General features: G+C 32.1%; 9 protein-coding genes and 1 long non-coding RNA gene across 14 annotated transcripts; 8 read left to right on the top strand and 2 right to left on the bottom strand.

Annotated features, from left to right (window-relative positions):
- Positions 1-3,444: 3,444 nt before the first annotated feature.
- On the top strand, positions 3,445-3,783 carry LOC106439837 (GATA transcription factor 25-like). Its single transcript, XM_022717342.1, has one exon. It carries the CDS (start codon positions 3,445-3,447, stop codon positions 3,781-3,783), a length of 339 nt encoding a protein of 112 aa, XP_022573063.1.
- A 153-nt stretch (positions 3,784-3,936) lies between these two features.
- On the bottom strand, positions 3,937-5,495 carry LOC106439836 (actin-depolymerizing factor 5). Its single transcript, XM_013881369.3, has 3 exons — positions 5,293-5,495; positions 4,948-5,207; positions 3,937-4,362 (listed from the first exon to the last, which is right to left on the bottom strand). Exons 1-3 carry the CDS (start codon positions 5,311-5,313, stop codon positions 4,212-4,214), a joined length of 432 nt encoding a protein of 143 aa, XP_013736823.1. The 5' UTR covers positions 5,314-5,495; the 3' UTR covers positions 3,937-4,211.
- A 14,848-nt stretch (positions 5,496-20,343) lies between these two features.
- Positions 20,344-23,373, top strand: LOC106439838 (protein NUCLEAR FUSION DEFECTIVE 4). Its single transcript, XM_048776665.1, has 3 exons — positions 20,344-20,863; positions 21,012-21,856; positions 22,836-23,373. The coding sequence occupies exons 1-3, from the start codon at positions 20,528-20,530 to the stop codon at positions 23,305-23,307; spliced, it is 1,653 nt and encodes a 550-aa protein (XP_048632622.1). The 5' UTR covers positions 20,344-20,527; the 3' UTR covers positions 23,308-23,373.
- An 8,517-nt stretch (positions 23,374-31,890) lies between these two features.
- LOC106444249 (auxin-responsive protein SAUR50-like) lies at positions 31,891-32,732 on the top strand. The gene has a single exon (XM_013885746.3). It carries the CDS (start codon positions 32,047-32,049, stop codon positions 32,371-32,373), a length of 327 nt encoding a protein of 108 aa, XP_013741200.2. The 5' UTR covers positions 31,891-32,046; the 3' UTR covers positions 32,374-32,732.
- Positions 32,733-35,695: 2,963 nt separating this feature from the next.
- LOC106439839 (polyprenol reductase 2) lies at positions 35,696-44,435 on the top strand. The gene is made up of 10 exons (XM_048776664.1): positions 35,696-36,000; positions 36,163-36,726; positions 36,825-36,923; positions 37,002-37,073; positions 37,161-38,441; positions 38,537-38,844; positions 43,713-43,914; positions 43,992-44,090; positions 44,174-44,245; positions 44,331-44,435. The coding sequence occupies exons 5-10, from the start codon at positions 38,199-38,201 to the stop codon at positions 44,433-44,435; spliced, it is 1,029 nt and encodes a 342-aa protein (XP_048632621.1). The 5' UTR covers positions 35,696-36,000; positions 36,163-36,726; positions 36,825-36,923; positions 37,002-37,073; positions 37,161-38,198.
- Positions 35,836-37,265, top strand: LOC106439840 (polyprenol reductase 2-like). The gene is made up of 6 exons (XM_048777028.1): positions 35,836-36,000; positions 36,124-36,437; positions 36,510-36,564; positions 36,795-36,893; positions 37,002-37,073; positions 37,161-37,265. Exons 1-6 carry the CDS (start codon positions 35,836-35,838, stop codon positions 37,263-37,265), a joined length of 810 nt encoding a protein of 269 aa, XP_048632985.1.
- A 452-nt stretch (positions 44,436-44,887) lies between the features above and the next one.
- Positions 44,888-46,719, bottom strand: LOC106439841 (V-type proton ATPase subunit c1). The gene is made up of 3 exons (XM_013881373.3): positions 46,536-46,719; positions 45,352-45,637; positions 44,888-45,262 (listed from the first exon to the last, which is right to left on the bottom strand). The coding sequence occupies exons 1-3, from the start codon at positions 46,609-46,611 to the stop codon at positions 45,130-45,132; spliced, it is 495 nt and encodes a 164-aa protein (XP_013736827.1). The 5' UTR covers positions 46,612-46,719; the 3' UTR covers positions 44,888-45,129.
- A 1,692-nt stretch (positions 46,720-48,411) lies between these two features.
- Positions 48,412-52,689, top strand: LOC106439842 (DNA replication licensing factor MCM4-like). The gene is made up of 18 exons (XM_013881374.3): positions 48,412-48,534; positions 48,617-49,258; positions 49,348-49,476; positions 49,543-49,624; positions 49,697-49,829; positions 49,908-49,979; positions 50,070-50,192; positions 50,281-50,394; positions 50,480-50,692; positions 50,787-50,885; positions 50,967-51,127; positions 51,225-51,321; positions 51,414-51,575; positions 51,658-51,738; positions 51,829-51,907; positions 52,001-52,137; positions 52,248-52,307; positions 52,413-52,689. Exons 1-18 carry the CDS (start codon positions 48,498-48,500, stop codon positions 52,485-52,487), a joined length of 2,496 nt encoding a protein of 831 aa, XP_013736828.2. The 5' UTR covers positions 48,412-48,497; the 3' UTR covers positions 52,488-52,689.
- A 2,755-nt stretch (positions 52,690-55,444) lies between these two features.
- LOC106439844 (purple acid phosphatase 10) lies at positions 55,445-57,908 on the top strand. Its single transcript, XM_013881375.3, has 7 exons — positions 55,445-55,800; positions 56,036-56,236; positions 56,314-56,425; positions 56,512-56,741; positions 56,860-57,219; positions 57,306-57,427; positions 57,509-57,908. Exons 1-7 carry the CDS (start codon positions 55,624-55,626, stop codon positions 57,705-57,707), a joined length of 1,401 nt encoding a protein of 466 aa, XP_013736829.2. The 5' UTR covers positions 55,445-55,623; the 3' UTR covers positions 57,708-57,908.
- Positions 57,909-64,540: 6,632 nt separating this feature from the next.
- On the top strand, positions 64,541-66,860 carry LOC106412439. Of its 5 annotated transcripts, none has more exons than XR_007338362.1 (7): positions 64,541-65,039; positions 65,239-65,271; positions 65,364-65,750; positions 65,863-65,911; positions 66,221-66,268; positions 66,359-66,488; positions 66,577-66,860. It is a non-coding gene; the product is annotated as an uncharacterized LOC106412439 (long non-coding RNA). The 5 variants fall into 5 exon arrangements; XR_001282598.3 differs by having other exon boundaries at positions 64,542-65,039; positions 65,239-65,435; positions 65,526-65,750; XR_001282600.3 differs by having other exon boundaries at positions 64,542-65,039; positions 65,239-65,435; positions 65,512-65,750.
- Positions 66,861-70,359: the final 3,499 nt, after the last annotated feature.

Here is a 70,359-nt window from a genome sequence, read left to right as displayed (position 1 = left end):
GAAGTTACAAATATGAAAAAGCATAGATTTTTGTACAATTTGACAAAACAACTCAAAACATATTTTTCTAATGTCTTAATAAAATATTATTTAAGGATGCAATAATTAAATATATTAATTTAATAAATTTTATAATTTATAGACAAAACATTACCACAACAAATTTTCAAACATTTGTTTAACCAATCGATTTTTTTTTCATGAGAATCCAACTAAACAATTAGATTTACAAATATTTAATTACCATTTTATTCAATTTTGATTCATTTTAAATTGTAATAATGTATCTTTTTGAAGTTACAAAAAAATAATGTTCTTTCTTTATTACACTAGCATTATATATAGATTCTATATACACAAAATAAATATAATATAACAACATAAGCTTGCTTTCCCCGATTCATATGAAAACTTTTTAAGTTATCCACCAAAGCAAATTAATTAAATCAATAAAATTGTTAAAATACAGCAAATTAATATATAATTTTATTTTAAATTAAATTATTTAAAAAATGTATTTTCGTTAAAACAAAAAAATAAATAAGTAAAACTGATTTGATGGTAATTTTTATGATATATATATATATATATATATATATATATATCAATTCTGTGAAAGAAATAGAAGCTTAATATGAAAAAAAATATTAAATACAAAAACCTCTAAAATTTAACAAAAAAACTAATAAATTAAACTATGATATCACTTAAAAGCTTCTTAGACCATATTAATAAAATATTTAAGCGATAATTAGACAAATTTGATTTTTTTTCCAGCAAAAAGTTTATTATTAATTAGCATCAGTTATTTCAAGATGTTTAAGAAATGGTGGACAAAAAAATAGTATAGACATTAATGCTAACTATGAATAGTACTTTGTGATGCAGACTTAGATAACATATCTGCACATCCATTTTCAGTCATTTTTGATGCCTAAATTCAATTTCTTCAGAGTAGTTATTCCACAAGTAGATCGTATGAGATATTGTTTTGATATGTAGATTTGTTTTTTCAATGTTAAGAAGATTGATAACTGTAAAAATGTCTCCTTCGTTTATGATATGTCTATAACCGAGTCTCCAATATGAGACAAGTTTGTTTAAAAAGTAAATAATTTTATTTTTCTTATTTTATATAATCAATATATATTATTTACTGATAATAAAAATATAGTTATTCATCTATCACAAATATCTATGCAAATATGTGAACCAAGTACAACAATCAAACAACATAATGATTTTCACAAAGAAAATTTAAAAAATATATTTATGTTATGTAGTCATATTTTATATTTTTTAAATAATGTAATACAATATTATACATTATTTTTTTAGAATTGAGAAATACATATATCAGTTAGACAAATTAAGCGATAATTAGACAAATTTGATTTTTATTTTGTGAGCAAAAAGTTTATTATTAATTAGCATTACTTATTTCAAGATATTTAAGAAATGATGGACAAAAAAATAGGATGGACATAAATGATATATGAACTATAAATAGTTTTTTGTAAAGCTGACTTAGATAACACATATGCACATCCATTTCCAGTCTTTTTTGATACATAAATTCAATTTCTTCAGAGCAGTTATTCCACAAAGAGATCGTATGAATTTTGATATTCAGATTTGTTTCTTGATTGTTAAGAAGATTGATAAGTGTAAAAATGTTTCATTCGAATATGATATGTCTATAACCGAGTCCCCAACATGAGACAAGTTTGTTAAAAAGTAAATAATTCTATTTTTCTTATATTATATAATAAATATATATTATTTACTGATAATAAAAATATAGTTATTCATCTATCACAAATATCTATGCAAATATGTGAATTAAGTACAACAATCAAACAACATAATGATTTCCACAAAGAAAATATAAAAAATATATTTATGTTATGTAGTCTTATTTTTTATTCTTTAAATAATATAATACAATATTATACATTATTTTTTAGAATTAAGAAATACATATAATATCTTATCCGCGCGTAGCGCGGTTAAAAAATCTAGTTTGCATAATTCTCAATAAGAAATTGTCAGCTTTGATGAGAGATTGACAGTTCAAACATCAGACATCCAGTTCTTGGTGCTCAACGCTTCCATTTCTTAAGTTTATAGTCGGGTGATACTATGTTTTGGTAGAGTAAACTCTATTATTTGTCACGGACAAATATGATGATATCTAAACTATTTTCTGCTTGGCCTTAACTTTTAAACATGGAATTTCAGATTTCGGAATAAGTGATTCGTAATGGTATTTCTTTTTTATTCACCTATTTGGTTGCAGAAAAGATCAGTTACCAAGATATTTTTGTTGTCAAGATTTGGAAGACCCATTATCATAAAATTGATTTTTTTAAAGAGACATGAAATTTCATTTGAACTAAGATACACTATTCGGATTTTCATTACTTAAAACTTTTACATTGTTTACAGGACTTTTAATCCTAATTTATAGCGTAAACTATATATTTAATATGCACATTTATGTATATTTTTTATTAGTCAAAGGCTACTGTAAAGAATTTTTCATTTTTAATCATTTGAGTTTTTAAAAAAAAATTATTTATATGGGTTAGAAAAATATTTACGACCAAATAAATGAGAATATAATCTCTCCAAAGATTCATTTTATGACAAAAAACTTACAAAAGTTTTGAACGGTTCTGCATTTTTTAATCGCAAGATTTGGGAAAAGATCAATGTTTCTTTTTAATGCAAGAGACTTTTAAATTTCTTATACAACACCATAAGAAGTTGATTATCACATACAATTTTTTCTTCAAACGTGATGATTATTAGTAGGGCAAATGTACTTTAGTTCCATACTATAAGAGTATTTTAATTGTTTAATAAACATAATTGAAAAAAGTAATGCAAAAAACAATCCAGCAAGTTGCCACATTTTGAGTTTTTTTTTCACACAAACCATAAATATTTTTGCTTTGTTTTTGTTTTTCAAATAAATGTTTAACCATTCATATTTCTAAATCTTGAGTTATATCTTTATTTTAAAATAAATAACATTATCTTATCTATTAAAACAATAATCTGTTAAAATATTTAAAACTTAATAATGCAAATATAAATGTAAAACATATTAAAACTATAACAAAAAAAAAAGTGAACTTTGATGGGGGCTTTGGAAACATAATTGAACGGCCCAATAGCCAACATGTGAAAAGTCCAGTGGAGTGAAGTCGTAGGGTGATCTCAGAAGTTGCTGCGATTTATTTACCTCTAAAGTCACCGATCCACGACGGCCAATCCCTCTCCTCCACACGCGCCGATCACCATCTCTCTTTGTACTACTCTTTTCTCCAATTTTCTCTCTCTCTCTCTCTTTTGCAATTAGGGTTATGGTTTTATTCTCCACTTTCATCTCTCGCTTCCAATCAATGTGAAAAGCTCTTCTCTTTTAGGCAGCTCGCGATGTTTGGTCACCATACCCAACCCGAGATTAACCCTAATCAGATCGGTAGCAGCTCCGCCACCGTTGGCGAAGACCATGTCTCTACCTCCGCAACCTCCGCCGGTCACATTCCTTACGACGATATGGACGATATCCCTCATCCCGATTCCATCTATGCCGCCTCCGATTTGATCCCCGATGGCTCTCACTTGGTTCCTCACCGATTCGAGGGCTCTGAATTGCTAGGTTCCCGGCCGATGGAAGGAGCTAATGAGCTAACGATCTCGTTCTGTGGTCAGGTTTACGTTTTCGATGCTGTTGGTCCTGAAAAGATTAATACTTTGCGTATTGGTAGTTGAAAGTTTTGTCCTTTGTGCTAGAAACGACGAATGGGCTTTATAAAACAAAAAGTCCGAACAGATTATAAAGCTAAATAAATGAAATGGTGAGTTTTGTTAAAGTGGACAGGTGTCGCTCCCAGAATGCACGACTTAGTGACGTGGCAGCACAAGAGAGAAGCAAACATTTTTATATATATATAGATATCGTTTCTATTAAGATTTGGGAGAGATTCACTCCTTTTCATGTGTGCTTAACCGACAAAAGGAGATAACAATGAAACATAAAAAAAAGCAACATCAGTACATACATAATTAAAGGGTGCTGTTGGTGAGACTGAAAGTAAGCACTAACCACCAATAATTAACATTAATTGATACCTGATCAATGATAATTATCGACAAAGTGGGTCAGTCAGATCATATTATATTATACTCTTTTGATTAACTTATTTGGCACGGTCTTGGATAATATCGAATCCCATCTCAGTTGGATCGGTAGCTTGAAGCTCATAGTGAATCCCTTCCAAAACCCTCCTCAGCCCAGCCTTCGACGTTGCGTATAAGATCTTTGCCCTTATTCTTGATGCCTCCGGCGACCTAATACAGTTAACAAATGTAATTACAATTTCACCTTTGCAGCACATATGAATGTTTTTTGCCGGTGCATGTTAATATATATTACGAAATATCTATTTTACCTTTACCAGTGACTTCGCCTAACCAAATCCTGCCGAACTCAATCAGCCGATTCTTAAGGGTTAGTGTTAGAGTTTGGTTACCAGTTCAGCTCCATTCGATAGATTTTTATAAGTTCTGATTAGGTTTTGTAGTAAAAAACATCAATTTAAAAAAATAATAATAATGAAATTATACCGGTTTATACTAAACCTAACTACAATCATACTGTATTAAAATTTTGAATCGAACTAGCGGAAATAACAAAATATAACCAAAATAATCTGAAATTTTTTAACCAAATTAAAGCAAAACCTAATTAAAAATTCGAACTGACCAACTAGCCTACCAAACTAACGTTTTGGTTCAGTTGAGCAAAACTTTGTGCAAACCGTATTTACCCGAACTGAACCGTTCAAACAGACCGTAGGACTACTAATAGTGATAATAACTGGAAGGGTATAAAGGTAAATATTGTAGTTCTGGGAGTTAATTAAGACGACTAACCAGTAGATAAAGAAGATCTTGCTCTTGCGGCAGTTATCGACCGTGACAAAGTCGAAATCAAATACGGCATAGCGACAGTCGTCCACGGGTAAGGAAGCAGCGAGATCTTGATAGTTTTCTCCGGCGCCGCCGACTTTGTCAACGGTGACTTTACGGGAATTCTCGTCGATCTTGAACACGATGTATCTGTGCACTTTCTTCCATTTCATCTCCAAGAATGAGCTCGTGCACTCTTCCGTCACTCGCATCCCCGTCGTCGCCTGCAAAATCAGATGATATTTAGTTTCAAATTCAGATGAAAAATCTTACGAGGAGATGCAAGAAAAAACAATAATATTCTTCTACCATCTTGAAAGCCATCGCCATTGTTGCTAATATTCTGGGGTCTCTTTTTTTTTGGCGTGGAGAGCTTTTCCGTTAAAATGGAATGACTTTGAGGTCTCTTTATATAATAAAGTTACCTCTATGCAGATGCGATCATTAGTTTTCTAGTATTACAAAATTACCCTTCAACTTTTTAGTTAGAAGGAATAATTTTACCCGTGGGCATAAACTAAACTACTCAGTGCAAATATATATGAAAAAAAAATTGATGTACAAATTCATTATTCAATCTATATTGGTAATTTTAAACAACTTATTCTTTAAAAAACAACTTGAACACATAAAAAAAATCAAACAAAGAAAAATGCGTCTTAGTTTCACCATCTAGATGATAAGTAATGGGTTGACCCAAACACAAAAGGTGGCAAGTATAAGAACTTAGAAAAATTTATTTTTAAACGTGGTATTTCAAATGGCTGGTTCGGATATATACCAAAAGAAAATTATGGAAAACGAATCAGAAATAGTCAAAATTTTCATTTTTGTTATGCATGTGAAACAATATATCTTATATTATTCATTCCTTTTTTATTTGTCTTAGATAAAGAGCTATATTATACATTTATGATCGGTGTAAAACATTCTTTCTTTAAAGCAATTCTTTAGAAAACATTCTCGTCGGTAGTGTCTTCACCTCTATGATTACAGGGTTGAGCAACGACGAAACGCATCATGTTAATAGAAAGAAACAAAAAGTATAGGGATCAGGGAAATGGGTCAATGCCTATATGCAATTAATATACACAAAAATAGTTGTGACGCTAGGAATGGAGAGGGTGGTCCCAAAGAATAGTAGTAGTGGATCTCAAAGTAACCCAACACCCACAATTTCATCGATCTCTGCAGTTTCGTGTTACTCAAAACTCAAGTGACCCTTTACGTGTAAGCTAAGGATTGAGACTACCATATTATTCCTCTTTTTGTTTTCATTATTTTTCAACTTCTTTAATAATTATCTAAGTTGACAATTTAAAAGTTTTCTAAAGATCGATTCAAAAGTAAATATGTTGTTATTTACATATTATCAGTCTTATTATATTTTTGGATCACAGTATCGAAAGTTTATTTTAAATCAATCTTTTTATTGTTGTACAATTCCATCCCTTGAATGCTATGTTAATCAAAATTATTATGTTATAAATTTTGTAGATACTATCTCAAGATCTATTGGTATGTATGCATGTGTGTCGCCCAGGGCATAAAGAGTTCAATATTTGATATTAATACATCCCAAGGATACGTTGAAGGCCACTATATATAAACACAATTCCAGTATATCTTTTTTTCCTGAAAATGTTCGAGTCTTCCCATGGAATTGTCCAGTGCATGTATGGTACAACGTGTGGAAAACTTCACAACATTCGTATTTCTTCATGTGTGTGTGTGTGTTAATTTCATACATAAATATATAATTCTGTGTATATTGGTTGCCAGTGGGCATATACTCTGAACTAATGTTCGGCTGTGTGTGTGGGTTCAATCAAACGTACTATATGTGGGGGACGTAACAGATCATTCCAAAATACCAAACACTAAATTCCAACATTAGGTGAGAAGGAAATATATGGCCACGTGAGGTCGGCTAGCATTTGCCTCTCCAGTGTTTAGACTTTGTTGGTTTCAGAAAGTTCTAATCAAATTGATAAGAAAGTCTAATACGATTTCGGTTGAAAATGGTATTTAATTTCGTTTTCTGTTAAGTGTGATTTGGGGTAGAACAACTTTATAATATGTATATATATAGTTGTTTTCTGTATATAAAAAGATAGGCAGTTAGTATAATCAGAAATTATTTCAAATATCCTCCAAACATATTTTTATTCTCAAACTAATGGGCAAGAACCTTTTCAAAAAAAAAAACTAGTGGACAAGAACTTTTTTGTCATCAAAATACAAACTCAATTAAGACTCTGAAAACCATGTTAGTAATTATGTGTCTATAGAAATCGGCAAAAGTTAAAATGACCATTTTAGCTATCATTTAAAAGAATGCTAGTTATATCACTTTCTTACATATATAAACATAAATAAATGTTTAGATGAAAAATTATGAAATATTTTTTCCAAATAGTTTTTCTGGGAAACGATTTTTTTTAAGAAGACGTTTTAGGAAGACGTTCTTGAATATGGATGGTATATTTATGTATTTGTGTTATATGCATAATTAAGAAAATATCACGGAATGTGTATAATATCTTCCTACAATTTAGGAAGATATTATATATGTATAATAACATTTAGCGAAACCTCATGATGGTTATTTAAAAATATTTTTTTTGAATGTGTACTTAGGAAGACCTTCTTGAATATATATTTATGAATACCTTAGTGAATTTTAATTATATGTATATTTAGTAAATCAAATTTGAATATGTATAACATCTTTCAAAAGTTCAAGAAGACTTTCGTGAATGTATATGATATTTAAAAAAATTTTGATTTATATGCATATATAAGAAAATTTTATTAAATACATAAAATATTTCTTAAATTTACAAAGATATTTTTAAATATGTATAATATCTTTATAAAATTTAGGAAAACATTCATAAATGTTGTATAAATGAATATTAAGTATTGTAAATATATACTTTAGAAAGGATTTTCTAACATTTCTAAATATGTCATACACATCTAAGAAGAACTTCCTAAATATAAATATAAGTTACATTCATAAAGTCCAATTTAACGTTTATGAAGGCATCTTCAAATTCACACGAAAAAATTGCAAGAAAGTTTAAATTATTTCTGATCTTAGTATTTTTTGAATTTTAATATTTATTTATATATTTAATAAATAATTAAGTAAAATTATACATAAAGATAGAATTTTCTTTTTACCCATTAATGAATGATAATTTGGGGACTTTTATCCTTGGGAGTTATTTGGTAAACAAAAATTAAAAAGGACTAATATGAAGGATTGCTCAAATATAATAGATTTACTCTCTTTTTCTGTAGAAATAAAAAATCCCATATAAAAATATTTTGTTCAGCAAAAAAATATCTGAAGTCTATGATATTTGTATCTTTTTCCTTTTCAAACTCTTTATATTGTTTATGTAATCGATATATTTCATTCATCGTTATATTTCATTCACACTAGGATTCTACATGGTAAACGGAAAATATAATTTACATAGTAAATAAAATTCTCTATATCTTACCTAACATAACGAAACCAAAAATCATGAATACGTTCATTATGAATCTCACACACACTGACACACATCACATATATCATTCACAATTACCAAAGACGACTTAGACCAGGGTCGGGCATAAGACCCAAAACCGAACCGAAGTGGGTTGTATAGCTTGGTTTTGGATCCCTTAATTAAAATACCAGAACTGGGCTAGTGTCAAATACATTGGACTTTGGATTCGGCCTCAGATAAATCTGAAAACCGAAGATAGATCCGAACTTAACTGAAGTATTATGTCATTTTCTGTTCAAAAATATATAATTATTATTTTATGCTACTTAACAATCGTTTTTATATTCTTTTCTTGTAGACTTTGAAGCAAAAGATTAAAAGCCACAAAAAGTCTAAGTTTGTTGCTCGTCTGAGACTCGGCTACGATGTATTTTTAATGCTTTAACAGTATATGATTGCCTTTGGTACTTAACAATCCCTTTTTGTTTCTTTTGTTGTAGATTTTGGGGGTCCAAATCAAATGATAAAAAATATCAAGCTTGTTGATAGTCTCAGCCATGATTGTTTTCAATTTCAAATTGTGGATGTTGTTCGTTCTCTTTTTTAGTAGTTTCAAAACTTCTTTTAAATTCCACATTGTTGGTTTGTCACATTGAAACCAAGTTTAATTACTATGCTTTAAGATTCGATAATCGATATGCAACATTGTTTCATTATTTGGTTTTGGATTGTTACGGTTACTCTGTAAAAATGTGGATTAAAATTTGTTAGAAAAAATGAAAGTATCAATTATATTTAAATATTTTTTAATTAGATATGGGCTTAATTTTAAGCAAAAAAATAATCAGTATAAATAATCAATATTTAAATTAGTTATTTCAATAATATATAAAAATTGGTTGGCATAATTATTTTTTCGGAACCTATGAGTCAAATATGGTTAGATTTGGATATATTAAATAAACAATATAAATGATGACTGACCCGCAAGTTAAGGGACCAAAAATACTATGCGAACCAATTTTTATATATTGTTGAAATAACTAATATAAATATTGTTACCAAATATAATAAGTAATATAAATATGCTGGATTTAAAGGATTTGGTTTACGTATATTTTGGTTGACAAAAAAAAAAAAATTTTGGTTTCCAAATCTGTTGGTTACATGCTATGTATCGATGTGGAAAAAGATGAGGATTTAAAACATCCTTTTAAATAGTAGTTGTTTATTTTGTAAGATATTTTTTTATTATATTTGGAAATCTATATTATTAAAAGATCAAGATCTAAAAAAGCTGTATATTGATAATCATTAAATCATACTAATATTGATTGCCAGTAGCTATTGTGTTAAACTTTTGTTTGTACTAAATGTGAGGATGAGGGTCTAAAAAAGATGTATATTTTTAAGGATTGTATAAATTATAATTTCAAATATTTCGTTGATTGACCTGCAAGGTATGACATTGAGTGATTAGTGAAAATCGTTGTTTATCATGATAATTAAGGTGTATACTGATATTCAAAGTATGAAGGAATTATTTTATATAGCAATTGTTAAGTTGTTTATCCTTAAATTTGAAACATGGATATGTCTGGTTTATATGAAGTTAAAGAAAACCTAATATATAAGTATGAAGATTGACCTTTTGAGTTTTGATGTATACCGTGAATTTTTTTGTATGGAAATGACAGAGATAATCGATTGTTAAGCAATGGAATAACTATAAAAGAGAAAGTATATATAAGGGTGATGTCGATTGTTTTTGTTAGGGTGATATCGATTTTTTTTGTTTGGCAGTATCAATTTAATTTCAGATAAACCAATTTATAATCCTTTAAAGACAAAGAATCCATAAATATAGCTCCGGTTAATACATCAGTGGTATGAAAGTGTAAATATATTAAAAACTAAGGGGTAATCTAATTTTGTACTTCTCTTTTAATAGATTAGATATCTCATATTAATTCACATATTGATGATTTATTAAAAAAAAACAATTTTTGTTTTCATTTTCATTTTCAAAAATAATATTATTAGATCAATTACTAAATAGATTTTTTGGGAAGTCTGCACCTACTAGAGTTCTTTGTTAAGTATATACTTCAGAATGATAGAATCGTAAAATGATTTTTTTTAGTCATAAAAGATAAATGATAATTTTACTAACCATTTATGTTACTTTTGCATTTGATTGAATATGAGATTTACTTTTGGATTTCTATTGAAAATTTAGGTTATTTTTGGTGAATCCCCCGCAAATTTATACACATATATCCATAATGAACACATGAAGAATTATGTGCAAAGGTTCAAATATTGATTAGTATTTAACTAAATAAATAATACACACATTATTTCGACTTGGATTGAGAGTGTGGTTCTTCATGTACTGGAACACTCAACTTTTAAGACCTATGTGTAACCAAAATCATAATTAAATGATTAATTAGTACTGTTGTCTTGTTTTTCTGTAATTGTAATCCAATATGTTTTTCTATTTTCCTCTAAAATAGGAAACAATTATAATAGCGATGAGATGTACTTTAATGTATTTCTTAAAATAGTAATCTTTAAACATAGAGTAAAAACAGAAAATGTGATTTCTTATGCAGAGTAAAATACTCATTTCCATTTTATAAGAAAAATAGAGGTGAATTGAAATAGTTTGACCTCTAAATGTTATTATAAAAACAAATATTGAAACATATTGAGTAAATGATTATTTGTAATTTGTAAATGATCAATATGTTTACTCAATGAATATTGAATATTTAAGATTTTTGTGCTAACTCATGTATATTTTTTCAATATTAGAGCTCATGAATGAAATTTATAACTTAATGGTTAATATGATTTATTAATATTCATGTTTATTTATGTTTCTAACTAATAAGAACGGATTTGTCGAGAAGTATGTTGTTATAAATTTCTTGAACATGGCATGTTCACGTTTTCTAATATATTTTAATGTATTTTAACATAAATTTGTGATGTTAGATGTTTGAACTTATGTATTATTTATTTGTTGTGTTTTGAGCTTATGTGATATTAAAAAGTGTGATATGTTTGAACGTTATTCTGTTTAACTTGTAAAAATTTAATTTTATTATATTTTTTGTGTAATAACTATAACTTGTTATCATCATTATCGTCCAAATTAAATTAAATTAAATTAAATTAAATTGATAGGGAGACAACACATGAGCAACCCTTTATGTTGCATAACCAGATTCTTAATCACTTATTTCCAATGAAGACAATAGTTTATGGTTACATCAACTTGAAAGTAAAAACAAAAAATTAGAGAAAGAGTTCTTTTATTTATTTATTGGATTGGAGACAAAGTTGATGTATAGTTTACAACATTATATAAGCGGTCAAACGAAGAGCATGTTTCTACATGTTTCATCACTGTACATCCAGGAGCTGAAAGTGAAGAATGATTGGGAAGGCCCCTATACATCATATATAAGACTTTTTCGAGAAATTTGTAAGTGCAGTATAGTTTAGCAGAATTCTTCGAGAAATCTTCTTACCCAAAATTAGAAAACTTCATGATGAAGTCAGCTAGTGCAAAATCTGTATCAGGTTTCATTATGAAGTCTTCTAATTTTGGTAAAATTTCTTTAAAATGTTTAGTTTTCCTTTTAATTTAGTAGATTTCTTATTGAATCCTCCTCAAGAATTCTGCTAATGAAGTCTAATATCATCCTCATATCTGAAAAATTTGCATATCCAAAAATAATAATAAATGGTTTCAAAACAGAGAAACTTCAAAATAAATTATTTTAATTTAAATATGAAGTAAACAAACACAATTAGTTGAATATATAGTTTTATTTGAATCTAACACACAAAAGCACAAATATGCTTTATAATGTTTGGAATTAGAACTTTTACAACTAAAATTGTTACAAAAACATATATAATCATAATGAGTTTGAATATATAGTTTTATTTGGATTAACACACAAACAAATAAAAACTTCAGAATTTAAAGATCTATATCTTGCCCTTTTAGAGAGTAATTACAAGTACATTAAGTTGAACTATAACTTTGTTTGAATTTAAGACACCAATAATTGAAAAATAAAATATTACCAATTCTGGTAGTTTGTATGACAGACTTTTAGAGAAGTATCCTAGTGCATTACCGTTTAGCAGACTTTTCCAAAAGTCTGCTAATGAAATCTTCTAGTAAAATCTGAAGTTCTATATATTGTCCTCACTATTTTATTAAATATACCGTTAATATATATATATATTTTTTTTTTTTGAACATGATCTAGAAATAATTTGAGATGGCAATGCTTGGAGGTATCGAATAAGGCTGCAGTGTGATTGAATACTTTGGTAGTTTACTTTATTTTTAGCATATCATTTGTTTATTTTTTCCCCAAATATTATCTTGATTCTTCATCAATTGGGATAAGTAGAGATTAAAGGACCGAACCTTAATTTTTAATGAGTGTAAAAATATTAATTCTTACACCGTAAATTGGATGAGTCATGAGTAAACTAAAATATAAGGAAATTTGATAAATCTACTCATTTTCAATTGATTTAAGTTCTAAGTCTATAAAACCTAACATTGTATAAGAGCCTCTCAGCTAGTTACAAAAATGTTTTGTTAATCGATCCATATGTAATCATGGACTGATTTATGCTTCCGTATATGAATGATTGTCGATAATGCCTAGAAAATCCATTATCTCCAGTGGGAATAATGAGATTAGTTGAGATTAATGGGTTATGGGTTTTTATTTTTAAAAGTGTGCAAAAGTATAAACTTTAACCTCGGAAATTTAGATATTGACACAAGTAATTTATCAATAATATGGATCAGGCACTAATTATCAATTAATTTTAAGTTTGAAACTTATAAAACTCAGTTTAGCAAAAAAAAAAAAAACTTATAAAACTTAGCATCTTGGTCGTATTTTAAGAGTTTTGTAGTTGGTTATGTTACTCACACAGATATATTATTAATATTTTCTAGATTTAAGTTTTTGAATTTCAAATTTACAGATATCTAGAGTACAAAACAGTTAGGTGGGTTTGTCTTCTTGGTTCATAAAGTATAGTGATCTTGAAAGAAACCTATCACGATATAATATTCGTGGCAAACTTGGGAACGCCATTATTAGAAGGTTTTATTAGAACTAGGTCCTTGTCCGCACTACGCGCAGATAGTATTTTGATTTTTTTCATATTTTTGTACTATTATGTCAATTGTTTAGTTTTATAAAATGTTATGTTTTTACTTTAAATTTAGAATTAAAAATCTAATTTTTTTCTTACTGTAAAGTAAGTTAATTTTTTTGAATCTTACCACAACACATTATACACGAAGAGAATATAGTTGGTCTTTATATTCTTATTTGGTGTAATATTGAAAATTTTGATGGTTTGTTTAAATGGTTTTTTTAAATTATATATTTTAGGATTGATTTTTGTGACTATATTCTATAATTGTCTTACAAAATTCTTTGTCCCATATAGACATCCACATAAATGTAGACTTCTCATAAATTTGTTCATTAGGATATTTAGTTTCACTTTCACTTTTGTTCTCTTTTTTGGCACCCTCATGCTAGCTTGTGGAATTAGCCAACTTTGTGCAAAAGGATTTACAAAAGCCGATCGAGATGCGTGTGATCGGACACCTTTTGCTAGGCTATTCGTACGGAATTTTAAAAATCTAGGAATATAAGCAATAGAAAGTTCAGAAAATTCTTTGCATACAGCTTGTATTTCGTCGAGCTCCGAGTACAACACAGGCTAACCTTCCTCCTTTTGAATGAGTATAACCAGTTGTTCACAGTCGATTGAAAGACCATCTCTCTTTGTCCAAACTTCAGTATCACTTGCATTGTCCATAGCAAACCTTCAGCTTCCGCTTGCAGTGGTGATTTGGTGCGTGTATATCGACTCTTGCTCCAAACAGCATTGGAAAGTCACCATCCATTAACACAAAACCAAGTCCAGATATGTCTCTTTCATTTATCCAGGATGTCTAACAGGAGCGTTTCTTTACGGAGGAACAATTGTGTCCGTTACCTCAACTCCCATATCAATCTCCATAATCTCGTCTATACGTTGAGCTATCCTCCAACATTCTGCTTCAATTTTATTCACTAATGGGAAAGACATAATTCCTACGACACTATTAATGATTGTTTTTTTGTAACACCGATACAACAAACTTATGTTTTATTTAACAAAACTCTTATATGATTGTGGGAGTTTGTCATGTTTTTATTAGGTTTTAGTTAAATAATTGATTTATTATTTATTTTTAGCTAAGTCACTAATTTATTAATTTAAAAAATACCCTTAATTAATATTATAGATATATATTAAAAATGAATATTATTTTAGTAATATTAAATTTCTATGTTAGATTAAAATTTAGTTAGTTTTTCTTATTTGTCATATTTTATTAGATTTTAGACTTTTAGATAGGTTATTGATTTATTATTAATTTTTAACGGATACGCTAATGTGTTAATTAAAATTATACCCTTAATGAATTTTATATATAATTAAAAACGAATTTTATTTTAATCATATAAAATTTATATATTATATTAATATTAAATATTTGATTCTAAAATAATATAAAAAAATTATAAAAAAATTTAAAAATCAGATAATTCTTATATATATTTTGTTGCTATTTGAAAATAATATTTTTATTATAAAAGTTAAAAAGATACAAAAAATTATAGTTAAATATTTTCAAGAAAAAAACATTTATATAAATATATTTTCTAAACTATTTTTAAGATATGAGCATTTAAAAAAATTTAACACGGGATGTTTAGAACACGGAATTATGCTTATGAGAGAGTGGCTCGAGAATGTGCTTCGAGATGGGTCGAATGGGCTCCGAAAATAGCTTTTTTTTTAACTCAAGTCCAATCCGGATGACATGGCATCTTGGTTGGTTCACAATATTTTGCCCATGTGGCATGGCTTAGAAAGGAGGGATTTAGTCCCTTTTATATAGTAGGATTTTTTAGTAAATAATAAAATAAAAATGATATTTAAATATTGTTGAGTATTTTACAAAATTAAAAAAAAAAGCTTAAATCCAATTGTTTCTCAAGAAGATGGTCTTATGAGATTGTGTTTCAGATACGGTGATGTTACACAAGATCTTCTAAAAGCAGGTAATTAGATCACATTTTTAATTTGTCACGTTTCATTCGGTCAAGCACGAGGTGCGATACTTTTTTTCTTTGTTAGTGAAACATTTTTAGTGAAACATAAAAGTTGGACGACACAAGTTGCTTACTTTTAAAATAGACAAACATATCGCTGTGTCTTTCTTTTTTTGAACTGAGACAAACATATCGCTGTTCCAACAATGGCTGTTGAAGACAAACAATCTAAGGCCACTTGTAGTATGCCTTCAATTCAAATCAAAAGGATAGCAGCAATGGTTCTGCAGTGGCGGAGCCACATTGTGTGAGAGGGGGGCATTTGCCCCCAACAACTTTTTAAAATTCCATGTAAATCTCTCAATAAATTCAATATGCCCCCATTGTTTTGATCAAATATACTTCTAATCCATCAACTAACTTTACTCATGCCCCCAACAAAAAAAATATCTGCCTCCGCCCCTGTGGTTCTGTTTTTAACTTTTTATTCACATAAGTAAGAAAGTTAGATCATCGACATCGTCATGGGAAGTTTCTTTGAAGTTTCTATTAACCAATCACATTCATCTATTACGTCTATTCATTTACTTTTTTTTTTGATAAAGTCTATTCATTTACTTTAGGGTCATTAGATAAAATAATTATCAAAAGAAATAAAATCACACAACAATGCATGCACCTCTATCTCAGCCGTTGGATCCATTCCAAGAAAAAATACGATCGAATCATTTGAGTAACAGCCTGTATAATGGCCGTACGAAAGAGATAGAAGTTTCAAAATTCAGTGGTTTCTGTCTTTTTCGAATATGATAAGCAAATTGTGATAACCTATCCCGCAAATCAGATTAATGACTCACAAGTCACAACATCTCTATATGAATTATGTAGATAGAGAGACGTCTTTATCAATCTTATCTCTCTTGTCCCCACTACTTTATTTTTAATCCCTTATTAATGGATTATATAATTCGGTTACCATTTTTTTTATTAATAGATAATGTTATTAGTTTAAAGAGAAGCATCTTTTTATTTATATTATTAAAATATTTTTAGTTTAGAAAAATGAAAAGAATATTTCATTCACAATTAATATTATATAAGGGTTAAATTTTATAGATTAAAATTTTAACAATTTTATTAGACTATTTGATATACTTTATGTATGATAAATGCATATCACAAAATACAAATTCAATTTCATATTAAGTTCGATATAATACAAAAAAAAAATTAGACATGAAATTTATTTTTAAGAGAAAATAACATAATGCTTTGTCTATGTTTATATAAAATTGATATATATATATGGTAATTATTATTTTCTTTTGGTTTCTATGTTCTACAAAAGTCCATACTGAGCTCAGAATTGGGTTCGGTTAAAGATAGGATTAACACTAATATATACAGAATAATTTTTGAAAATTTAAAATTTGAATATTATAATTGTATAAATAAAATTAATACTTTTTATTTTAAGAGATTTGAAACAATCCAAAATAAATGGAAGAACTTTTAGTGATGATCGTCAAAAACCAAAAACCATTATCACAATTCACACACAACCTATTGGAAGAACCAATCAGCCTCTAAATTTATTAATGCGACTAACTAGCAATTTGCTTCGCAAGCGACAACGTGGTCATGTGAAATTTAATATTTTCTGTAGGTCTCCCATAGTTTAGTTTATACATTGACAAAACAAGGTCTTTGAAATTTAGATAAAAAGAATCGAAGACTTTCAAAATTATAGTGTTTATATAATGTATATAAAAATGTTATTTGACAAGTTCTGATTTAACATGGACCGGGGACACTGTTAGACCACTTATCACAGTGTTAATTATTTTACTTATTTGGGAAATATGCCAATTTGGTTCTGACAAATTAAAAATTAATAAGTTATTTGACAAGTTCTAATTAAACATTTGTACCAATACTAATACAAATCTCTACATATAACGTAATGATATTCTTTATACAATTTGGTTTCATATATTTACCGTTGTTTGGTAAATGGTTTGTGCTTAACTTGGATTTTACCTATTTCACAAATAGTCGAACTAAGATTGGGTTTAAGAGAATCTCATATTATTGAAACTGGAGTTAACGATTACAAGAAAACCAAATCGTTTGAAAGACGAAGCAAACAAATTTTTATATTTATAGCTGCCGTAAGTTATACTAAGATATTGACCTGCGTTAAAACACGGTTTAAATTTCTTATTTTTGTTTCATTTGCCAAATTAACTAAATAAATTTTTGTGTTATATTAATTTTTTGAATAAAATTAATTAGCTGGAGTTATTTTTTCTTTTAAATTTTGTTTAGTCATTTTTATCGGTGACAACAACTTTAGATATTTGTAAATGTGTCATATTGTTAATTTATATTGTTCAGCATTATTACATAACTGTTTAATTTTATACAAATGATTTTATTGTAACAATTTAGTAATAAATCGAAAATATTAAAGTTTGCATTTAGATTATTTATAGTGCCTATACATTAAAACTGTTAAAAGTTTTATTAAGGTATATTAAAATATGTTGATGCTAAAAAAGTATATTAAACCAATGAAAAATGATTTTAAACTATAGAGTTTATTTTAAAAACTAAACAAAAACTAAATTTTTAATTATTTACTCGATAATATAAATCTATGAAGCGAAAAGTTTAATTTTTGAAAAAAATTCTAAATTTGTGAAATGTTACAATATCTTTGAATATGACGATAAAACAATATTTTACTAATCTTTATATATATAGTTATGATTTTAATAATAAAATAATAATCCAAAAATATATATAGAAGAAGATACAAATACATGTGAAAGTTTGAAACAGTCTATTCAATGAAAAAAATATACAGTAAACTTATTATATTTTAAAAATTGATAGATACATATATATTATAATATATACCAATTTTGAATTGAAAAAAAATTTATATAAAAATAAATAAAAATAAAAACCCGCGCGGTTGCGCGAATCGAGATCTAGTTTTAAAGTTAAATTACAAAACATTAAATGCTCAATTCAAATGTATGTCAAAGGAGTATAATTAAATTCAAACGTAAAGATTTTGTAATCTTTGATTACTGTTACATGTTGTTTTTCTATGAACAATAATATTGTTATAAAATGCTTTAAATACTATTAGATGTTTATAGGAATTCAAATATTGTTATATGTTTTGTTGGACTATTTAAAATTTTAGTGATAATCTTTTATCAATAGATAAAAATATGACTCTGAATTAATAGAATAGATGATGATAATATACAATTGAAAGAGAGATTTAAGTCATTCATATTTCATTTATAAGAGAATTAAATTGTGCGAAATAATAAGTTTTTATATTAATAAAGTAGAAGAAAAGAACATCTAATTATTTTTTAAGATTTAAAATTTGATATATTTGATCTTTTTATTATTCGAACCAAATTTATTAAAATAATATTTAATAGTCTATAGACCCAAACAGATTTACCAAATCAAGTTCATGTCTTGACGAGAAAGTAATGGATGATTTTTTCGTCGGCATGTAATGGATGCTTTCATTCCTTGATATACATTTTTATTTTTTTTAACGCTAATTTATTATGATTTTACAATTATGATATATATTTTTATGTGTACATTTTTTCGTTAGTTTTTTTCTCTTTTTTTTTCTAGGTCCTCTCTTTTTGAAGTATTTATTCTTAACATTGATTTTTTTGGATAAACTGACATCTTATAACAAAATTCAAAACTGTTTAATCTTAATTAAGAAAAATCTTTTTTATCAGGATGCACAAACACATCTCCCACAATTTGTGCATATTTCATACAACAAACAAAATAAAAGACAAGAGGGGTGATTGGTTGAGTTGTAACTGTAGAAAATTTACTTTAACATTTTGTTTGTAGGATTTTTGATTTAGCTTTAAGTGATGTTGATTTAAAATTTTCTACAGCTAAAAAAATGAAGCTTTAGAAAATAAGGTTTTTACAACCATTTTTTGTGTGTTTTTGCTGTAGCTTTATTTTTTTGGTTGTAGCTTTAAAAAACAAGATAAAGCATGATTGATAATATTTAAGGTTGTAGATGAAAATTAAAGCTAAAGTCACTTCCTACAACCCAACCAATCACCCCCAAACACGAAACTTAACCAAACCAAAATGCGTTTTACACTACTAGAATTAGAGGTGTGAATAATAGATTTATCAAAGAACCAGATGCAGTAGTGAAATGTATTGAATCTGCAAATCAATTGAAAATGCTTTTAGTAATATAGAAGTTCAAATACGATATTAAACCTTATTATTTTTAAATTTACATGTAGTGAAGATTATAAAATCCTCAACCCATGGCACTTAAACTTTAGCTTGTTCATATACAACTTCAACTAGGAGTATAATATGTACTATATATAGGTTTAGAAGGAACAATATCTTTTACAAAAAAGAAGAAGAAGCATATTCCTAAGCAGCAAGGGAGAGCAACATAGCCTAGTTGGTTTTTTACCAAAAAAAAATTGCCTAGTTGGCCACCTACTATTATTAGCTTTATACGACCTTTTCACTTCTTTTAAACGACTGAGAAAAGATACAATATGAGCACACCGTCTTTCAAATATTTCATGCCGTGATATATCCACGGCCTGCCCACCTTTAACCGTATTACATGACGTTGCCGTACCTTGTTCTCATCCCACTTGTAAATTTAAATAAACCATTTTTTTTATTATTTGTTGACAAATGTGAAAAAAACAATTTAATTAAATTAAAACAAGCAAAAACGAAACCTTCCCCTGTTTCTTCTATAAAGCCTCCCTTACTTTTAACCTCCACGACCCACACACTCACCTTCTTCTTCTTTCAGCAATGGGTTTCCTGAGATCTTCCTCTTCTTACTCTTCTGCACTAAAATGGCTTGGCTTTGTAACGGCGGTTTGGGTTCAATCCATCTCCGGCAACAACTACACCTTCTCCAACTACTCCAGCGCTCTCAAGTCCCTCATGAACCTCAACCAGCTCCAACTCAACAACCTCTCCGTTGCTAAAGACGTCGGAAAAGCCTTTGGAATCCTCGCTGGCCTCGCCTCCGATCGTCTTTCCACTCCAGTCATTCTCCTTATAGGCTGTTTCGAAGGTCTTCTTGGCTATGGTGTACAATGGCTCGTGGTTAGCCGTACCATCACCCCGCTCCCTTACTGGCAGGTAAAGATTATCTTTCTTTTTTATATAATTAATATATATTTATAAATCAACGTAGTTCAATAAAGTTTTGATTCGATCAAAAGGTTCTTTATGTCTGTCTGAAACTCATTCGTACAAGTTATGACAAGATTTTGTGTTTGGACTCTAGATGTGTGTGTTCCTCTGTATGGGAGGAAACAGCACGACGTGGATGAACACGGCGGTTCTAGTGACATGCATACGAAACTTCCGGCGAAACCGTGGTCCGGTCTCAGGCATATTGAAAGGATACGTAGGCCTAAGCACTGCTATTTTCACCGATCTATGCACCGCTTTGTTCTCAAACGATCCGGCGTCGTTTCTCGTTTTACTCGCCGTCGTGCCTTTCGCTGTCTGTCTCACTGCGGTTTTCTTCCTCCGCGAGATCCCTCCAGCTTCTTCCGCCGACGAGGAGAGCGAAGAGACTCGCTACTTCGCCGTGTTCAACATCGTAGCGGTTGTAGTCGCTGTCTACCTTCAGTCTTACGACATCATCGGAGTCAAGACCGGAGTGTTCTCAGTCGCTTTCGCCTCTATACTTCTCTTCCTCTTGTTCTCTCCCATCGCTGTACCTTTCCATGCATTCATCAAAAGCTTGAACCGTGGTGAACAAGACGTTGAAGGACAGATTCAAGAACCCTTGCTCAGCTCAGATATAGCGGAGGAGAAGGAAGTGATCGCTGTAGAGGCTGCGGCGGCGGCGGCGGTGGAAGAGGAGAATCTTGTGGGGGAGAGGAAGAGGCCGGTGTTGGGAGAAGACCATACGATAACGGAAGCGATGTTGACCGTTGACTTTTGGGTGCTGTTTGTTTCGTTCTTGTGTGGTGTAGGAACTGGTTTAGCAGTGATGAACAATATGGGCCAGATAGGGCTTGCTCTTGGTTACACTGATGTTTCGATATTCGTCTCCATGACTAGTATTTGGGGATTTTTCGGTCGCATTCTCTCCGGTACTCTCTCCGAACATTTTCTCAAGTAAGTTTCCACCTACTTCAGTTTTTTTTTTTACAATCAGCAAATTTCATTTTCAGTAATTTCCTTTATAAAAAAGATCTTTTCGAAAGGTATACATTTTATTTTCTAAAATTATGAAAATAAGTTTCAAATCAAAAATCTAATAAGTTGGTTAGGTTCTTCCATTGAGCACCTGCCGACACTTCAGTTTGTGTTGCATGCAATTGTATCCGCAAACTTACTATTCAATCTGTTTTCTTTTTTTTTTTTGACAAAACTATTCAATCGTTTTGATGGTATGTTTGGTTCAAAACTAACTTAATGGTCTAACTGGCAAATGTTGTAGAATGTTTTCACATGCATAATTTTTTCATATTTTTCTTCTTCTTTTTTTATTGTAAAAAACAAAATACTCAGGACGCTACCATTTTGATTTTGGAAGATTTATGAATAATTCAAACTTTAGGCTAAAATTTCTATAACATTAGAATTTACGGTCACTATAAAAGATTAAGTCTACAGTTCCGGGATCCTATGCTTTACTCTCGTTATAATATAGATTAAAAACTATTACGTGACGTATATCATTTTACATCCACATCAATGGACACACAACATTCAATGCGTTATTGTGTTTGTTTGCATTTTGCTTCCTTTAATAACTTTTCATATAAAGAAAAGTGATTTTTCAGATAGCTCTGTTTGTTTCATTTTGAATTTTTGTATTTGTGCATAGACATGTCCAAACTAGTTCTTGTTCTTTTCCTTTACTTGGACCACACCCTATATTTCCGTATCACGTGAATATCCCTCTCTAGATTCTATACAAACTTAAATATTATATTGAATTTAAACCAGACTCGAAGGTTACCTTACTGTAAACGTAATACAACATTATCAATAAGCATGTTTTTTGTTCTTCAAAAAGGAATGAAAAAAAACATGTTCATTTAATTGCTTTACTAATAAAAAATGTAAAATTTTCTTTTAATTTATATAGGAAAGCTGGAACACCAAGACCACTATGGAACGCAGCATCTCAAATCCTCATGGCCGTAGGATATCTACTAATGGCTTTAGCAGTGCCTAATTCACTCTACATCGGTTCAATGGTGGTCGGAGTTTGTTATGGTGTCCGTCTAGCCATTACCGTACCCACAGCATCAGAACTCTTTGGTCTCAAACACTATGGTCTCATCTATAACATCTTAGTACTTAACTTGCCCCTCGGCTCGTTCCTCTTCTCTGGTCTCCTCGCCGGATTTCTCTACGATGCAGAGGCTACACCAACTCCTGGTGGAGGCAACACTTGCGTAGGAGCTCACTGTTACCGTCTCATTTTCTTGGTCATGGCTTTAGCTTCTGTTATTGGAGTTGGTTTAGATATTTTGTTGGCTTATAGAACGAAGGAGATTTATGCTAAGATTCATGCTAGCAAACAGGTCAATAAATCTTCTAGTAACCTTAGTTAAAAATTGTTAGATCCAGTTCTTTCTAGATTAAATATAAAATTGAATGAGATTTGGAAATTTTTTTGTTGAAATGTGAAATTTGTCGATCAATGTAAAAAGAATAGGCATTTACAAAAGCTAAAAAGAAAATTTACAAGGCTGTAAGAAATGTTTCTTATTTTCCTATGTATTAAGCTGAGACAGCGAACCATCGTTGCATCAATCCTGCATATTTATGATCAGCCTTGTATCGAAATGAAGTAATTCTGTTGTGCACTGCCTTATCAATGATTCGAACTACTTGATCCACCGCGCGGAAACATGCCTGATGTCTCTTCCCATTTCTTTCTTTCCATATGTGATAGAATTTTGATATCACCAATTCTAAATCTTTTCTATTCTTGACAACAAAAAAGACTTAGCGGTTTATATAGTCTTTTTTTTTTGAGAAAGGGCTTCTTGGCTTATATAGTCTCTAAGACTTAGAAATGAAATAACAAGATCTGAAAACCAATAGTATGGGCTTAAACTGATAGAGTAACAAGATTAGTTGAAGAGTTTATAAACCATCACAGATACATATATTGACATGAAGGACTTAAATGAAGACTTGCTGGTACAAATATCAATAAAAGACTTATTGACATGAGAAATGATTTAATGAATAAAACATGCATACAAATATTGTAAGGGCATGTGCATCCGGGGGCTTTTGGCAGTTTCTTAGGGGGGACCACAAAAACATAAAAATCGGTAACCAAAAGTGCCATTTAAGGATCAATGTTTGAGTGATCCTTGTCGTGGAGCCTGCGATTGGTTCCGATATTTTTTTTTATAAATCAGATAAGACAGATAAAAAAAAATTTAGAAACCCATTTTGGGTTTCACCCGATAATCATAGTCTAAGATAGTGTTTTATATTATAGTGATAATATATACATTATAAGGGAAATGCTTATATTTTGAAATATGAATTCAAGAATTTGTTAAGACCATCATGAACATGAATAGCTTTTCAACATTTTAGAATTCAAGTTCCTTTATCTCATCATTTCGCCACTGCTTTTCTAAAAAAAAATAAACGAGATGTGACACGGATCTTCACATATGCAGCAACCGACTTTCGGACACATGATAAACGTATCTATCTTCTGAGTGAATCTCTTAATAAGACTGTCCTAAAGTACGAAGCCTCGAAGGTTGGATCGGTAATATTGTTCTCTGAAAATACAATGTGAGAGATTAAGGGTTGCTAGGTTTTGGAGGCATGCGATAAAGGTGGGAATTGCTACAGTTTTCTCCAATGAGTTTAAAGTTGATTCTCTCGTTCAAGTAAAAGCCTGAACAGATGATTAATGTGTGAAGGTTCTTTCATCGACTGGAGACAAGTCGATATGAATTGTCACTTAAATTGCCCCTTCGTGCCAAGACAAGTTTTTTTGATATTTGGCATCCTGCAAAAAAAAAAAAGAATGTTGATAGAAGCAGCACATTCCTTTTCGTTTCTTGGGATTCAAGGTATTCACGAGATTTACCTCTCAGCAGCGATGATAAGATCTTCATCTTCCAAGCAAGAATAGAAGTTGAAGGGAAAACTGGTAGGGGCGGTACTACTAAGTTTGGTGATTTCAGTTAAAATCTTCTTAGGATGGTACATGCCTTCTTTTATCTTTACATCTTTGACCCGCAATTTTGCAGTCGAGGATGCTTAAATCAACACGTTAAAGATAGGCAAGGTCGATGGTTTTTCCATAGGGATTTTTGTTGAGAAACAAGGAACCACGAGATACAGACGCATGATGCTCCTATGGTAACATCCAATACGTTGAGCTTCTCGAAAATATTTCCCAAATATCTCTATCCATGGTTTTCCATCTTGGAACTTTTCTTGATCTAACAGCCATCACATTGCAACTACAAAATTAAATAAGATAAATCTCATTTAGATAGAATGTGAGACTTACAGAATTTTGAATTTATAGAACAACATAAATAGAAGAAGAAACATTGAACAAAAGAGAGATTTCATCCAGTGTCTCCGTCTTTGGACTGTTCTTGCACCATCTTTTCTTTCCATCTCAATGTACCTTCAAAAATAAAAAGTGGTACTAGAAATTAATTTCTAAGGACTAAAGAAAAAAGGAAGAAAACAATGCCATTATATAAGAACCTGCAAGGACAAAACTTCTACACAAAAGAATAAGTAGTAGCTTGAATATCTGTACATAAGGTTCCACAATAAGTCGCCAAATATATTTTGTGCATGCACATCAATCTATAATTACACAAGCCTAATATTTTGGCATCCTTTGACAAAGCCGAACTGAGGTAAACAGAGTCTGACTAAAAGAGAAACGCAGTTTGTTCATAATGCAGTCGACAATGAATAGCAACTTGGTAAACAATTTGTCCCTCTGTGTCTCTTAAATAGATAAACTATGGATAAAAACTACTTGATGTTGCCTCAATGAATGCTAATTTAAAAGTTACAAAAAAATTGAATGCTAATTTATATGTAGAAATTATATACACGAGTTTAATTTGGGTTTCCAGTGCTTATGTATATTTTGATATTAATGTAAAGACTAGATGATAATCCGAGGACACGTGCGGGGTGAGTTTTTTATTCTAATGTTTGTTCATTAAATGGTTTTAACATTTTTCAATACTAATTTTTTTATCGATTGTCTAATGACGAATACAAGTGTTGGTCTTTTAAATGTATCATCGTTGTTGAAGAACTAACGTATTGCAACTCATTTATTAATTAGTTTTAAGATTGCCTTTTCACGGAAGGAAATTAAGTTTGCGACTGACACAAATCACCAAAACCAGATAGGCAACATCGATTGTAACATGACGAAAAGGGGTTAGGTTTTCTTCTCTCAATTTGTTTACTATTGACTCTCCTTAAATGATTTCATTTTCTACATCTATAAAATTGTGCTTTCGTTCTCGTTTATGTTTCACTAATATGAGTTTTGTTTATTTTTTTAACTTCTTTTGTAATTTTGGTGAATTATATAAGTGTCAATTTAAAAAGATTGACATCTGTAAAAATTAATTCCCCTCCAGATACATATCTAAGAATCAAAATTTTTAAGAAAATCACCGGCAAACTCTATTCACAGGTTAGTGTCAAAATTTAATATATCAAGCTGTTATAGAATAGAAGTGCAGTCTTGAAATATAAATGTTTATCTAATTATATTCACCAATTCGGTCTAAAATTCATATAATTCTAAAACAACAAAACAAATTACTTATTTTATTAACCTACGCTTTTGAGGTTTAGTTACTTAAAAGTATACCGAGAAAAAAAATATATAATACTTTATCATTCTAGTATATATAAACTATATATAACCAAAGAATTGTTTGATTTATTAAATGATAAACAAAAAAAATTATAATAAAAAGTTCAAATCTCTTATTCTTACAATTAGAATAGCTAGATAGGGTATTAGAGAGAAACAAATATTAAACGAATGATCAAATATCTCATTTTTAGAACACTCTAAAGGAGGTAGTTGGAATCTTTTCATGATATTTTATTTTTATGAATAAACATCAAGACTAAATTATTTAATCTGAATGAAATAATATATATATATATATATATACTGTTTCCAATATTTAAAAAAAATCACTTCGATTTAAAGAAATGTATTTATGGGATTGTCAGGATCAAATAACATATTAGAAACCACCAATTAAAAAAATAATTTGTACACATAAAATTATATACATTAGAATAAGCACATAAATCAAAACCAATACTTTTTGTTTATTTACAATCATGTCTTTGGTAAATACATTCAAACAATGATTTTTTTTTTAACTTTATATGGTATATAATTAAAATTTAGTGATATTGACATAGATATATATAGTGTATTTTAATATAAATATTTATTATTGACACTTCCTACTCATATGATTTTTATTAACATTTGTATATTTTTTTGTAACAAAAATTTTAACCGTTAATCGCAAAACTGTTAATGTGAGATTTTTCAAATACAAATTTCAAAATTAAAATATTAATATCTCAATAATTTTCAATGCAAATTTTGAAATTAACATATTTCTATATATTTTATATAGTATATAATTTAATTTAAATGATATTAAGATATATATATGTATATAATATGAATATCTATTTATGAGACTTCATATTCATATGATTTATGATCATTTATATCTTACTTGAACAAAAAAAAAATTAAACCATTGATCACAAAATTTTGAATGTGGGACATTTATCATTTTTAGTAATTTATAGTTGTTTTAAAAAATTCAAAATATAACATATAAGAAAAAATCTAAAGTTTTGTATTATATGCTTAATGTGATTTTTAATTTCTTTTAATAGTATAAAATTAAACCTAAAATAGAGAGGATACAAAAATTGTTATCAAATATGTATTATTCATACTCATTAATTATCATGTATATGTTAATCATATTAATTTTGTAGCTTTTATTTAAGGAAAGAATTGAGAATATTCTTTTGTATACTACTAATCAATTTGATGGTTAGTTTAATAAAAAGTATTATATATTTATATGGACCGACTTATTTTTCTAAAGATTCTAAGAATTATCCTAGTGATGACACGTTACTACGAAAACATGTTGTAATGCTCCATGATTAATATATAAGGGATATGTATGGTCTTTTTGGTCCAATTATATTATGCATGACTTATGTTTTTATATACATATATGAAGAGAACTAGGTAAAAATATTTTTTGAAGGAACTCATAATTAGTTATAAATAGCCAATTTTCTTTTCTGAAAAATATAAGTCTATGACTATACTATCAATGCACTCATCTTCCATATTCAGCATAACACACAATTTTTTGTAGCTTCGAGTTCGACTCTAGGGTGTGTAAACAATGTGCATGACCTCATGATTGTCCGGGATTGGTGTAGGCGTTTATCCATGGTGCGTTTCACGGAATTCAGAAGTGGGACGTTTCAGGAAAAACTGAATATTTTTTAGTAAATTCCTAGTGATGTGTATTATTTATCAGACGATGACATAACTAATAAGTACATCAGAACACATGGACGGTTGAAGAACTAGTGTGGTAGTTAAGTTCCAATTTTTTGGACCACATAATTGATAGTATGACATCATGAACGTGCAGCGTAACTATATTTTATAAACAAAATACATATAGAAAACCTTGCAATATATAGATGTCCCAAAACCGTGGGCGTACACCAGCTTTTTCTTCTTCTTTTTTCCAGTTTTGACATCTATAAATTAGTATTTAGTTTAGAGAGGAGAGATAGGTTCGATTTGGTATTTGGCATTTCTAGAAGCTACAAAAGTATACGGGCGACATCTACACGTTAAGAAGTTTATCAAACTAAAGAAAGAAAATCGGGTAATAAAAAAAACATTGTGTATGTGCGCACGGCTAGCCTCATCAAAGGCCCAATTAAGGTTATTATCATACAAAACCATCAAATTTTGTTAAATAATACTGTAATGCACTCATTTGATTTGATCTATTATTTTCCCAATCGATCTATAAGGAAGCATTAACATATTTTTTTAAAGCACAACGTTGGACTCTTTTAATTATTATGTCTTCTTGTTTCCATTATATTCCTCAGATCCATTTTTAAACTAAACTTATCAACGCAATGTCAAACATCTCAGTTTTATCTATGAAAACCGATCTCACATTTTTACGTAATTAAAAATAAAATATAATACAAACTAATTGCATTTACCGAAAAAGAGATATAGTTCTTATAAAAGCTCATGAGTAATTAATAATAAATAGTTTAAAAAACCATTTAATTTTGTTTTTCTCAATTCCTTTTCACCTCATCCTTGCTTTTTGAGTCAATTTTTCATATGTTTATCGAAAGTCAATTTTTACATAAATGAGTCCTATGTCCCAACTATTATTTTCTACAATTTTTTTTAGTTGTAATTTTAATACAAATTTTTTTTTACAGGAAATGTTTCCGGTTATACTTGAAAAAATGTCCGAGAACATTATATATTATAGCGTAACCTTATAAAATTAACAAAATTTGGGAAAAAATTTCTACAGTTTAATGGGTTAATAATATGTATCTGTCAAATCAGCTCGTATTTTCAGCCTCCAAAATGAAGTTTGTGAATAAGTCAGTGGAACAAACTAAATTATTAAGTGTGCAATCTTCCTAATTACCCATCGATTTGATTTCTGTGTTATACAAGAAAAGTATATAAGGACAAAAGTTGTGCTAAGAGACATAGGTGGCTTTCCTAAACACATGGGACCATAGTTCCCAAGAGAAATGCAGATATAATTATTAAAAGACAAAATGCTTGTTTCAGATAGTGACAATTTCCTACTCTCAAACCGCTCATCACATCGCTTTTTGACCAAATCATCTCCTCTGATTATGGAAATTATGGTCTATTTCTCCGGAGATTTTTCTTTCGTTTTAAAAGACTATGCTTTTAATTGATGCTTTATTGAAACCAACATTATCATATACTACTACTACATGCTTTTAATTGAAAGCAGCTTTTGTACAAGCACTTGGTGCCTTGGTGGATTATCAGAGTATTGGTGGCTTAGCATGTGATCGAAGCGATCTTGACCTTAAAATATGTTTCATAAAACCACAAAGTAATATTATTAAAATTTTGTTTTGAGTCTTTTTATTTTTTTGTTAATTTGGTTTGAATCTTAAGAGACTAGAAAAAATATTGTTACTTAAATGAAGGAAATATTATCTTTTAAAAAGAGTTAATGAAAGTGTGAAACTAACCCTTGCATCTACATTTTTACATTTTTATATTTTTATATTTTACACTTATTTCTCTTCAGTGCAAATTACGATATAGCTACATTTTTTTTTTCTTTTGAGCAACACGATATAGCTACATTAACAATAATTAATTGGTCTGTAAGTGTAGTGGTCCGACATAACCGTTCGTAGCCTCACCACGTCAAGTTCAAGAGTCATCGACTGGTCCTACATGTTTCCCGTTTTCTATCCACATATACACTATTACCAAAAATAAGATCCTTATAGCCACTCATTTAAGAGAGTTCACGATAGAATCAAAACTACTATACCAGTTAAAGAGCTGAAATTTGGGGAATAATTGAAAGCTATTGGAAAAGAGGAACTCAGATTCAGAGCTTTGAGAAAAAAAAAATAGCAAAAATGGAGAGGAGCGCACATGGTTGGTGTTTGCAAAAAGAAATTTTAAAGAATAAGAATAATAAAAGAAAATAACTTTTGTTTGGAAGTGTCACAAGCTCTTCCTAACCACAAATCCTGCCCTGCTTTGTACTCTTCAGTACATTTGCAATTTCCAAAGTCCGTGATTAACGGTCTTTAACGACACCTCTGCTCTGCAGGTAGACAGGGACACGCATTGACTCATTTTGAAATGTTCTTTCAAATATGTTATATGTTTCGAGCAAGTTCATTTATTTGTAGAAAATAATATTTCAGTAAAAAATAATAATAATACTATTTCGTACAAAATTAAAATGCTTCTTCGAGTAAACATTTGTTTATAAACAATTTTCCTTTATTTTTTGTTAAAACAACTCATTATTCACACAAGTAGCAGATAACCAGCAATAACCCATGCTTTGAAGCTTACATGCCAGACACTTGAAACGCAGAGTTCGGCTCAGCAAACGACTCATGTTTTTGTTGAGCTTGTATAGCGGTTAGTGTAAACCTTCTAACGACATTATCTTGAACAATCAAATTTTACCTTTTGTAAAAAAAAAAAACGTTTTTTGTATGATATTTTTATTTTAACCTCAATTTTACGATTATATTTATTAAAAAATAAATAAATATTTTTTAAATTACAGTTAACATTTTTAAGGACACCGTTTGATATTGTAAACTATTAACTTGTGTTGACATCAAAAGATAACTCTTATTTATATACATCACATGAAAATATAAACCTAATGCTATAAGGACTTTAGTATATGACTTATCAAGGCTTTAATAGGATTCCTTTATCTAATATGTCCCTTCAAGTTGAAAGTGAAGAAGGTTTGCATAAAAATAAAATGAAAGTTGGAAAGCGAAAATTTCGAACCCAACTTAGATGACAAAACTTCAAACTAAGGGAGACTAAAAGCCTTGGTTAGTTGGTTAGTATTTTGCGATCTCTCTAGTGCGGATATGAACAGTAGAAATGAGGCTGGCTTTGACTACATCCCAACACTGGCAATCTCGTCGATTGGTTACACTGTTGTTAATCACCATTTAAACAGTTAAAAAATATGAAAGAGTCTATTTTACTTTTATGCAGACATCTGTTTGAGTTTTAGCTTTTTGTGTTGTAAATGGTGATATACAACAATTTTATCATAAATATTGAAATCATTCGGCATCCATTTTTAAGAGCCTAAAAGTTGTGTATGTTTCAAACTTTCTAATACATATACTAAAATTTAAATCCAGATAGCGTTTTATGGGTCATCTTGTTATGAGCTAGGTGGAAATCGATGGGACCATAGTGTCATAATAGGACCAACCATAAAATGGCTCTAACCTCTAATGTTTTTATTGCCATTGTGTGAGTGGCTTCTACACATATTTCTCACCTCTCTCTCAGACACACAGAAATACACAACACATGCATGTCGTTATAAATATTTACACCTCACCCCTCAATACTATCCACCAACTCCCTCTCTCTACAAACACAACAAAAAAGCTTTTCTCCTCAATTCACTCAAACACACAAGAAAATGGCCATCCTCAAGAAATCTACAAAACTTGCTCAAACAACAATGCTTAGGCATATTCTGAAGAGATGTTCGAGCTTGGGAAAGAAGAACGGAGGAGGAGGATATGAAGAATATGATCTCCCACTTGATGTACCAAAGGGACACTTCCCAGTCTATGTAGGAAAAAGTAGGAGCAGATACATAGTTCCTATCTCTTTTTTGACCAATCTTGACTTCCAATGTCTCCTTAGAAGAGCTGAGGAAGAGTTTGGTTTTGATCACGACATGGGTCTCACCATTCCTTGTGATGAACTCTTCTTTCAAGATCTGACTTCCATGATCCGATGAGATCTATATATTTTCAACAAGACGAAGAACAAGTAAGCTAAAGGAGATAGAGATGGAGATGGTTAAAGATGAAGTTTTTTTTATTTTATTTTTTGTAGCTTCTCTTTTTTTTGAACATCCTCTCTCGTTTCTTTAGTTTGATGTTTGGCTGTATTTCCTATTTCTTCTCTGTTTCTTTTGTCGTATTTTTAGCTCATATCTTGGGTATTTTTATGGGTCCAGTTTGACTCGTCTAACCAAAAAAACCCACGAGATGGAAATTTTTGGGTTTAAATCTCTGAAGAAAGCTTGTAATATTTTCCTCACGGCCTCATGGGTATTTGGTTTGTTACTTAATATGCGAGAGAGGTTAATTATTATGTTTGATGATCAGTATGCTCTACATAGTACATGCAATAAAAACCTAATAAATCAAGTTTTACAGCAAATATATATCTAGTTTCTGAGCATGCCTCAACTTCTTGCACAAAAAGGGATTTTTAAATGTTTTTTGGTCTAAAATCGAATACACTTTTTGTTTCCCCTTTAGTGTTCTTAGATTCATATACATCTCCTAAGAGTCTAAGACTCTAAGACAATGGTCAAACCAGATCACAAAGTACTATTTGACTATTATTAGCCGTCTCTCTCTATACATTAACATTTCTATAGAACAAAGATCATGTCAAACCGAAAGCTAGCAAACCTTTAGGTAGATACATATTCAAGCATGGGTTTGGTGTTATGGAAAGTTAATTTTGCATCCTTTTTTTGTAAACTATGTTCATGATCACTCGATTCACTCCATATATGTATATTTTGAGGCATAACGCATAAGACTCGCATATGAATACCAAAGTGTTTTACTATGAATAGCTAAATACTACCTAAAACATTTGATTTAATATTTACCACTTGTTTATTTTGCCAACTCACGGGTTTGTTCTGTTCTCCGTGGGGTAATTCATTTTTTTTTGACTAAAGGCTTGGCAATTCATTTCTTAATGTTATTTTTTGTCTTTTCTTTCTGCCCATGGATTTGTCGACGTGCATGATGATATGTTTATTGCAATATAATGCTTCTTTCGAAAAGGTATTTTGCTTTTACGTTACATAATACTATATTTGAAGGAAAAGAACCAAACAAAATAATACTATATATTAGAAAACAAACAAAAGAAAATGAGTCATGGTGATTATGAAAAGCAGTTGTATCCAAAACATTTACAAAACACATTTAGCTGTACTATCCAAAATTTGCGACCCTTAAGCATGTTTAGAGCCATATATATATATATCAATTAAAGCTATAACTAAAGTTTAATTAATTAGAAGAAAACAGTAATTAATATCATAAATTTCTACACTTCTTATACAATAAAGTATATACAGATTAATACTTAATAGATTAATAATTTCTATAAATTATTACTCCATAATTAGATGAACCGTGTAAATAATTATATTTTCTTTCCAATCCAAATTAAATTACTTGTAAAAACAAATGTTGATAAAGTAATATATTTTCAAAACATTTCTCTGCAAAATGGTTTTATTATCATAAACTAATGACTACTAACATATAACTAATAACTTACAACTCTTCTGTTTTCTTATATTATTTTTGAGCAAATTATCTAAATCCATAATTTAATTTAAAAGCTAAATTTGTATCTTATATTTAATTGATTGTAGAACTGACATAAATGCGTAGTTAAATTACAACTACTCACTTATGACCAATAAAAATATGAAAATACTTTATAATTGTATCTAGAGAAATTTGTAAGAAACATGAAGTCTTTGAGAGTCTGCTTATGAATTTAATTTTATAGTTAAACTACCAAAATTTTGAAAAATTATTTTGATTAAAATTAAATCTAAATAATGAAAATATAAAATATTCTGAATCATGTGAATGAAAAATTAATAAAATTAAATACTTAGGAAGTAGACGAAAAATTGTATTGTAAATTATATTTGTCTATTGGTTAGGGTTAATTAACATATGCTCAAGTAATATTTGTGTTTAAAGTTTATATAAACAGTAGAAACCCTATAAATAATACTCTATAAATTAATAACTTTAATTGAACCGGTTTAAAATATGACACAGTTCAATAATATAATAAGATAATATTTTTAAAGAAAATTTTATGTAAATATATTGTCCTTTTAAGATAATAAATTAATAAATTATATATATACACACACATTTTATATAAGTACAAACCAACCATTTTATTTTTTGTTTTTTATTCACAATGAAATTGTCTCTATATTTTCTTAACAGTTTAATTTATATTAATGACATTTAGTAAACTTAAAACTAAAGCCACATTTAATTTCTGTCAAACATTTTTATATTCATCAAATAATATAACAAAACAAATGAAAGTTGAATTTCAAACTTTTAATTAATGTATATACGTAAAATCAACTATTTTCTTATTTTATAAAAAAAAAATTAAACTAAAAACTCTGAAAAAGGAAACTTATTTTAAATTAATAACTCTATAAATTAATAAAATAACATAGCCCAATATTATTAATTTATAGAGTTTTTACTCTAAATATTGTATATAGTAAACACTTTAAATGTTTTTTTTTTGTGCACAAACACTTTAAAAGTTGATTTTATGATTTAATGAAAAATTTATTGCTATTTAGTTCAATTTTACAGTTCATGGTTAGAAGATTTTCTAAAGAAGTCTTAGATATTTGAAGTTTTGGAGAACATATAAAAAACTTAGGTTTTAGGAGGTTTCCTAAGAAAAATCTCCTAACCCAAAATAAATTTATTTATCTAACCGCGAAGATTTGATTATAACCAAAATTCAACTAATAAATTTTTAAGCAAACCAGACTTTACTTCAAATTTATGGTGTGGAAGACTTTATATGAAATCTACTCAAGTAGAAATTTGAAGTATCGAACGTTTTTAACTAACTGAGAAAATTACTCGCGCACCATCTCTTTGAGTCAGTAACAGCAAAAGTGACTGGGAGCGTCAATTATCGCATAAGAGGTATTTTTCAGTTTTTCAATAATATGTAGTATATCATAGTCACAAGATTCTTATAACTATTCTGTGAATTATAATTTTGAATGGTTATAAGGTCCAATTTAATGTACCCCTCTCCGAGTTTTTATTTTTGGGGTCAAAGTACCCCTCTCCGATTAATATGTAGTAAATCTAGATAAGCCCCTACCATTCGGCCATACTGTGTATTATTGCAGAACAACCCATTATAATTGCAAACCTCTACAAGAAGTAAGCATTTAATAACATTCATTCAAGTTCGAAGATTGGTTCCCACGTGGAATAGTGATGGAAGCGAAATCACGTACGTAAAACTAAAGAAGTGACTTTCCCAACTGGTTTTCCCTCGCACAAAACTCAAAAGAAAATAGAAAGAGAGATCTGAACTTCCAGAGATTTTATAGGGTTTAATATCATTGGCTACAAGTAAAAAAAAAACAATGGAATTAGGGATATGGACTGTTTGGTTGGTTAGAGCCGCTTGGATCGCTACTATTCTTCTTATGGTGATCGGTTCGATACCAATTTCTAAGCTGAGATTGTTTCATGAACTCATGTTGATTTTTGCGGGTAGAGGCAAGATTCTTCAGCCGTCTTCTTCTCAGGTTGTGTGTATTTCAGTTTCTGTTTTTGTTTTTACTAATTTCAAAATTGCATTTTTTATTCAATATTTCAGTTTCAGAGATATGTTCTAGTAACTGGATGTTTCTGGTGTTGTAAATCTCTAGACCATTTGTCCCTTATTGCTTGTTTTGTTATGGAGACAGAAGTGGACAGTTCCTCAGAAATATTTTTCTCACTTCTACGTTGTCGGAGTGGTGTGGACAACTTTCCTGTTCGCCATGACTTGGATGTATGCCTTAAAAATGGCGCCATTAACCGGAGGTTCTCATGTTGAGCATTGGTTTAAAGTGTGGCGAGCAGTGTTTCTACTCCTTCTGATGGAAATCCATGTTTTGAGACGCCTTATAGAGTCATTCTATGTATTCAACTATAGCCCTTGTGCTCGGATGAACATTCTTGGTTATTTCACCGGATTGTTGTGAGTCTCTTAAGAAACTCATGAACATTTCAAGATTTATATAGTTTAATTGCCTTTTGCTTGGCTTTCTAGTTTATCACTCTCCATCAATATAGCTCCAGAGGTGGTAACATTCGCCGGAAATCAAGTGGCTGGGTTCATTGCTAAAGGAAAAAGCCATACCTCATCCCCTGAGTTCGATTTATTTTAATCTTTAAGTCCTCTGATGAAGCTTGGATGGTGCCAAATGATTGGTGCCGTCATTTTTCTTTGGGGATGGATACATCAGCGCCGCTGTCACGCAATTCTCGTAAGATATAACAAATTGTTTTGCTTACTATTTTTGACATTTTGTCTCTTTGTTCATGTGTGTTTTAGATCCTGAAAGATGCAAAAATGTTAATACAGGGATCGCTCCGGAAAAGTCCTAGCCAAGCGAAAGAGTACATAATACCACATGGAGATTGGTTTGAGATGGTCTCTAGTCCACATTACTTGGCATAAATAGTAATAATACCATGCCTAGTTGACATCTTTCTGTTCTTCTTTTCTTCTCTTTGCTGATGGTATGATGCTCTGATATAGGTTTTGTATGTGGGCTTGCTACTTGCGAGTGGAGGAACAGATGTTACTATCTGGTTACTCTTTGGTTTTGTGGTACGGTGCACTTTCTTGTTGTCTAGAAAACTGATGAAAGGCTTTGTTTAAATTCAATGAAACTGAATATTGGTCTTTTCTTTGTAGGTCGGGAATCTGACTGTGGCGGCTGGAGAAACTCACCGGTGGTATCTCCGGAAGTTTGAGAATTATCCGGCTAACCGGAGTGCCATTTTCCCTTATGTTTACTGAATGGTTTAAGAGAGAGAGAGGAAAGAGAGAGGAACACAACTTGACCAATGCTAATTGCTACGGTTCGCATCTTTATGTTTTTTTTTTCTTTCTTATGTTTATGTTTGGGTGTCTTTTGTTTGTGAAATTTAAGAATTGTATTGTTATCTTCTCAGTTAATGAATGTAGTAAAGTTTGGATGTTTATTCTTTAGAAAACAGAGACTTCCATAAGTAAGTCTTTTTTTGTAGTGGATTTAAGAAGTGAGAAGCTAATTATTCACTTTTTATTTACTTATTCTCTTTTTACGATTTGAGAAGCATATATTGCTGTTGTTCATGTATGTTGATAATTATTATCATTATTGGTACTTATAAAAATAAATGAAAGAAAAAAAGTATTTCTTAAAACTATTTGAACACTGTTTAGGCATAAAAGTATGTCGTTTTGAAGAACTAATTTTATCCCAAAGTAAGTATATACTTGATCTTCTTAATAAAACTAGTTGAAGGCTAACCAGCACAATATGGGATTACAATCTACTGTAAGAAATGTATAATAAATACAATTACAATACCAAGGGGTTCATGTATATAATCAAGGTGATTTTCCTTGAATATATGACTAACATGATTGATACTTGCATTTAGTATAATTATTCACTGTATATTTAATAACATGATCACCAGGAGGATTTAGGAATTATCAGTGACCATGACCGCTTGTGCCTTGTGTTTGCATCTATGGATGTTAAATGGAGAAAAATATGTCTATGAAATGAAATAAAACACCACAAAGCCAACCTATTAACGGCAAACTTGTACGATAAGTAAGTTTTTAATTACATTCATTGACTTAATTAGGGGAGATCACACGTAATACAGAGAGATTGATTCCCACGTGGGTTGTGATCGAAGCGAAGTCACATGGTTAAAAACTAAAGTGACTTCACAAATGGTTTTCCCTCGCACACCAAATTTGAATAAAATAGAAAGAGATCTTTACTTCCTTCTCCGCCCACCGCAAGAAAGTATGGAACTAGGGATATGGATTGTTTGGTTGGTTAGAGCCCCTTGGATCGCTGTTATACTTCTTATGGTGATTGCTTCCATACCAAGTTCCAAGCTGAGATTGTTTCATGAACTCGTTTGGAGTTTCACTGGTAGAGGAAAGATTCTTCTTCCCTCGTCTTCTCAGGTTTTTCACTCTCGCCTTCCTCATTCGTCAATGTTACTTGAGTCTCACGTTTTAGTTTTCAAATCTATTTCCTTTGTATTTTGTTATGGATGTAGAAATGGACAGTTCCTCAGAAGTACTTTGCTCACTTCTATGTCTTTGGAGTGGCGTGGACAACTCTCTTGCTAGCCATCACTTGGATGTATGCTTTCAAAATGGCGCTTTTATCGTCTGAGGAGTTCATGTTTTCAAGACACTTAACCGGAGGTTCTCATGTTGAGAGTCAGTTTAAAGTGTGGAGAGCAGTGTTCCTACTTTTTCTGATGGAAATACAAGTTCTGAGACGCCTTATAGAGTCATTCTACGTATTCAAGTATAGCCCTTTTGCTCGGATGAACGTTCTTACTTACCTCGGCGGATTATAGTAAGTTTCTCAAGAAACTCATGAACATTTTCAAGATCTATATAGTTCGATTGCCTTTTCACTACAAGAAAACAGCGGTATTCTGACGGACGGTCCGACGGAAAATGAATTCCTCGGAATATATCGAGGCATTTCCGAGGCAATTCCGAGGAAATACAAAATTTTGCTTCCTCGGTATTCCGTCGGAATATTCCGACGGAATTCCGAGGACAACACATTTCGTCGGAATATTCCGACGGAATACCGAGGAAACTAGTATTCCTCGGAAAAAACCGATGAATTCCGAGGAAATATTATAGACGTTAGAGAGCCGTTGGAGAGCCGTTGGGGGATTTTAAAAATTCCGAGGAAATTCCGACGAACTAGCCGTTTGCATCGGAATTCCGTCGGAATTTCCTCGGACCGTCGGCAGGATTTCACCTATAAATACAAGCACCCCTCTTCCTCTTCATTCACACCATATCTTCATCCTCCCTCTCACTTTCTTTACACACGAATTTGATTCATAAAAAACATGTCTTCTGCAAATTATTTTCGTTCTTGGATCGATCGACCTCATTTGGATCCGAACACGAGATTGCTTACGGAAGAATACCAACAAGGTATAACCGAATTCATGGGGTTAGTTCACCGACAACCGGAAGCAAAAACAGGTATGTTAAGATGTCCTTGCTCTAATTGTAAAAATAAAAAAGTTATTAAAGAATGGGATGTTTGGACTCATTTATATTTGAGTGGGTTTACACGAAGTTACAAAATTTGGTATCATCATGGAGAAACTGATTATGAACTTGGTAGTACTAGCGAACCTCAGCCAGCGGTTAGATTAGAAGATCCAATTAGAACGGATGTAGATTACGGTGTAGGTACTGAGCAGATGGTAAATGATCATTTTAGAGGGGAAGATTTACCCAATGCCGAAGCTAGGAGATTTTATGATATGTTGGATGCTGGAAAGCAACCATTGTACGAAGGTTGCAGAGATGGTCATTCAGCTTTATCATCTGCTACAAGATTGATGGGCATTAAGACGGATTATAATTTGGCTGAAGACTGTGTGGATGCGATTGCTGATTATGTAAAAGGTATTCTACCTGAAGATAATGTAGCTCCTGGCTCATACTACGAGGTTCAGAAACTCGTAGCTGGTCTTGGTTTATCGTATCAGGTAATAGATGTATGCAGAGACAACTGCATGATTTATTGGAGGGCGGATGAACAGCGGGTTTCATGCAAATTTTGTGGGAAGCCTCGTTATAAAGATACGAGTGGAAGAATTCCAGTACCATATAAAAGGATGTGGTATTTGCCTTTGACGGAAAGGTTGCAGAGGCTGTATCTGTCTGAACGCACAGCGCAACCAATGAGATGGCATGCGGAGCACTCAACAGATGGTGAGATCAGACATCCTTCAGATGCAAAAGCGTGGAAGCATTTCCAATCAAAGTATCCCGACTTTGCGTATGAGAGAAGAAATGTCTACCTTGGATTATGTACTGATGGTTTCAGCCCGTTTGGCAAGAGTGGAAGACAGTATTCTCTATGGCCAGTCATTCTTACACCATACAACCTACCCCCAAACTTGTGCTTGCGACGAGAGTTTTTGTTTCTCTCGATTCTCGTTCCCGGACCAGAGCATCCTAAGAGATCACTTGATGTGTTTCTTCAGCCACTAATATATGAGTTGCAACAACTATGGACTCAAGGTGCTGAAACATACGATGTTTCGTATAAAGAAAACTTTCAAATGCGGGCAGTACTAATGTGGACAATAAGTGATTTTCCAGCATATGGTATGTTATCTGGATGGACAACGCATGGAAGGCTATCATGTCCATATTGTCAAGATAACACTGATGCTTTCCAACTAAAACACGGAAGGAAAACGTGTTGGTTTGACTGTCACAGGAGATTTCTACCACCAGATCATCCATATCGTAGAAGTAGGAATTTGTTTACGAAGAACAAGAGGGTGTTTGACAGTCCACCTCCGGAAATTCGTGGGAAAGATTTGAAGACACAACTTAGAGATTTTGGTGCAGAAAGAACGCCAGACGTCGGTGGACATGAGCATTTTCCGGTAGATGGTGTTGGAAACCTACATAACTGGCACAAAAAAAGTATTTTTTGGGATCTGCCATACTGGGAGGATCATCTACTAAGGCATAATTTAGATGTCATGCATATCGAGAAGAACTTTTTTGACAACCTGATGAACACGATCCTTAATGTTCAAGGTAAAACAAAGGATAATTTGAAGTCAAGACTGGATTTAGTCGATATATGTGCTCGTTCAGAACTTCATGTTGATGAGAGTGGTAGGGCTCCTTTTCCCATATACCGACTTGATGCAGCGGGAAAGGATGCGTTCTTTGATTGGATTTCAAACGATGTGGAATTTCCAGACGGTTACGCATCTAATTTGCGTAACTGTATCGACAGAAAGGAAGGAAAGTTTACTGGCTTGAAAAGCCATGATTGCCATGTAATGATGCAGCGTCTCCTTCCGTTTGCCTTCAAGGAACTATTACCACGAAATGTTCATGAAGCAATTGCAGGGATAAGTGGTTTCTTCCGCGATTTATGCACAAGATCAGTGACTCTTGAAGGTATTGAAAATTTGAAGACTAACATAGCTGTGATTCAGTGCAACCTTGAGAAGATATTTCCTCCCTCATTTTTTGATGTTATGGAGCATCTTGTTATTCACCTGGTAAGAGAATTGGAGCTTGGTGGTCCTGTGCAGTATAGATGGATGTATCTGTATGAGCGGTATATGTTCCATTTGAAGAAGATGGTGAAAAATTTAAGTAGGGTGGAAGGGTCTATAGTCGCACAGATGATCAATGAAGAAACTTCAAACTTTGCCGAGTACTACTTTCCAGCAGAAGTTCAGACCAAAAACAGAAGACCTGCTCGGCATGATGATAGAGGCGAACGGGCAACATATCATTGGAAGGTTCCAGACATTTTCACAGACGTTGGACGACTTAGCGGAAAACCAAAAGACCGTCGACTTACTGATCAGGAGCGCAGCGAAAAACTATTTTTAAACTATTTCAGCAAGAATTCAACTGGAATGCCGATGATACGCTCTCTATCTATCACCATTTTGTCCATAAAGTTATGGACAACTATGGGAAGCAGATGTACGAGTGGAAGAAGAAGTGGGAAGTAAACAAGGTAGTTTTTAATTTATTAACAATTTTTAATTTATTAAACTATTTTTAAAATTATTAAACTTTTTTTTTTTAAATTAAAAGGTCCCAAAGTCGATGAACGGCACGGTCTGGAAGGAGTTGTGTGCGCATTGGGATAAAGAAGAGACGAAAGAAACTTCTTCCACCAACTCCAACAACCGCAGGAGCGACCGTAAAGGAAAGGGCATCTACAAGCATAACTTGGGTGCTCAATCTATTGCCACTTTGGCGGATCGCATGGTAAGCTCAACCGCTTTTTCTTCAATTATTTAAGTTTCAGAATTTTATTTTTTTTGCATTTTCAAATTTCTAATGTTTGTCTAATTTATTTTTTTTCAAGGCGGAAGAAAATGAAGGCCACCCAGTTGATGATCTCGCCCTTATGAAAAGGGCGTATACCAACAAGAAGACCGGCCAGATTGATGATGGTCTTGTGAGGGACGTGGTCGACCTGGTCCAAACTCAGGTGTATGACGAAGTGTCTCAGCTTCAAACCGATGATGACGATTCGACGGCCTCGACCAACTTGTCTCGAGTTCGAATCAACGAAATCGTTGAATCGGTAAGTTTTTTTTTTTAAAAGTTCAATTTAATTATTTCTTGTTTTTTATTTTATCATCAATTTAAATTATCTTAACTTCGTTATTTATATTTCAGTCGGTTCCAAAGAAAAAGGGACGTTTGGTCGGCTTGGGTCGTCGCTCCCGGTCGGCTGCTCCTTCTTCTGCACCACATGCGTATGTTGATCCAGAAGTTCTTACGGCTCAGCTGAAGGACAAGGATGATCGGATATCTGCGTTGGAGGCTCAGATGGCAGCTCAACAGGCGGGCTATGAGACCCAGAAGAAGCTGAACGAGCAGATGATGGACATGATGAAGAGGATGTACCCGAACGAGACGTTCCCGAACATTCAAGACCCGTAGTTTTTTTTTTTCCAAAAACTCTGAATGTTTTATTTAAATTTGAATATTATCTACTATGTTTTATTTTATGTTTTATTCAATTAAAATTTTAAATTTTAAAAATTTTAATTTTTTTTAAAAAAAATTAATTTTTAAAAAAAATAAATTTTTAAAAAAAATAAATTTTTTCAAAATTCCGAGGGAATGGATGTCCTCGGATAATTCCGAGGAACTTTCATCCCTCGGTAAATTCCGACGAGCTTTAAGTTCCTCGGAATTTTCTGAGGGAAAGGGTTCCTCGGAATTTTCCGAGAAACTCCACTCCCTCGAAAAATTCCGAGGGAAGAAAGTTCCTCGGAAAATTCCGAGGAACATTTGTTCCTCGGAAAATTCCGAGGAACATTTGTTCCTCGGAAATTCCGAGGAACTTTCTTCCCTCGGAATTTTCCGATAAACATTCCGAGAAATATTTCGTCGAAACTTCCGAGGATTGGTTTATCGGAATTCCTTCGGTATTTTCCGAGGAACCTTCCGACGAACTTTGTGTCCTCGGAGTTTCCTCGGAATTTTGTTTCCTCGGAATTCCGTCGGAAAATTCCGACGGAATTCCGAGGAATTATGAATTTCCGAGGAGTTATTTCCGAGGACTTTTTTCGTCGGTATGTCCTCGGAATAACGTTATTCCGACGACATACCGACGATTTTTTCCCTCAGTATCCCGATGTTTTCTTGTAGTGTTTGGTTGGCTTTAATTTGGCTTTCTAGTTACTATGCAGCAGCGCCTTTATCACTCTGCGTCAATCTAGTGGCTGAGTTCATTTCTGAAGGGAAAGACCATACTTCATCCCCTGAGTTTGATTTATTATCGTCTTTAAGCCCTCTTATGAAGCTTGGATGGTGCCAGTTGGTTGGCGGAATCATTTTTCTATGGGGATGGTTACATCAGCGCCGCTGTCATGCAATTCTCGTAAGTTTTTTTTTTTTATTAGGTCTCATTGTTTGTGTGTTTAGATCCTGAGAGATGCAAAAAAATTGTTAATGCAGGGATCGCTCCGGGAGAATCCTAGCCAAGCGAAAGAGTACATAATACCACATGGAGACTGGTTTGAGATTGTCTCTAGTCCACATTACTTGGCAGAAATCGTAATTAATGTTACCTTGCCTAGTAGACATCTCTATGCTATTATCCTTCTGTTAGCTAAATGGTGTGATGCTTTGTAATGTAGGTTTTATACGTGGGTTTGGTGATTGCTAGTGGAGGAACAGATATAACTGTCTGGTTACTCTTTGGTTCCGTGGTACGGTGCACTTTCTTGTCTTGTTTTTGTATTTTGAAGGTTGTTTGGATTTTAGAGAAATTATATTTTTGTTCTTTGTTTGTAGGTTGGGAATCTATCATTATCGGCTGGAGAAACTCACAGGTGGTATCTACGCAAGTTTGAGCATTACCCGGATAACAGAAATGCCATTTTCCCTTATGTTTACTAAATTGTTAAGAGAGGAGAACACAACTTGACCAATGCTAACAGTTATCTTCTCATCTTTATGTTTAGGTGTCATTATTAGTACAATTGGCATTAATTACAGCTTGAAAATAATGTTTTACCTGATTTAACTAGAAATGATTTCAGTGACATTATTAGTTTTCTTCACAAACTTGAAGGTTTTCAAAGGCTTTTTCAACAATAGAGGCTGTTGAAACAGATTTACCTTGGTTTTTTGTTTGGATTAGATTTTATCACAAAAAATAGGAGAAGCAAGAGGGTTATTATCAAGGATGGTACTTTGTAATCACGAGAAAGAAATTTGATTATATCATTTGGTTGTGTACATAGGTCAACTTCAAAAACTTATTTACAAGACATTGGTTAAACCACTTCTGTTAATTCATGGTTTGTTCGTTTAAAAAGCTTATCTTAAGCTTCATATCAACATTGGAAGACACAAAAGATGAGTATCATAATAACACTCAAATATGGTTTCAGAAGCAAACTTCTTTACAAACAAAATATCAAGACAAAATACAAGAATACAGAAAATGTCAACTTCTCTTTTATTACCGACCCAGACAAATAAAAACATCCTAAACTCAAGCACCCACCAAAAGGAAGCAGAATATATGGCAGCCCCAAACAAGGTTCCACAAGAAAAAAAAATCATCATCTGACATTTGTTTTGTTTCTCATTCTGCTCTGGACTGACCAGCTCGAGAGGACAAGATGATGCCTACAATGAGACCATAGAGAGCAAGTGCTTCCGCAAAGATGAGGATAAGAATCATCCCCACGAAAAGCTTAGGCTGCTGAGCATTTGCCCTGACAAGATTTTTCCAAAACCAAACAAGTCAAGTTCCATCCACTCGGTAAGGACTACTTATACAGTTGCAAAAGAGGAACAAACAAACCTGACTCCAGCATCTCCCACGATTCCAATGGCCATACCAGCTGAGAGACCAGCAAGACCACAAGCAAGACCAGAGGAAAGGTGTGCGTAACCATCAAAGAGGTAGTAAGACTTAGCCTTTGGGTTGATACCGGTACTGATGATAACAGCGATGATGAGTCCATAGATACCCAACACACCAGCCATAACCACGGGTACAATGGACTTCATCACCAACTCAGGTCTCATAACTCCCATTGAAGCCACACCAACACCACTCTTTGCAGTTCCGTAAGCAGCTCCCATACCTAAACCCAAACAAGTAACATTTATGATTCTTTTATGCAGCAAATAGGTTCCAACTTCCATGCAAAACAAAGAGCGTTTCGAGAACTCATATCATCTAAAGTTTAAAACTTTCACATTACACACACCATATCCAATAACATTAAGGCGGTAGGTATGATCCTTATAAACCCATACAGTAACATTAACTAATTCTAAATATAATCCTTGTATGCAGCAAATGCATTCCAAATTTAAGTGAATATAACCAAAGAGCTTTTTGGGAAATCATCTCATCTAAAGTTACAACTTCTTCACGTGACATACATTATAGTTAAATAGCATTGTTTAAACTCATGATAATAGAAAATGTGAACCACATCTAGTAACATTCATACGCGGTATATATGATCCTTATAAGCAGCCAAGTGTGTTTATGTAGTTGCAGATAAATGTTATTGATGTTATGTATGGTGATATAGCATTGTTGGAACAGATGATCATAACATATATGAACGTGACTAAATTATATACACTATGAAGAGATGATCATTTCGATGCAGATCTAACAGGGATAAGTCATGTTCGTTTGGTTGCCGCAGTTTTCAGCGGCGTTGGCGGCGTCAGTTGTCCGTTTCGTAGACGCTAAGCAGTTTTAATCGTAGACGCAGATTTTTTCAGTGATCGCGAGGACGCAGCGTTTAAACGCAGACGCAGTACCGGCGTCAATAAAACGAACAAGAGTTTATTAGAAAAATTGACATCGAGGCAGCCGTGCGTCAACCAAACGAACAGCACTATGCACACACAAAATCGTTCAATCAAGTAGGCAAACGATATGATAAAAGGTCTTCAAGATCATGTTAATCGATAGAAACACGAATCTGATTCGGTTTTCAATAGAGAAGAAGCAGTGCTTACAGGAGAAGACGAGGGCGGCGGCAGCGCCGAGAAAGCCGAAGAAAGGAGCTGTCTCATCTCCGCTGAACGTAGACATCTTCTCGGATCTAAGACTGGGGAGAGAGAGATTTGGATTCCGCAGATATTCTTTTTTTTTTTGGATTTTCAGATGAGTGGAAGAGGAAGACCGTGTTTTGTATATTAGAGTTGGAATCACGTTGCATTGTTTGGGCCGCGTAAAAGCCCATTTCTGCTTCTTCTTAGTCTCTATAAGCCCATTTTTGATGTTACCATACAACAAATCATTGGAATCAAATAAATAAATAAACTTCACAAGTTGCTCAAAAAAAATAATAATAAACTTCACCCGTCGTAAACATACACTCGAATTAATAAATGAACTTCTCAAAAAGCCTTTAACACACTGGAATTTAAATGAAGTGTATTTTTGATCAAAAAAAAATGAAGTGTATTCAAATTTGATGAAACAAATTATTTAAATATTTGAGTATAAAATAAACTGTAAAAAGAAACAAAAACCCAAAGACAGCATCAAGAAAAGATGATCGAGTATAAAATCACATAAGACGCTGCGTCTATACTATAAAAGCTAACTTCCACCTCCTCCTTCGGTGAACAAAGCGTCTCCAATCCAAAACCGCAAGAACGTACGATCGAGAGACAAATGGCGAACAGAAACTTCATCCCGCCGCCGACGCTCATGGAAGCTTTCGTTGATGAACTCGACGGGGAGCCCGCTGATGATCACCGTGGTTTGCTCGGCGGGAGGATGGTGATTCTTAGCGGCTATTCTGTTGGAATCAAGTACGGAGATTACAGCGATGATGAATGCGACGAAGCGGATGACGATGAGGTGGCAAGCGTGAGCAAGGGAGACAGGATTAGGAAAGTTGAGAAGAGACCGTTCGCTAAACGTGGTAGCATCCACTGCAAGCATGGCCTCCGCTTCTGATTCAGGTGCATAGTGCTGATGATGATGTTTTCGATTTCTTGAACATTGTGTTAAGTCATTTCTTGGATGATCGATCATCTTTGTAAACAATATTGGTAGTTGGATTGCTTTAAGAGTGGAATTGGATATGTTTACTATTGATCTTTGATGCTTTTAGTTGGTTAAGTCTACTTTTGTGTGAATTGAAATCATCGTTTATCATGATGATCTCTTACTTAGCAGAAAGAATCAAAATCAAGAACAGTTAGCTTTTAGCATTTGATTGAATCAAGATTGAGGACCGTTTTGGGAAAATGATTTTTGAAGACTGTCATACGGGTTTGTGTGGTACGTACGTTATTCATTAAAGTGTTTGCTTGAAGAGTTATACTAACTTGGCACATTTTATGTACTCAAAATCAAATGTTTTAGTAACGAATCATTCCTTCCTAATGTTTTGTATTATTAGAAAGGTACTACATGATAATAGACTAATAACTACTGCATGCATAATTGCATACTCACGCTGCACGCATATGACCAGTATTATGACTATAAGAGTTAAAAATGGATAATAGGCTCAACTTTTAAAATTGTGGCGCCAAAATCAAGTGGAGTCCCTCCTAAACCAAGAAACATAAGGCTTTAGCAATTGATAGAGCAGCCAATTAAATAAGTAAATTAAGAAAAACTCGATCATCAAAACTTTAAGATTAAAGAAACAACAATAATTTCGCGTGATCACCAAATAGAATAAAGATGAGTTAATCCAAAAGTTATCTAAAGAATGTTGTTGCCTATGAATGGTAACCAAATGATAATAAATAAAGAAACCAATCCTTGCTCCAATGAACTTTGATTCAAAGTTTGTAATAGGCCCAAGTTAGAAGCCCATTAAGAAAGCCCATAGTAATAATGGCGCCAAAATCAAGTGAAGTCCCCGCCTAAAACCATCTCTCGTCACTAAAAAGCGCCGAAACCTCATTTAACGCTCCTCCGTCTCTCTCTCTCACTCAAGTCTCAAATCAGCCATGGCTTCCGACTCTCCTCCCGCCAACACCAACGACGGTACTCTCTCTCTCTCTCTCTAACTCTCATCTCTCTACCTGAAACCGTTTCGTAATTTTGTTTACTCTCACTACACCCGCAGGTCCCTCTTCTCCCGGCGAAAACGCTTCAAGCCCAATCGGCAACACCTACTCCTCCCCCTCCTCCCTCCGCAGCCGCCGTCGAGCAAGATCCTCCACCCCGTCGCAATTCGCCACTCCTCCGCCGCCTTCCCGCCTCGGAGTCCCAAACTCCACCCCTCCCACGTCTCGCCCCTCCGCCGCCAGATCCAACCGTCCAGCGACTCCATCCCACACCGACGAACCGCCTCCCTCTTCCGACGACGGCGGAGAAGACGGCGCCGACGACGCCACGCCGACGTTCGTCTGGGGAACCAACATCAGCGTCCAGGATGTCAAATCCGCGATTGAGATGTTCGTTAAGCATTTCAGGGAAGCGAAAGAGAGCAGCGACGATTTGTTTAGGGAAGGGAAGTATATGGCGTCGATACGTAAGGTGATTGAGATTGAAGGAGAGTGGATTGATGTTGATGCCTATGACGTGTTTGATTATGATCCTGATTTGTACAACAAGATGGTGAGATATCCCTTGGAAGTTCTCGCTATCTTTGATATCGTGCTGATGGATATTGTCTCCTCTATCGATCGTTTGTTCGAGAAACATGTTCAAGTGAGGATTTTTAACCTCAGGAGTTCTACTTCCATGAGGAATCTCAATCCGTCTGGTTAGTTTTGTTTTCATGGTTTATTAGCTCTCTCTATAGTGACTACCTTAGCTTATGTTTGATTTGAATGTGTGTTTTGCTTTGGTTAGATATTGAGAAGATGATCTCTTTGAAGGGGATGATTATTCGGAGTAGCTCTATCATTCCTGAGATCAGGGAAGCTGTGTTTAGATGCCTCGTTTGTGGTTACTTCTCTGACCCTATCATCGTTGATAGAGGTAAGGATTTATCTATCTATTTATAATGTCTGCTTAGTTTCTTTCTAATGGTTGTTTTATTGTTAGGGAAAATAAGTGAGCCTCCTACTTGCTTGAAACAAGAGTGCCTTGCCAAGAACTCAATGACACTAGTGCACAACCGTTGCAGGTAAGTTATAGAAATGGGTTTTGTCTGATTCTGTTTAATCCTGTAGCTAATGCCCTTTCGTTCGTGAATCAGATTTGCGGATAAGCAGATTGTGAGGCTTCAGGAAACGCCTGATGAGATTCCTGAAGGAGGTACACCTCACACTGTTAGCTTGTTGCTGCATGATAAGCTAGTTGATAATGGAAAGCCTGGTGATAGAATTGAGGTAAAATCAGTAATGATAAGGTTAATACTTGCGTTGCTATGGTTATCGTTTGACAGTCAAAGCTTGTTTTCTGGATAGGTCACTGGAATTTACAGAGCAATGACTGTCCGAGTAGGGCCTGCTCACAGGACTGTGAAATCTGTGTTTAAGGCATGTCATCTTTATCTTTTCTTTTGTTTGTAATTCCTCGTTATTCCTTTTACGTTCTGACATTGTTATTTATGTTCTCTTGGAGTACAGACCTACATCGACTGCCTTCATATAAAGAAAGCAAGTAAGACAAGAATGGCTGCAGAGGATCCTATGGATGTTGACAATAGTCTTCGTAGAGTCGATGAAGATGTCGAGTTAGATGAGGAGAAGGTTCATCTTTTTAACTAAATATATCTATAGTTTTGTAACTGTCCTTTGTCCCTTCATTCCAATCAGTTTTTTATGTGTTAATTTTCAGCTGAAGAAATTTGAAGAGCTCTCTAAACAACCAGACATATATGAGAAGCTTGCTAGATCACTAGCACCAAACATCTGGGAGTTGGATGATGTAAAGAAGGGTCTTCTGTGCCAGGTAGTATAACGCTTTCGATACTTGTGTATAGGTTCATTACAAAACAGCATTAGCTCTTTTTACTGAGACACTTCAAAATGTGAAGCTTTTTGGAGGGAATGCTTTGAACTTGGCATCTGGTGCTAATTTTCGTGGTGACATCAACATCTTGCTTGTTGGTGACCCTGGTACCAGCAAGTCTCAGCTGCTTCAGTACATTCACAAGCTTTCACCACGTGGGATATACACAAGTGGGCGTGGGAGCTCAGCTGTTGGTTTGACAGCTTATGTAGCTAAAGATCCTGAGACAGGAGAAACTGTATGTTCATTTTGTTTTCATTTATTCTGTAATCAATTGTATTTTCAGTATCTTCTCAAGCCTGACCTGTTGACGTGAATGCTACATCATTTAGGTTTTGGAGAGTGGAGCTCTTGTGCTCAGTGACCGAGGTATCTGCTGTATTGATGAATTTGACAAAATGTCTGACAGTGCGAGGAGCATGCTGCATGAGGTTTGTTACTCTCTTCTTCTTAGCATTGCTCAAATTATCGCTTGCAGTTTCCAGGCTGATGAACATTGTTGCTCTGCTCAGGTTATGGAACAGCAGACTGTTTCAATAGCAAAGGCTGGTATCATTGCATCTCTAAATGCTAGGACCTCTGTGTTGGCTTGCGCAAATCCTAGTGGCTCACGCTATAACCCGCGGCTTTCTGTTATTGAGAATATTCACCTTCCTCCGACCTTGCTTTCTAGGTACGTTTCAACGAAAATGACGTTTTTCTTTTTCTTTTATGCTTGTTCGAAAGAGGTCTATTTCGTCTTACTAATTTTATCTCAATTTGCTTCTCAGATTCGATTTAATCTACTTGATTCTTGACAAGCCTGATGAGCAGACTGACCGAAGGCTTGCAAAGCATATTGTGGCACTACACTTTGAGAACGCAGAGGTCTTATATCTTTCCACAGTATATGCTTACAAATGATTGGGTTTTGCCCCATATCTTACTTGAGTTGGTATCCTTTTTATCTCAATTTGCAGAGTGCACAAGAGGAGGCTTTGGACATCACTACACTGACAAGCTATGTTAGCTATGCTCGCAAGAACATTCATCCTAAACTATCAGATGAAGCCGCGGAGGAGTTGACCCGGGGTTATGTTGAGCTTAGGAAAGCAGGGAAGTTTGCCGGCAGTAGCAAAAAGGTGTGTCTTGGAACTTCATTGTTTTCTTTGTGCTATCACGGTTGGCCAGTCACGTGCCTTTAACTCTCTGAATCTGACACAGGTCATAACAGCGACTCCTAGGCAAATTGAAAGCCTGATCAGACTCAGTGAGGCCTTGGCTCGTATGCGCTTCTCTGAATGGGTTAGTGAAGATTCCTCATATACTAACCTGAATCTTTGATGCAGCTTTATTTTGACATTTCATATCAACTAATATTGGTTCTTGATAAAGGTTGAAAAACATGACGTGGAGGAGGCATTTCGACTTCTAAGAGTTGCAATGCAGCAATCAGCAACCGATCACGCCACTGGTAAGTTGCTTCACTAATATCATCAGGATAATATAAAACACTAGGATTCAATACCTATTTCTAATAATAAACGCTGTTTTTATATTGGTGAAGGGACTATTGACATGGACCTGATAAACACTGGAGTCTCAGCAAGTGAACGAATGAGACGGGACATCCTTGTGTCGTCAATTCGAGACATAACTCTTGAGAAAATGCAAATTGGAGGATCAGCAATGCGCTTATCAGAGGTATACTCCTTTTATCATCCCAAACTTGTCATAACGAACAATGCAAGTAGATAATGTTAGAGAAACCGTTCTTCTGAGATTTACCAATTACAATGGGAAATGTTGTGCAGCTACTGGAAGAACTGAAGAAGCATGGAGGCAACATAAACACCGAGATTCACCTTCATGATGTGAGTCATTTAAATACTTTTCTTGCATATCAAAAGTTTTGATCAGCTCATAACAGGACAGAGAAACTAACAAAAGTCTATGTTGTTGTGACCTTTTTTAATCAGGTAAGAAAGGCGGTTGGAACCCTAGCTAGTGAAGGGTTTCTGGTTACTGAAGGTGACAGAATCAAGAGAATATGATCACAGATTCTTTCAGTTGATGCGAAAACCTTTAATATTTGCTGTGGTTAGAGTTTGATGAATTGAGTAAACTTAATTAGTTGGTAAACTTAGCAAGTGATTGACGGATCCATGTGGCTCGGCCCATTTTCTTACTAGTTGTTAATCTGTAACGAGTTTCAACTTTAAAGATGATCTATCTTCAATGTTTCATTTGGTCTCAGTTTGGTGTACTTTTTATCTATTATTTACATGAAAAACATACATGTCTATTAAAGGTTGGATAGTAGGTAGAAGTTAGTAATATAAAAGATGCAAGTATAATAACATTTTTCTGAAGTAGTATATTTCAAGTTAAAAGTTTCTAAGTTCTTTTAAAAATGAAAAGAATAAAAAATTAATAGCTTTTATGCTTCTTAATTAATATATAAAAAATTGTTCTCTGATTTCTTTTTGGTTTTCACTTCTATTCTATTTCTCTAAAAGCTAGTATTGGCATATAGAACATGCTAGTCTTTTTTTTTGGTCAAATAGAACATGCTAGTCTATTAGCATTTTTGTGTAGTAGTAATTTCCAAGTTAAATGTTGTCCAACTAAACTCATTCAGTGAGCAAACAAAAAGCTTCCAAGCACTTTTTAAAGGATTTTTAAAAAATTGCTTTTATGCTTCTTTATATTAATATATATATATATATATATGAAACTGTTCTCTGATTTCTCTTTGGTATTCATTTCTATTCCTCTAAAATAGTATTGAATTATTAAGTTTGCTATATTTTTCCCATGATTTGATACCTTTTACAAAGCTTGGTTGGAATTACAACCTTTTGGCATGAAAAGGTGGACCGGAGAAAATAAGAAAAAGACTAAAAATTGGGTCCACAGATCGAATATTATTGAATTTGGGTAGATATGGTCTAAAATGAGAAAGTGATCGAATATTATTGACTTCAAAAGTAAACGATACGATTGGTCTCAGCTTTCTTCGGCTCTTATGGTAAGGAGGTGGAACTCGTTGCTCCTTACCTCTCTTAGTGCTGCTACATCTCTCTCAACTAATTCTTTTTTGAAGTGTATATTGAAATCAGTAAACAGTTTATTGTTGACAGTTTAAATTAAACAACAAAAAACAGTGGAATATGCTTCGTAAACATCTTCCTTGCAGATGAATTAAAGACACATTGTCTATATTAACTGATATATTTTTATTTATTACAACTTCAGAATGTATACTTTAATCTGTTTCTGTTATAAATAATGATTTCATCATTCAAGAAAAACAAATCTAATTCTTTCTGTTATCCAAATTTGTGATACATTGTTTCATAGACTCCACAAAGTTTATTAACCAAACTTGTAATTTTGCATGAAGATCAATATGTCTTAATGTTAAAAAAAAAAAAAGATCAATAGGTCTTAGCTTGCCGGATTATGAAACCACATATTCATGATAAGGGAGAGGTGAGTTTTCAGTTTGGAAGGAATTGCATTTGTGTGTCTGACTCTCTCTCACAATTTCCAAGCTTTCTTTAAATTAATTTAGTTTACACATATTTGTATGAAATTAATTTATAGATGTCTCTTTATTTTTGTTGTTAGCCGGTTTGGTTCAATGATGTAAGAATTCTTTTGATAGAATTACAACCATTAAAAAAAAAACTCCACAATGGCTAGTTCAAAGTTTCATCATAATTACGAGATTCATGATATAGTAGAACTTCTATAAATTAATAATATTGGAACTTTGAAATTTTATTAATTTATAGATATACTAATTTAAAAAAGTTTTTTTATTTAGATTTTGTTATTTTAAGATATATTTATTCTAAGATAAGAAAAATATTTGATTTTAGTGTATAGGCACTAATTGTTATTTTTTAAATTAAATGTGGTCTTACATATAATATTACTAAATTTCATCAAAAATATATTAAGTCTTAAAAAAATATAAAGATAATTCCATTGTGAATATAAAACAAACAATATAATAATAGATATTTACTTATATAAAATATATATACATAAAAATTATTAATTTATAATTTAATGGGACCATATATTTACATAGAATTTTCTAAAAGATTATTATCTTATTATTATTATATTGATTTGTGTCAAATTTTGAACCGACCCAAATTGAGACCGATAAAATTTATTAATTTATAGAAATTATTAATTTATCGAGTATTAATTTACAGATGTTCTTCTGTAGATTAGTTCTATTTACATCATACTTATGTATGTATTGTTAATATCCATTAATTAATTATATTAAATATGATGACATATATATATATATATATATATATATATATAATCACTAAAATTTGTTTGTTAAAATTAATGACTTAGAAAATTCCTTATTAAAATTATGACTCATCCTAATTAGTTAATATACATTAATAAGTTATATTAAATATAATGATATATATATAGATATATTAAGATAATTTTTTTAAAAATTAATGATTTAGAAAATTCTTTATTAAAACTAATGTATCATTAAAGAACTTGACGAACCAGAAAAATCATTTAAAATTAATGACTCATCATAAGTTGGTATCTATAATTAATTATATTGAATATAATGACATATGTATTTTTTTTTATCGGAGACAGATGTATATATTGATATAGAAAATATTTATTAAAATTAATGATTTAATTTTTTTTAAACTAATGATTAATTTTTTTTAAACTAATGATTCAGTCTTAAACCATGGATAATTGACAAATTTGTAAAATCAATTCTCAAATAAGATAATAAATTCCAAATTTTTGTACCTTTTTTCTTATAACGGGATATATATATTTTTAAAGCAAAATCTTAATAATTTATAACAAATTAAGAAGATGGAAAAAGTTGGTTGACTAAAATAAAATAAACCGGAAGAGAACAAAAAGGGAAGCATAGATTCGTGTGTCCGTGAAGATTTTCAAGAATATATAATACTCACCAATACCATATCTCTATTTATTTTTGGTCAAACAAGGAGACATACAAAAATACTATTTTACCCAAAAACTCGATAGAAATTCAAAACAGAGTTGAAAAGGTTCAATCATCTAAAGATCAGTAACCATAAATTCATTGCACCTAATTTTCTTTTTAAAGGGAATTTACAGAAGGTCGGAAGGAAAAGAAAATCTGAGAAAATGAAATCAGATTTCTCGTCCGTTCTTCTTGTTCTTGGTTTGGTGCTGAACAGCTTGGTGCTGTTCTGTAATGGAGGCATCACCAGTAAGTTTGTCAGGAAAGTGGAGAAGTCCATTGATATGCCTCTTCATAGCGATGTGTTTCGTGTTCCTCCTGGTCATAATGCTCCTCAACAGGTACCAACCATCTTTTGTGAGTTTTGCATGTTGTGGGTTCCCCTTATAACTATAAAAATTGTTAGGTAGATGTCAAGGTTTGTTTTTCTAATTTAATATTAGATATTTCTTTTTCTTTTTAAATTCTTTTTTCTAATGGTTAATTCAAGCTTTGCTTATTGGACGTTTATAAAGAACTATTAATTTTTCTTTTCTAAAGAAAAAGTGATCTTTGATTTGGGTTTTGAACAAAAAGGTGCATATAACACAAGGAGATGTAGAAGGGAAGGCAGTGATAGTGTCTTGGGTGACACAAGAAGCACCAGGATCCAACACGGTTCTTTACTGGAAAGAGCATAGCTCCAAAAAGCACAAAGCCCATGGCAAAACCAACACTTACAAGTTCTACAATTATACTTCTGGTTACATCCATCACTGCACCATCAGAAACTTGGAGGTCCAACATCATCAAATTTCATCATTGATCTTTGCTATTTTTGTTATCTGATTTTCTTGTTTTTTTTTTTTTGGCAGTATGACTCCAAGTACTATTATATGGTAGGTGTGGGACAAACAGAGCGCAAGTTCTGGTTCTTCACTCCTCCTAAAGTCGGTCCTGACGTTCCATATACGTTCGGTCTTATTGGTAATTGTCCTGAAACATATTCATGGTCTTGACGTTCCCTACATGTTTGGACCTGAACTTGAGTTGCAAATTGTTGTTTGTTGCAGGGGATCTTGGACAGACTTTTGACTCAAACATAACCTTAACACATTATGAGAAGAGCCCTAAAAAAGGGCAAGCAGTTTTGTTCGTTGGGGATCTCTCATACGCTGATAATCATCCAAATCACGACAATAATAGATGGGACAGTTGGGGAAGATTTGCTGAAAGAAGTACAGCTTATCAGCCCTGGATTTGGACTACAGGAAACCATGAACTAGATTTTGCTCCCGAGATTGTAAAGCTTCTTGCTCCCGCTATGTTTTTGGCTTTAATCTTCAAAATGTTATTAGCACAAAGCGTTACATGGACTAGACTGACATTGAGATGGATTGTCTTTATATGCAATCTTGCAGGGAGAAAATAAACCGTTTAAGCCATTCACGCATAGGTACCGTACTCCTTACCGAGCTTCAGGCAGCACAGAACCATTCTGGTACTCTATAAAGAGAGGACCAGCTTACATAATCGTGCTATCTTCATACTCAGCATACGGTAAATACACGCCGCAGTACACGTGGCTCGAAGAGGAGTTCCCAAAGGTTAACAGAACAGAAACTCCATGGTTGATTGTTCTGAACCATTCGCCGTGGTACAACAGCTACGATTACCATTACATGGAAGGTGAAACAATGAGAGTGATGTATGAGCCGTGGTTCGTCAAGAACAAAGTAGATGTTGTTTTTTCAGGTCACGTTCACGCCTACGAAAGATCAGTAAGAAGACAAAACTTAAGCTCATCTCTGTCTCTTCTTTTTAAAAACTATATATTTTGACAACTCTGAGCTATTTGTGAAACTAGGAACGCATATCAAACATAGCATACACAGTGGTTAACGGCATTTGCAGTCCAGTAAAAGATCAATCTGCTCCTGTCTATATCACCATTGGTGATGGAGGAAATATTGAAGGCTTGGCTACCAAGTAAGCTATATAACAAAGGGCTTGTGACCATTATTGCAAACCCTTTTTTTTTATTAATAATTTGTAACATGGTTTCTGCAGAATGACTGAGCCTCAGCCTAAGTACTCTGCATACAGAGAAGCTAGCTTTGGACACGCGATATTCTCGATAAAGAACAGGACGCATGCGCACTATGCATGGCACAGGAACCAGGATGGTTATGCCGTGGAGGCTGACACTATGTGGTTTTACAACAGGTTCTGGCATCCTGTTAATGATTCACCTTCTTCTGATTCCTGAGAACCTCGGAATCTAATTTGTGTTGTTGTATAACGCTGAATAAACGCAATGTGGCTGAGTTCTTGCTAATAAAACTCGTCACTCAAGGAAAAACATTGGCTCTTCTAGGATTTATTTCGTCATGGTTAGCCTTGCTTCATACTTCATGTTTAGTTAAACTCGAAATAATAAACGTTTGAATAAAATTGATATTCACTTTGATTATCTCTGGTCTTTTCTATGCACCACATTTCTCATTTTCTTCTTAGCGCACCGAAGTTACTATATATACACTCGACTCTCGTGATTTAGTGTATGCACTCACTAATGAGAATGAACCAATGTACCTAGTTGAAAGAATACTTTCAAAGGCTGGCTTCATACTTTTATAGTTTCTGAAGAAAATGTTCTCAGCTCATATGAAGCCTACTGGGGAGTTTAAATGGGATTTTTAAGTGTTGCTACAGTAGAGTCTCCCAAAGTTATACTACTATTAGGCCAACTATGCAGTACCAATGCTCTAGTTATGTAGCTTTTATTGTATTATTGTAAGCCTGTAACGAGGATTTACCACCTAATCACGCCTCTGCTTCAGTCTCATTTAGCCTTTGGGCTCGTCTTCCTTCTCGTATAAACTCTTACGGTTGTTGTAACTCTTACGGTTCTTGGGTCCAGTTTTAACTACTTAAAACTTGGTAAACTCTACCCTACAACAGAGCAAAGCTCAAACATTCTAATTAAATTATTTGAAGCTTTACGTGTGTAATCTCCCTATTACACATGTATATCTAACTATTATATATTTATGTACATATATCTAACTATTACAAACAAAGCTTTATTAATTATTATAAAGCTTATGTTTTCTAGCTAGCGATGTTATTAAAGGATCTTGACAAAACAAGGTGGACAATGTCACATGGTGCAATATCGCCTTTGCCGCCAACCAACCAGATTTCACGAGAAGAGTATCTTTAAAACTTGGAGCTGGTTTATACTCGAGTCTTCCACTTCTTTCAGAGTGCTGTCTTTTAGTACGATAAAGGATTACACTATCTTGTAATCTATTATATCACATTCCATATATATTCCTATTAATGTTAGATTCAACACCATTCTATAAATACCTTACTTAATTTAGGAATGAACACAATCAAGTTTTGTTAATTATTTTATGCGTACTGAAGAAAATTAGAAACTTTCGCTTATGTCAAATAATTTTGTAAAAGATTTATAGAGCATAGTTTTATATATCGTTTATAAACAAACGTGTTTGGTTGTTTCATAACTAAATAGATAGAATTTAAATGCTACTAGCAATATAATGTCACGTATTATCTATAACCTTTTTTTGAGAGAAGGCTTACGTATTTTTTGTAACAACTTAGATATTAATCAAGACTGGTTAATTACAATTACATCCTAGCTTTATTTTTTTTTGTATTTATCCACATGCTCACCTTCTTTTCTTTTACCATACTAATTCTTTTTTTTTATCGTTAATATGTTTTTCTTATCTCTTACTATTTATTTCTTTTGTTTAGTAGTGCTTAGTTTACAATTTAAAAATAAATGATGTATATGAAAGATCAAATTTTGTATGTTGCAGTTTTATATTTTTAAACTAAACATAACAATATATTAAAACTGGTTATTTTATAAAACTTTATTTCTAATTTTTTCTTACTTTCTATATTAATTGAATGTTCAATAATTTTATTAAATAAAATATTTTATTTGGCTTAGGGCATCTTCATCCTCACTTTATAATTTACTCCAAATATAGAGTGGAAAATGAAGTATGAACAAATCATAAAAAATCACTCCATTTATGATGTAATCATTTTTTGTTTCTTCATTATTCTATTTCCCACTCTATTTTGCAGTAAATTATGGAGTGGGGATGGAGATGGTCTCGGGGCATCAAAAATCCATAGCACAGCTATTTACAACTGTGATACACTGTGCTTTTACCATTTTCTAATCTTTTTTTTTTGAATTTTTCTATAAAGTGTATTTTTAGTGTCTCTTAATTTTTTATTGAGTCTTTTCAGATTTTATATCAATTTACAACGAAAATAGAATTTAGGTGAAAAAAATAATTTAAAATATATAATCGTGCAATCAAAAGTTTAGCAATTAATGAAATACTTTGCACCGATGGATTGGGCTCATTTTCAGATAGAAGATAAGAATTGCGTTGTCTTTCCAATTAAAAGTTACACATATTTTACTATTCACTGTATTGAAATCTACAATTCTTTTTTTTTTGCTATTTTATTTGGCGAATACAAAATAGAAATATGATTTTACATTAAAAACATATTGTTGTTGCATTATTACTATGAATTAGTGAGTTTATATTTTTCCATGTCTCTTTCTTTGTTTCATGCTTCTTAATTCTTCCATTTCTCCACCTACTGATCTTTCCACTTTTTTTTTCTTTTCTTCGTCTCCTTCACCTCCTCCTCTCAGTTTTCTCTTTTTACTCTTTTTTATTATTTTTCGAAATTAGTAGAAAAATTATGTCTGGTACTATTATTGATATAAGTAAATTATTCTATATTATTTGTGTAATGCATATAATATATTATAATTTTTCTGTTTTACATCCCGTCAATAAAACACACGCTCGAACAAAGAGAATTGGTCTACTTTCGTCTGAATTGTCCGAAATACCTCTCAGAGAACCAAATTATTACATGATTTTTTCACCAATTTTTTCTCTTGGTATGTGTATCACACCAACTCATTCTTATTAATGTTAATCCCACTAAATTAGTGATAAAATATCATTATATCACCAACAATCCGGGGTCTCCCATTAAAAAGGGTGCATTGATTTTGTAATGTAAAATCTTCCAAGAGTTAACATATGCCATCTGGGCATTTTAGTCAAAACAAAAAAATAAGTAATTAAGGAAAGAGAAATATAACAATATTATCATGTTCCATTGCGCAAGACAACATATGCATATCTTGCTCTGCCCTAAAATTTTAAAGAACAGAAGCAATCCAAATAAAATTGGCCTTTTTAAAATATTTTTCATTAATTAAAAATAGCTATTTTGTATATATTAGCAACTTTTTCTTACAAAATGCCAATTTATTCAACTTTTTTTGGGAGGGAGGTGGAAGATGCTTTGATATGCATCCCATCAAGACCGGCTTCATAAGGAAACTTCTCCGTCTTTATACAATTAGCTCTTCAGAGGACCTTTCTTCACACAAGATAGTCTGAGCACTCAAGAAAATGGGCCATTTCGAACCAGTAAATCCATATTATGTTTTTCTTTTCCTGTGTTTGGTTCTAGACAGCTTAGTGCTATTCTGTCATGGTGGCACAACAAGTAGTTACGTCAGGAAATTAGAGGCAACGGTTGATATGCCACTCAATAGTGATGTATTTCGTGTTCCTATTGGTTGAAATGCACCTCAACAGGTACGTATCACCTTTCCTTTAAGTAATCAACAGTCTTTTTATGAGTTTTGATATGGTATCACTTTTGTCTATCTTTTTTAGTCTTGTTATAATGGAGAAACAGCCATATAATGGATGTTCATAAATGATTTAACCTTTGATAATTGAAGGTTTCGCAAAGTCTTTTTTTTCTTTGTTGAACAACGAATCTAAACTGGGGTTTTTTATCTGGGTTTTCCACAAAAGATGCACATTACACAAGGAGACCTTGAAAGAAAAGCAGTGATAGTTTCTTGGGTGACGCAAAAAGCACGAGGATCTAACACGGTTCTTTACTGGAAAGATCATAGCTGCAAAATGCTAAAAGCCCATGGCAAATCCAAGACGTACAAGTTCTACAACTATACGTCTAATCACATCCATCATTGCACCCTCAGAAATTTAGAGGTCCATCATCATCATTTCACAATCTTTTCTTTTGTCGTGTATCTGACTTTGTAGTTCTCTTCTTGCAGTATGACACCAAGTACGACTATATGGTAGGTGTGAGACAAACAGAACGCAAGTTCTGGTTCTTCACTCCTCCTAAACCTGGTCCTGATGTTCCCTACATGTTTGGTCTTATTGGTAATTGTGTCTTGAAAACAAATTAATGGTTTTAAAGAGAGAGGGAGTTATTAGCTTCCCATGGACTTGAACTTGAGTTGTAATACGTTTTCAGGACACAATTACCAATAAGAGCAAACGTGTAGGGAACGCCAGGACCAGGTTTAGGAGGAGTGAGGAACCGTAACTTGGTTCAGTTTGTCCCACACCTACCATATAGTAATAGTAGTACTTGGTGTCATACTACAAGAAGAGAACCAAAAAGTCAGATACACTACGATAGAAAAGATTGTGATAATGATGCTGATGGACCTCTAAGTTTTTTTTTTTTTTTTTTTTTTTTTTTTTTTTTGATGGACCTCTAAGTTTCTGATGGTGCAATGATGGATATGACCAGACGTATAGTTGTAGAACTTGTATGTCTTGGATTTGCCATGGGATTTTAGCATTTTGCTGCTATGCTCTTTCCAGTAAAGAACCGTGTTAGATCCTCGTGGTTTTTGCGTCACCTAAGAAACTATCACTGCCTTTCTTTCAAGGTCTCCTTGTGTAATGTGCAGCCTTTTGTGGAAAACTCAGATAAAAAACCTTAATTTAGGACCGATCATGGGTTCTCCAAAAAAACATTGGCTTTGAGATTTCAAAATTTTTAAATATAATATACATAAACATAGACCTCTAAATTGTTAAAAAAAATTATTAAATTTTTCACTATATAGCGTCTCCATCATCTTATGTCGACCCTGATATTAATTTAGACCAATTGCTTAACAAATACTAGAGCTTGACTCGCGCACCCGCGCGGATATTTGTTTATTTTTTAAAAATATATATTTATCTTATATAAACGTAAGTATATTTTTTTATTGTAGCAATAAATGTATATTTTGAAATTTACCTGTATTAAATAATTTTTAGCATTTTAAACAAAATAATTTTATAATTAATAATAAATAATTTTATTTTATCTTTTGACCTGTCAATTGTATCATCTATATTTTTAAAATATGACGGGTATGTTCGTGCGAATGTATTTTTTATGGATAAAAATTTTAATGTAAAATAAAGTTGTTATCTATAATTATATTTTATTTATACGATTCAAAATTCAATATATCATTTACATTTTGTGTTTTATATTATGTATTTTATATCATTTTCTTATGTTTTTTCGACATAGTTAATTATACCAAAATTAAAAATAACCAACCCATAATAATGGACATTTTTTTGCATTGATTAAATATAATTTAATGTTTAGCTAGATTATAGGAAGTATTTTTGAAATAAATGACACTTCATTTATTGTACTTCCATTTAGGAAAAATGCATTAATAAAACAGAAAAAGACAAGCACTAAAATAGGCAATTTAATAATTAGTTAGTGGTATGGAAATGTAAATAAGTTTGAAAATTAAGGGGTAATTTTAAATGATACTTCTCTTTTAATAATAGAGATGAGAAGCAAAGGTTAAATCATTCAAGAACATCCACTAAATAGTTTGTTCTACACTAAAACAAGTATAAAAAAAAGAAGACAAAAGTGATACCATAACAAAACTCATAAGACTGTTGATTATTTAAAGGAAGAAATGTATACGTACCTGTTGAGGTGCATTGCAACCAGGAGGAACACGAAATACATCACTATCGAGTGGCATATCAGCTGTTGCCTCTAACCTACTTGTGGTACCACCATGACAGAACAACAAGAAGCTGTTCAGAACAAAACTAAGATAAAGGACATTTTAGAGGGTGGCACCACAATTAGGTTTGTTAGAAGCAAAGAGCTATTCTTATAAAAGATATTTTAGCAATTTCTATATAAAAGACATCTTTATTATTTTTTATTTGTGGAGGGTGGTGGAAGATGCTTGATATGCTTCCCATCAGGCAAGGCTTCATAAGGAAACTTCTCCGTCTTTAGACCATCTCCAATGGCTTACTCTATTTTTTACTCTAAAATAGAGTAACTCTATAATAGAGTTTGAATTTGCTCCAATGGTACTCTATTTTAGAGTAGAAAATAGAGTGATGAACAAAAAAAAAAACAAGTTACTCTATATTTGGAGTAAACCTATTTTTCACTCTATTATAGAGTGAGAAATATAGTACTATTAGAGCATTTTTATTCTAAACTCTATTTTAGAGTGAAAAAATAGAGTGGAGTTGGAGATGCCCTTATAAGAATAGCTCTTTTCACACAAGCCAGTCTCAGCACTGAAGAAGAAAACAAAAAAAAAAAACCCTATGAAAATGGGTCGTTTCGAAGGATTTTATCTTAGTGTTGTTCTGAACAGGTTCTTGTTGTTCTTCATGATGCCACTCAATGCACCTCATGGATTTTATCTTAGTGTTGTTCTGAACAGGTTCTTTTATATAGAAATTGCTAAAATATCTTTTATTTTAATTACAGAATTAATATTAATGAAAATTATTTTTAAAAGGACATTTTTAGTTATAACAGGTTTAACGGGGAGATTTAATAGGAGTATTAGATATTATAAAAATTAAAATAAGAGTATTAGCTATTAAAAAATAAAATAATAAAAAGACATGTGAGATTGTAAGAAAAGTGGCGCACCTTTCGGATACGGATTATATACCTGTCACCAAGCTGTTGGTTTAAATTTGTAAGAAAAAATGAAAATCATTTTATCATTTAAAACTATTTCTTTTTTTTTCTTAGAAATTTTAAGGGAAATTTGATTATATAACCACCAAAAAAATTATAATTCAAAATCTAACTATTTTACCTATAAAGTTAGAGTGCACAACAAATTTTATATATAATTACCATTTTGTCTTTCTAAACAACCGGTGTAACTTCCTAGAAATATATATCACAATACTAAAAGGAAAATAACTAGAGCAGGGAGAGTGTCCACGTCAGTAAATTTAATCAGTCAATCATATGTCTCTAATTTGCCACGTCATTCGCTCATCTCCCCAACACAGAATTGCCTCGACCTCTCCGCTTCGTCTTCTTCCAAAGCGACGGAAGCAAACCGCCATTGCATCACTTCTGATTCTCCTTCGCCTCCACATCTAAGTCTCATAAAGTTCATGTATTTATCGTAACCCAAACGACATGAATCTTTTCCCCTCCCCTCCCATCCCATCATCTCCACACTTATATATCTCCCTTCTTCCTGGCTTCTCATTCTCACCCTATTCAGGCAAACGAAATTTTCAGAGAAAAACGATGACCGAATGAAGAAATCAACCGGCTCTGTTCTAAAATGATATCGCTCATGTCCAGAGATACTCAGAGCTACTACAGTTTCAGTTAATCAATTTCTGGGAAGCGAGGAACACAACGAAAGGTAGCTTCCTAATTGGTCTGGATCTTCTTTTATAGATGATCATCTGTGAAATCATGTTCTAACCCGATAATTTTGTCCATTTTGTAATATTAGTTTCTTTCAATTTTTGTGAAGCTGCTTCATGTTCTTTCTCGATTCATTCTTCAATCAAAAGATGGGTCAATGTGTGTTTCTTTCTCTTCTTCTAATTGTCAATTAGGTTTGCCCACAGCTGTTGGAGTACTTTAGATATGTAAGATCGAGACTTTTGCTTTTCAATGATTGTGGTGAGTCTGGTGGCCGAGCCGCACAATTGCTATATGTAAAATCAGTTCTTCCTTACAGTATGATGCTCACCAACAAGTTATAATCATCAACACTCATTTGCTCTGTCCTCATGATTCAACATTGTCTATGGTAAGAGATTGCAGCATGTACAATGTTTCACTCTTATTCACTATCACTGCTGATGATTTGCATCTTTCTGAACAAGACTGTTTTTGACAGGTTTATAAGATTCTCCAGTAGAACGATGAAAACATTTCCAAGTTTGATGCTTTTGTTCTGTTTGTATCGTAAAAGCTGTTTCTTTCTTTCACATGATGGCTTATTTACTTAAAAGTTATTTGTTTGTGTAGCTAATGAGGGCTCCTTGATGGTGTTATAGTCTACTGAAATCTCAGTTGATTATATTAGTTTCTTTGAAGATTGCAGGATGCCTTCATGAAACCGGTAAGATTAAAATCAGCAATCTTATTAAAGCCTTGAAGCGATAGATTCAGTTTTATGTTTATAAATGAACAATCAATTTGAACTGTTTTTCCTGTGTTGTATGAATTTGCAGATCTAGATGCTGCCACTAAAGGGAACCGATACATCCACTCTTGCCTCAGGTACTTCTATAATGATCTTGATGTTAGTCTTATCTGAACAGAGAGAACACTGCCTATTTACCAAATAATTTTTCTTCATATGGCTCCTTAGCCTTGACGTCTACATTTCAAATGCATTCACATTTGTGATTTTGAACAAGTTCTTCTGTGGTACAATTAGTAGACTGAACGAGGAGATTAAAGGCTTTGTGAAATCTGGCTTCTTGGTTGTGTCCTTAATATGGTTCTGTGGTTCAATTAGTAGACTGAACGAGGAGATTAAGTTTTTTTTGCTAACCACCATTACATGACAATGTTTTCTATATATAGAGGAAGACAAGCGTTAGGATCACAAGCCAAAGATCCAAATCTGAGTCAGTCAGTGCATTTCTCTGCTTTATTTACCTTTAAGCATATACAAACTTCACCAAAAACTCTAATTTAAGGCACCTTTTCCTATCTACACAGATAATATGTCAGAGATCTAACCAGATTCAGACAAGGCCAGCCATAGTTTGGTTCTTGGCTCATGCTTGGAGGCAGCGCACAGGGGAACAACGAAAATAATTCTTTAACTGTACACTAGACAACATTCAAGGTATTTTCTCTGTATTAACCTCCAAAATGAAACTAACTCACCTCTGAAACTTTATCACTTACCGCCAGCCTCTTCTTACTTCTTTCAGATTTTTTTCGACAAAGAGGAATGTGTAGAGTAAGTGAGCAAATCTTAAATATGCCGAAGAGATTTTCAATGCAACCAACGTGAAGGATGTTGTGGTTTACAATGCAATGGTTGAGGTTGTTAGCCGATCAGTTGAAACTATATTTTGTGTGGTGAATAAGAGAATAAAAGGAAATATTTACAAAACTGATGATTAATAAACATTTTGTATTATTCAGTTCAAATACAGCGAGCTCGAATATATATGGTTCTGTGAAACCAACAAGTTATTAAAATGTTTGATGATTTGTGTGTTTGTGTTCCTGTTTTGTTGGTGCGTTTGTAGAGGTTCCTTTGTCGGTAACTAAGTGAACACAAAGTCACCCTTCAAGAACTTATCCATGGATCTTGAACTCATTCATTGAAAATTGGCATTCATGGCAAGAATACATGATTCCATACTCCAAGCAACGTGTCTGATAATAGAAACACCGTCGACACCCACAATCTGAAATCAATCGTTGAATGCATAAGCATCCTCAGTCCGTGAATAAGTCACTCCTGTTTTTATAATCCCAGAAAAACATGAGATTTTGTTTTGAGTTCTCAGTTTACAGTAACAAATTGTGATGTTTTATTTACCTAAACCGGCTTTTGGAAATCAATAAAAGAGCTAATCTATTCGCAAATGTCTTCATATAAAATATAATTGTTATAAATATATTTATAATCAATGAGATCTTTTTAGTCTACAATAATTTAAATTTTCAAATCATAATGACAAAATCAACATAATGTTTAAACAGAGAATACAATTAATAAATTTGGTTATACTAATATTATTATATTTTAATCAGCCAATAAAGAAGAGTTATTCTGCCACGTTCCTACTGCTTCGTAGATCAAAGAAAACAAATGGGCCTTTCTTTTTTATCCCATTGAAACCCATATCCTGATCCAGAATTGATCTCAACTAAAACTCTATCGTTCATCGCCAAACACTCTTCATCTTCCTCGCTCCTATCTGCGTAACCCATCCGTTGCAGCCTGTTCCGATTCTCCCTAACTTCGGCATCCAACTTTATAACGTCATAAAGTCTCATTAGTCTCATTAGTGACAGAAGAAATCAATAACCGAGGTGATCTTACAATCAACAACCGAAGAGATTTTACCACTATATGAAGAACTTGAGGAGGAAACAGAGGCCAATGAAACTGAAGGTGAGTTTACTGACGACATTGGAAATTATACGGAGGAGCTAGAAAACAATATATTTCAGTTTATAAATACTATTGGGTTAATCTTAATTTTGATATGCATATATATTGTATAATCCATATAATCAAATATTTATATCAACATAAATTAATATAAAAGCTTAAGAAAATTTGGCGATAATATAAATATGATATTTTTCTTAAGAAAATTTGTATATCTTAGTTTTATTTTTCTTACTTATCTTTTTTTGCTATTTTATAGTGTGTTCTATTATAAGTAATATATATTAACCAGTTATGTAATGTTAGAACCAAAACCTTCGTGATACTAATATTAGTGAGTTTTGTTTGTTGTGAAGCTTAAGTTAGAAATTCCTTCTTTATTATTACTAGATGTTCCTATTTTCATATAGTTTGCAAACATGTTGTATTACTTCAGTCATTATTTAAATTTTGTGACCTGGTTATATGTGTGTGTTATGCAGAACAATGGTCACTTGCTAGGAAGGTGATTAGATATTTGATAACTGTAAATTTATGGTCAGTTGTGATAAAGTGTCTGGGATCAGACATGTGCGGTGCGGGAGAGGAATTGTAATTTGTAAATAAGTTGCAGGAATTTCAGAGGGAGAAACACTCATATTTGCTTAACTTATTTGTTAGTTTTTATTAAAATAAGAATTTTTAGAGACTTACAAATCTTATGTTGGAAAAACTATTGCACCTATCATATTAATGATTATATAAGGCACTATTTTAGGTTTCGTCTTTCTTTATTTATGTGAAGTTACATTGGTATACCTTAAATTATCTACATCTTTTATTCGCTTTTACTTGCAGCTGAGATTTAGGTAAAGATTTCGAAAGAGATGACAGATTGGATTTAGATGACAGACTATTGTCCTGAATTAAAGCAGCCAACTGTTTTTTAATCGGTTTAGTGATGAGTTAAAAGCATTTTATAAAGCCATTGATAAAACACTACACTTGCATGGTTAACGTGTTGGATGAAGTATATCTATTGGAGAAAGCCAGAACAATGATAAAGCAGATATATAACAGTGGAAGAAGCCACTATTATATGGAGCTCTTTTCTTTCTACGTGCAGGAAACCTGGTGATGTTGAGATGGCTGAAGGAGTAGTAAAATGTTTGATAAAGCGGATCTAGATGAAACGTGTGCTTATGTGCACATTATCTAATGCACATAAGAACCGGAATTTCCAGTAGTGAGCATGAATGTCGATTAAAAGACATAAATTGTCAATCATTTTTGAAACATCAACAACATTATTTTGATTTTCTTAAGGAAAACATACAAATAGCTATTAGAGAATATTATTATATTTTAATTTTTTATATTTTGTTTTGTTGGATGGAAACAAATGTATTTGACATAATTTCAGGATTCTTTTGATATACATCACTTTAAAATATCAATTGTTCTTCATTTCATTACTGCCTTAACACTTAATAACACATTCATATAAGTTTTCTTATCACCAAATAATAAATAATCAATATTAAAAATTTAAAATATATATTGGTTGATTTTAACGTTAAGAATGTTTAGATTATATGTTAATTTAACCATATGTTCATAAACTCAAATAAATAAGATAAAATAATAATTGAATGTGAACTAATTTTTCATTTATTTTGGTTACCAACTTATATGTATTTTGATATTGAAAAAAATGAGTTTTCATAATTTTAAAATTTTAGTCACCAAATACAATACGAAAATTGCAAATTTATTTGATAATTCATACAGGATATTCAGTCTAAGTATAAAATATGTAGTCAAATACAAACTCTATTATAAACTAAATAAAACTAAAATATAGAGGAAAAATCCGGGCGTAGCCCGGAAAAAATCTCTAGTTAAAATAATTATTAGATAATTGTATTTATTACGTCGTGTCTTATTCTTCTTCACATGTTTATATCTAATTAGGTGAATCCACAAAGACATCAGTTCTTCTCCTTCATTATTCCATCAATTTCACCTCAGATCATTACGCCACAATCACCTTCGTTTGTATAATCAAACCATCACCACTAATCATTTTACTCTTTGCAACTCGTCTTTTTACAAAACAGTTTACTTTACAAGTACACAAATTCTATATATTTATTTTGCAAGCTTAGCAAATTCTATATGGCTGAAAAATATAAAATATCAAAATCACTTTAGAGATGAATTTTAGATAAGACCGGACCAAAAATAAGTAAAATCGTGTTTTTTTCTTCTATTGAATTAGTAGACAAATCAGTTCAGTAAGAAATGCATAATTTTTAGTTTAACCGTTGAATCGACCTTAAACTACTTGCACTGAAAAGCTAAAACATTTCTATATTTTGTATCTGGAAATGAGTTCCATCCATTAGTGCAAAGTATTTTATTCATTGATAAACTTCTGAATTTTGTATTTTAATTGTTTTTTACATCCAAATTAACGTTTTATGTTCTAAGTTGACCGATAATCTAAAAAGACTCAATAAAAAGTTAAAATATTTTTAAAATACATTTTGACTCGACAAAAGATTCAAAACAATGATTAGAATCCAGCAAAAGCATCGTTTAT

Source organism: Brassica napus, chromosome A3, assembly GCF_020379485.1.
Source record: "Brassica napus cultivar Da-Ae chromosome A3, Da-Ae, whole genome shotgun sequence".
In the NCBI taxonomy this organism is placed as follows: Eukaryota; Viridiplantae; Streptophyta; class Magnoliopsida; order Brassicales; family Brassicaceae; genus Brassica; species Brassica napus.
Note: the sequence above shows the minus strand (reverse complement) of the source record. Positions and strands in the feature narration are given on the sequence as shown.

What these genes read in the sequence shown, in the direction of transcription:
- LOC106439837 (XM_022717342.1), top strand. Translation starts at nt 3,445, where the DNA reads ATGTTTGGTCACCATACCCAACCCGAGATTAACCCTAATCAGATCGGT.
- LOC106439836 (XM_013881369.3), bottom strand. Translation starts at nt 5,313, where the DNA reads ATGGCGATGGCTTTCAAGATG. An exon ending in TGGCGATGGCTTTCAAGATG is followed by an intron (nt 5,208 to 5,292) that starts GTAGAAGAATAT and finishes CTGATTTTGCAG; the next exon opens with GCGACGACGGGGATGCGAGT. An exon ending in AAGATCTTCTTTATCTACTG is followed by an intron (nt 4,363 to 4,947) that starts GTTAGTCGTCTT and finishes TAACTGTATTAG; the next exon opens with GTCGCCGGAGGCATCAAGAA.
- LOC106439838 (XM_048776665.1), top strand. Translation starts at nt 20,528, where the DNA reads ATGGGTTTCCTGAGATCTTCCTCTTCTTACTCTTCTGCACTAAAATGG. An exon ending in CCCCGCTCCCTTACTGGCAG is followed by an intron (nt 20,864 to 21,011) that starts GTAAAGATTATC and finishes TTTGGACTCTAG; the next exon opens with ATGTGTGTGTTCCTCTGTAT. An exon ending in CTCTCCGAACATTTTCTCAA is followed by an intron (nt 21,857 to 22,835) that starts GTAAGTTTCCAC and finishes TAATTTATATAG; the next exon opens with GAAAGCTGGAACACCAAGAC.
- LOC106444249 (XM_013885746.3), top strand. Translation starts at nt 32,047, where the DNA reads ATGGCCATCCTCAAGAAATCTACAAAACTTGCTCAAACAACAATGCTT.
- LOC106439840 (XM_048777028.1), top strand. Translation starts at nt 35,836, where the DNA reads ATGGAATTAGGGATATGGACTGTTTGGTTGGTTAGAGCCGCTTGGATC. An exon ending in TTCAGCCGTCTTCTTCTCAG is followed by an intron (nt 36,001 to 36,123) that starts GTTGTGTGTATT and finishes GTAAATCTCTAG; the next exon opens with ACCATTTGTCCCTTATTGCT. An exon ending in GGTTACTCTTTGGTTTTGTG is followed by an intron (nt 37,074 to 37,160) that starts GTACGGTGCACT and finishes TTTTCTTTGTAG; the next exon opens with GTCGGGAATCTGACTGTGGC.
- LOC106439839 (XM_048776664.1), top strand. Translation starts at nt 38,199, where the DNA reads ATGGTTTTCCCTCGCACACCAAATTTGAATAAAATAGAAAGAGATCTT. An exon ending in GCCGCTGTCATGCAATTCTC is followed by an intron (nt 43,915 to 43,991) that starts GTAAGTTTTTTT and finishes TTGTTAATGCAG; the next exon opens with GGATCGCTCCGGGAGAATCC. An exon ending in CACATTACTTGGCAGAAATC is followed by an intron (nt 44,091 to 44,173) that starts GTAATTAATGTT and finishes TTTGTAATGTAG; the next exon opens with GTTTTATACGTGGGTTTGGT.
- LOC106439841 (XM_013881373.3), bottom strand. Translation starts at nt 46,611, where the DNA reads ATGTCTACGTTCAGCGGAGATGAGACAGCTCCTTTCTTCGGCTTTCTC. An exon ending in CGCCGCCCTCGTCTTCTCCT is followed by an intron (nt 45,638 to 46,535) that starts GTAAGCACTGCT and finishes GTTTGGGTTTAG; the next exon opens with GTATGGGAGCTGCTTACGGA. An exon ending in GTGGGAGATGCTGGAGTCAG is followed by an intron (nt 45,263 to 45,351) that starts GTTTGTTTGTTC and finishes AAATCTTGTCAG; the next exon opens with GGCAAATGCTCAGCAGCCTA.
- LOC106439842 (XM_013881374.3), top strand. Translation starts at nt 48,498, where the DNA reads ATGGCTTCCGACTCTCCTCCCGCCAACACCAACGACG. An exon ending in AGCCTGGTGATAGAATTGAG is followed by an intron (nt 49,830 to 49,907) that starts GTAAAATCAGTA and finishes TTTTCTGGATAG; the next exon opens with GTCACTGGAATTTACAGAGC. An exon ending in CCGAGATTCACCTTCATGAT is followed by an intron (nt 52,308 to 52,412) that starts GTGAGTCATTTA and finishes TTTTTTAATCAG; the next exon opens with GTAAGAAAGGCGGTTGGAAC.
- LOC106439844 (XM_013881375.3), top strand. Translation starts at nt 55,624, where the DNA reads ATGAAATCAGATTTCTCGTCCGTTCTTCTTGTTCTTGGTTTGGTGCTG. An exon ending in TAGATTTTGCTCCCGAGATT is followed by an intron (nt 56,742 to 56,859) that starts GTAAAGCTTCTT and finishes GCAATCTTGCAG; the next exon opens with GGAGAAAATAAACCGTTTAA. An exon ending in ATTGAAGGCTTGGCTACCAA is followed by an intron (nt 57,428 to 57,508) that starts GTAAGCTATATA and finishes TGGTTTCTGCAG; the next exon opens with AATGACTGAGCCTCAGCCTA.